This window comes from Nannobrachium achirus, assembly GCF_963921795.1.
Source record: "Nannobrachium achirus genome assembly, chromosome: 2".
NCBI classification, from domain to species: domain Eukaryota; kingdom Metazoa; phylum Chordata; class Actinopteri; order Myctophiformes; family Myctophidae; genus Nannobrachium; species Nannobrachium achirus.
Window position 1 is genome coordinate 19932209 of NC_137811.1, and position 68486 is coordinate 20000694.

The 68486-nt window shown below is 42.6% G+C and overlaps 1 protein-coding gene across 1 annotated transcript; it reads right to left on the bottom strand.

Moving 5' to 3' along the window:
* Window positions 1-9237: 9237 nt before the first annotated feature.
* oprd1b (opioid receptor, delta 1b) lies at window positions 9238-38153 on the bottom strand (the record flags this gene model as incomplete). The annotated part of the gene is made up of 5 exons (XM_080740443.1): window positions 38053-38153; window positions 14289-14525; window positions 12546-12664; window positions 12062-12220; window positions 9238-9746 (listed from the first exon to the last, which is right to left on the bottom strand). The coding sequence occupies exons 1-5, from the start codon at window positions 38067-38069 to the stop codon at window positions 9238-9240; spliced, it is 1041 nt and encodes a 346-aa protein (XP_080596569.1). The 5' UTR covers window positions 38070-38153.
* Between the last annotated feature and the right edge of the window lie 30333 nt (window positions 38154-68486).

Consider the following 68486-nt stretch of genomic DNA (forward strand, 5'->3'; position numbering starts at 1 on the left):
GAGACAATCGGTCACACAGTTACGCATGCTACACTTAACTATTTAAACCTCCCTACTCATACCTGCTAATTCTGCTTGCTGATCTAGCACTCGGAGCTGAAAAGTGACATTTTGTTGACATTTATTATCAAATAGAAATTGTGAAATGTATAGTAGTATTAATACTTGACAAACTACACCTATCAATATGAAGAAGTAGTGTGTTCTTCAATCCCCTCCTCCCCAAATGGTTTTGTATCAAGCAATCAATCAGTCAGTCAGTCAGTCAGTCGATATTGCATCATCCAAATCCCTCTTGTCATGAAAAGCACTGCCTCTCTCCAGCTCCAGTTTGGTTTGGATGAATGATTTCACTCAGATTGGAACCGCCGTGTGCGTTCCTGCGTGCATGTACATCTTCGTGTGTGTATTTGTGTGCATGCGTGCTTGCGTGTCTGCATGTGTGTACATATGTGCCATTTCAGGAGAAATTATCAGGAGATTTGCAGAACATTGAGCTTGTAGATCAGCTATTTTTGCAAACTATGAAGGTGGATCCTGCTTTTCAATCTGAATGGAGTGGTTTCTTGCCATTTGCAAGTTTCTGCAAAAATACGCTCCACATTCTCAGATAATTTTGAAAAGCAAAACAGGGAAAGAAACCTGAAACCTGAAGAATAATGCATTTGCAGGATTCTTTCAGGAAAAGAGCACATCTGTATGTGTGCAGTGGCAAGTGTGTTTTAAGTATAACACTGTGTGGTTTCTTTTCCCCTCGTGTTACTAAATCAAAAATGATGCTGCTTTCATTCTGTGCCAAATGCCCAAATGGCTCCAAGGTAGCTGTGCCCTGATTTTGTATGTTTTTCTTTGCTATGCAATGAAAAAAAATGTTTAAAAAAAAAGAAAGAAAAAGTGGCAAAAATAATTTTGTCAATCAGACAAATGGTTCCAGAGATAGAGCTGTTTGAATGAAAAAAAGTGTCCATCCACTAGAATGGACACACATTTTCTCAATCAGCTAAACGAGGGAGCCAACACACAAACAGAGAAAACCATCTCTCTGATCTCAGGTCATTTTGACATCTTTAAAAAAAAAAAGATTTTTTTTTTTTTTTTTCTATACAAAAAACACAAAAGACGTCAAAGACGTCATTGGCACAGAACGTTTAAAAAAAAAACACACAAAAGACGTCAAAGACGTCATTGGCACAGAACGTTTAAAAAAAAAAACGTCAAGAGACGTCATTGGCACAGAATGAGTTAAGGACATCTAACAATGTTTTAATGTTCAGTTGTGTAGAAATGCACCCATACAGGTTTTCCATGAAACTGGTACAAATATCAACTAAGTCTATGAGAAATACGAGCAGTTAAACTGAACGATGGCTGTGTAGCGTCAGAGAAAGCTCAGCTTTAAACAAAAAGCACTTGTAATGTACAACATTTATGATATTTATTATCGCTGTTCCATTAATGTAAATATCCGCACAACTAAACAATAAATAATGATCACCATGATAAATGTGGAACAATATGACATATTGCGCATATTCTACTACAACAATCAAGTCGACTGAAATGTACAGTACGTTGTATAAGGCTTCATGGTATAATATCAAATGCATGGACTTTGTTTTGCTGAAGAATACATGTACACACACCCTTTATAAGTTATAAGTTAAAATAGGAGTAGTAAAATACTTTCACAACAACGGGAGGCAGCACTTTGTGATAAGCATGTCATTATAAATGTCATCACTGTACACATATGAAGCTTTAAATGGTATAGTACTTTTTAACAACTATTTTCACAGAAAAATATCACTTTTACATCACACATCAACCAACAATTCCTTTAGGCCTAGAATTATTTAATGCTTTAACTATTGAAAAATAGCAGATATACAAGATATACGCTGTGAGCTTGTAGAAATCTTTGAATATATGTATTTTCAAAGCAAACGTTTGTAACTCAAATTTTGCTTCTGGGGGGTCCCTGGAACTAAATAGTTTAAGATGGGAGTCCGTGGACAAATACATATCATTTTGGGGGTCCTTCACGTGAAAAAGTTGGAGCACCACTGACATAGAAACATAGGTTTTTCAGACCTAGAAGGATTCAAACGACACTTCGGGTCAATCGGGTCAAAATTCAAATTTTCGCTTATCTGCTATTTTTCAATAGTTAAAGCATAAAAAGAATAATACGCAATAATGCATACCCGGTCTAAATGGGTTAAAAACAGTAAAAGGGTAAACCAAAGGTTTTTGCACACCTGGTTGCAGGCTCAGGGACAGCTGCATTGGTAGAACACACGTTAAAATAAAACGATAGGACAATAAAGAAAAAGAAGAAAACAGTGCGAATCTGTCTGGATTCCAGGATAATGGCTAACGGTTATGCATCTTCCTTCAGGCATCTCAGATGCCAGGGTCACGAATGCAGACTTTTAATGAATCAAAGCATTCTCTATTGAGCAAGTGAAGACAGTGTAGCCTAGCGTGTTCCGACGTTTTATAAATAAAACGGAAAACAAAAGCAACATTTCACAGTTAAAACTGGAATCCTTGATAAAAAGAGGCCAATAAATTGCCTCTACTCTGCTGCCAAGAAAAAAGGGCCTGTTGATAAATGTGCAAAAACAAGGTTGTCATGTTCTTTGTCATTCAGATTTCTCACGCCACGTTTCACCCGCGTGGGAAGGTTTCCATTAGCACACAGTCTGTGAATCCTTCATGTCAAGGCAAAGGTTTCTTGGTGCCGGTATTATATCCACAGGCCTGTTGTCCCCATGCGCGCCCGTGCCCAGGGGCGTCACAAGGGGTAGGAAAGTGGGACTGAGTTACCAGGGCCCAAGGTGGAGGGGCCCTAGTAACTTTAGCTATTGAAAAATAGCAGATATACAAGCTCACAGCGCGGCACCGAGTGCCGCGCTGCGAGCTTGTAGATCTGCTATTTTTGAAAAGTCGTGAAAATGTGCGCATTTTTAAGTGAACATTTGTAACTCAAATTTTGCTTCTGGGGGGTCCCTGGGACTAAATATTTTGAGATGGGGGGGTCCTTCACATGAAAAAGTTTGAGCATCACTGACATGGAAACATATAGGTTTCTTGCCACACATTTTCACGATTTTTCAAAAATAGCAGATCTACAAGCTCGCAGCGCGGCACTCGGTGCCGCGCTGTGAGCTTGTATATCTGCTATTTTTCAATAGTTAACATTCATGGGGGGCCCGCAGTGAATCCTTGTACGTTGTACCCAGGGCCCAGAATTTGGTGTGACGCCCCTGCCCGTGCCATTCAGAGGTCAGTCCACCTCTTTGACTGTGTGAGCTAGATTAGCGTTGGCACATCACGCTTCACTGTCGACGTCCAACACAGACGGAACGCCTGCAGACGCACTGAGTCAGTTCAGCATCCACTGATGTTGGTGAACCGCTGGATTCACATCATCATCAGCCGTCACTGTCTGTTAGTTCAGTGGTTCTCAACCTGTGGGTCGGGACCCCCAGGTGGGTCCCCAGATTATTTTTGGGGGGTCACCAGATGATTAACTTTTTTTTTTTTTTATATAATTTTTATCCCCCGGTTTTGCAACCCATTTTCTCACCCAGTGCCAACTACCTCACCTGTAGTCCTGGTTTCCGCTCTCCCCCTGCCGCGCCAGGGGAATTGGGGAGCACCTGGCTGGCTAGGGGGAGGTAGTATAGAAACCAGGACTACTGCATGTTTTTGTGAGGGCATCTACCCTAGGAGACACGGGGAGAACATGCAAACTCCACACAGAAAGGCCCTATCGCCAACCCCACCTACCAGATGACTTAATGTGCAACATTGTTTTCTCACTCAACAGTAAACAAACCAGCATGTGCATATGGTATCTGCACATTTCTAAAGTGTCAATTTAAGGACTTTTTAATACCTAAAAATGACAAATTAAACATTGTCCAAATTGTCCATTGTACAAATGTCCATTGTCCGTGTTAAACTAAATGTAATGCCTCAACTGTATAGTGCTCGTCAGGGTGGGGCGGTTAAATTGTCCCCGGGCCCGGTTAAATTATTTTGGGGGTCTAAGCCTGAAAAGGTTGAGAACCACTTAGTTAGTTCACCTGTTGGCCTATCTTCTGATTTCCTTGGTTGCATGTCTTTAGATTTATAGGATACAAAACAATATATTTTTATACAGTGTATAGTCTGACCATGAGTATTAGGAGGCATCGCAACTCCTTGAATGTGTACATGACTTCAAGGATTTCTCTCTATAGCTCTGTCCGCCTTTTTCTTTTATAAAAGTTTCTCATAATTCCATAGTTATGCTGTAGACGTGTAGCCTGGCATGGCCAGACTGAAAACGTGGATTCGCTCACACATTCCTCCACGCTATCAGTCTGCCCATAATATAGTAAGAGAAAGTTAGCCTATTGCTACATCAATCTGGGAACTAAATCTAAATCACTAGCTTTCTTCACAAATGTGTTCATAAAGGTGTCTACTATTGTAGCGTCACGGCCGGGCGGCGAACCCGTTACCCCGATTTGCCAGGTATGCGCGCTGACCAGTCAGCCAAAGTGCCAGGCACGTTGGCGAGAGCCAACGCACATACCGTATAGCCTACAGTCGTCCCCTCTACCTGGAAGCGCGACCACGCGCGCCGGCCAGGATCTAAGATCGACTTTGAAACTGGGGGGTTCAAACGCAACTCAGGGGGGAACAGTCGTCGACTACTAGCCGGACAGGCCTACACCGCCGCCGGGGATGAATACTTCCCCTCTGTACCGCTGCCACCAATGTAGCGTCACAGCCGGAAGGCGAACCCGGGACCCCGATTTGCCAGGTATGCGCGCTGACCAGTCAGCCAAAGTGCCAGGCACGTTGGCGAGAGCCAACGCACATACCGTATAGCCTACACTATCACCTCTGAACTTTGTCAAACCCAACTCCCTTGACATACTTTGTGGGAGCCAATCAAAGTTATTGGGTATCGATTCCCGCCGGGGGAAGCTGTGGGCGCTGGGGGCGTGTTCCTCCACCTGCGATTAAAGGGGGAAAAATAAAAAATGGCCAATATGAGCGTATGAGGTGTGTAATTTGGGTATTTTTGGGCTGCTGAATCCATTCCAACCATTCGTTTTCAGTTAAAATGACTCCTTGGCCATAAAATAGGCCACACCTAATTTTGTGTGTCCATGAGACATATAATATTGGCAATAAAAAAAAAGGTAGTGTTTGAATCGGGGCCGGATCTAGGCATAGGCAAGGGGGGGCAATGCCCCCCTAAATGCCCTGTCTGCCCCACCAAACATGATGGCATGCAAAAATCAAAAATCGGCCGGTATGATATCAAACCGGCCGCATCGGTGACCGGACGGTCACTGACATAAATTCCGGTGCACAGCATGATGCTCTGGACTAATTTAAACATAGCAAATAGCAACCAGTCTACTTAGTGGCAGCCCACAACAGAATACAGATGATGCTGATTACCTTTGCAATGTAAGGATATATTCCATAATCCTGTGTCAATGTAGTCTCAAAGAAGAAGGAAAAAAAAAAAAAGCATCGCAAGGCTTTCCTGCCTCCAGTCCAGACGGTCCATGCAGAAGGAGTTTACTTTCACTTTCATTTAACAGAAAGCAACAGCATTGCAAAAGCTGTTGCAAGCGACAGAAAAAGCCATCCTATAAATGTCCCTTTATTTTAGCCAGTTTCAAAGGAAAACCACCTCCCGTTTCTCTGTTGTTGGAAAAAAAAAGTCAGTTCACTTTGCGTGGTGTCATTTGTGTCTGTCCATACGCTGGATTAATTAATGCATGTCCAGGTGAAGCCTGTTAAAGGTCGTTATAGTATCCTCCGATAGTTTCACAAAGTACATTAAGCAACAGAAATGAATTATGTAACATTTTAAGTCCCTTACAGAGGTTTTACAACCCAAAACAACAGCAACAGCCAGGGTCATGAGGTAATATTTTGCCCTTAAATATTTGAAAGGAAGGAATAGACTAGAGTCAGACTACTGTGACACAAGGTAAATTTCTCACCTTGAAGACAATGAATGCAACCTTATTTATTTTAGCTTTTAAGACAATCGTTTTGCTTGTTAAAAAATATTTATTCAATAATAATATTATTAATATTTGAAATAAATGATCTCAATATGTATACCAATAATTTAAAATAACGGTTTTGCCTTAATCGTGCAGCTCTAACAGTGACACAGACAGAAGCAATGGCACAGCAATTATACAATATATACAGTAGTATGTATTTTTAACTTTAGGCCTTACAGTGAATGATCAGCTGGCATCAATATTATATCCATATCATATTAGACTGGATATTGACTGTGATTTTGGATATTGTACTTTTGTGATTGATTTGGCATTAGTGTTCTTCTAGCTTATTGGTACTCAAATTGAAGTATGTCTTCTAGGCCTACTTGGCCTGAAAAAAGGGTATTGGAGCAACCCTATTTTCTAGTTCATAGCTAAAGAAATCGGTATCGGAAAATCGTTTTTGGCAGGTCAGACCTTCATAAAACCGGTGGATCGGTACCGGCCAAGAATTTTGCAATCAGTCCATCTCTACTAGAATATATAGAGACAGAGAGAGATAGGTGTAAGACCTGTTGTTTGTAATGCGTGTTATAGGTATAAGTGTGCCAAAATGCTTTGTTTTTTATGCATTTCGGGTGTTTTAGGGGGTTTGATCCCCCCATTTTTTTCCGCCCACGCCTCACGGCGTGGGCTGGAGGTGCCCCCCTATCATTTCTTGCTGCCCCACCTACTACTAAAGGCTAGATCCGGCCCTGGTTTGAATTCATGAAAACTATTCAAGATCAGGTGGGTAATCACACATGACACACAGAATAACATGATACAATCTGACAAGGAACATTCAAACAGGGTTTAAAACATAGGGACTAACAGGACACAGGTGAACTCGAATGACATGATTGGCTAAGCCTTAGCCAATTAGGCCTTTTTGAGCGGTGGTCACAACGCTCCTATACGTGGCCGTGTGTGTGGGTATGCGTGTCTGTGGCGGTGTGGCCGTGTGTGTGGGTATGCGTGTCTGTAGCCTGCAGTAACCTTTTCTGACCACACATGTTAAGGGAGGGGCGCTGTTGTTCAGACTCACATTCACACACACACGCACACGCACACGCACACACACACAGCCTCCACCGCTCAGTTCACACGAGTGTGATTTTTTTTATGGCCAAGGAGTCATTTTACTTATAACTAATGGTTGGAATGGATTCAGCAGCCCAACAATACCCTAATTACACACTTCATAGGTTCATATTGGCCATGTTTTATTTTTCCCCCTTTAATCCCAGGCCCTGGGTATCCCGATACCCCCAACTTTGATTGGCTCCCACAAAGTATGTCAAGGGAGTTGGGTTTGACAAAGTTCAGAGGTGATAGTAGACACCTTTGTGAACACATTTGTGAAGAAAGCTAGTGATTTAGATTTAGTTCCCAGATTGATGTAGCAATAGGCTAACTTTCCCTTACTAATAGGCAGAGAGTATGAGAGATCAGAAAATGACCAGACCAATCGCCGCGTTTCACTGCTGGACAGAATGCGGTTGAAGTGCTGATTGGTTCGGTCATCTTCTGACTTCTCATACTCTCTGCTTATGGGCCGAAGTCCAGACTGATGCCGTGGAGGGAAACGTGAGTGAATCCACATTGTCAGTTTGGCACCCATAAATCATGGCACTCCATCTTTAATGAACAATTAAAGGCAGCCTCCACACAATTGTGAGTTGCGATTTTGCACAGTTTTGAGTGTCATTTGCGTTCATTTGGTTTCCTTTTGGCCCCAAGCACCTCACCCAAGTCTACTGTTAGAGGAGGTGTATTGTAAGAATGGTGTCTTACAAATCCATACCGTAGCAATTAGGTTTGTATGTACGAAACCACTTCAAAATAAAACGTCTAAAAAGCAGTCAACCATCACCCTGGGTGGTACTGTGTAGAACTCTGTGATCTCAGTGTGTGTACATGTAGGTCATCTTGGACCTGGAAATGTATGTCTCCCTAGGGAGGTCCTCACTGCACGCAGGGGCGTCACAAGGGGTAGGAAAGTGGGACTGAGTTACCAGGGCCCAAGGTGGAGGGGCCCTAGTAACTTAAGCTATTGAAAAAGAGCAGATATACAAGATACAAGCTCACAGCGCGGCACCGAGTGCCGCGCTGCGAGCTTGTAGATCTGCTATTTTTGAAAAGTCGTGTAAATGTGTGCAAATCTTTGAATATGTATTTTTTAAGCAAACATATGCAACTCAAATTTTGCTTCCGGGGGGTCCCTGGAACTAAATATTTTGAGATGGGGGTCCGTGGCCAAATTCTAATCATTTTGGGGGTCCTTCACGTGAAAAGGTTTGAGCATCACTGACATGGAAACATGGGTTTCTTGCACACTTTTTCACAATTTTTTTCAAAAATAGCAGATCTACAAGCTCGCAGCGCGGCACTCGGTGCCGCGCTGTGAGCTTGTATATCTGCTATTTTTCAATAGTTAACATTCATGGGGGGCCCGCAGTGAATCCTTGTACCCAGGGCCCAGAATTTGGTGTGACGCCCCTGGACTGCACGTCCCACTGGGAGGAGACCCCCTGGCAGACCAAGGACCCAGATGGCGGGGATTACAACTCCAAACTGGCCTGGCAACGCCTCGGGATCCCCCAGGAGGAAGTTGCTAATGTTGCTCAGGAGAGGGAAGTCTGGAGCTCTCTGCTGAAACTGTTTCCCCCCGCGACCCGATTCAGGTTTCGTTAAGCCTGGGATCACTTCCAATCAGGGGTTCCTGATCCGGTCGGGAGCGGAAACAGCCTACGTAATTCTGTAGTCATCATCAGACGGACTAGACTTCGGCCGGAACTACCAAACCGGAATCAGTTTTAACCCCAAACAATTCCCAGCGCTCGCTCAAGGACATCATTTTGGGGCCTACCCAATAAAACCCTTGATGCGGCGTAGTTTTGCGTATTTTTTGAATACTTTGTTTGGTACATCCATCTTTTAGTGCAACTCGCAGCGACTGGCAAGACTAACACTTCTCTAGCATTTAAATAGGGACAAACAGGGGGGACCAAAACGAAGCCACGCCGTTTCTTCTGCCTGTTGCCGGTTTAGGCCACGCCTAGACCGGATCACACGGCCCGTTCTAAACCAATACCAGGCCTTCCTCCGAGGTGGAAAGACTGGCGACGCGAGGTTAGCGCTTCGTTAGCCCCGGAGGCCGTCAGAACTCTGTGGTAGAGATCTGTGTGATCTCCGTGTGGAGGTCGTCCTGGACCTTCTTCCTGGGACCACCAGCGGGGTCTGCCCCGTCAGTCCGCTGCGGGTCTACGTCGTCCGCTCCTACGGGCCTCTTCCGCCTCTCGGACTCGCCGCCGGAAACGCCGCCGCCGCAGACCGTGGCAGGCTCCCGCACCGTGTTGCCGCGGCCCGCCCTGTTGAAGCTGCTCTGCTCCAGGCGCTTGCGGTACGGCAGGCAGAAGTCCCGGAAGCAGCGCTTGAAGTTCTCGTCCAGGAAGGCGTAGAGCACGGGGTTGAGGCTGCTGTTGGTGTAGCCCAGGGCGATGCACAGGTGCCACAGGGCCACCACCAGCGGGCTCTTCACGTCGATGTCCACCATGGTCTTGGCGATGATGAAGATGTGGATGGGCGTCCAGCACACGATGAAGGCCGCCACCACCACCAGGACCATGCGTGTGATGCGCCGCAGGTTCCGGTCCTTCTCCTTGGAGCCTGAGAGATCACAAGAGAAATGACCGCAATAAAGCAGAAAGCCCACAAAAACTCCAGATTAAACTAGAACTGCAACTCTGTCGAGGTGCCAACTTGCGTCTTGTGCACAAGTAGTACTTGTGCGCCAGCAGAGTGCGCCATGAGGTCCGCTCACCACTGGCATCACCAGGAATGCTGTTCCCTGATTGGCTGTTAATGATGACATTGCTAGTCCCTGATTGGGCTACGGGCTTAAACAAAGAAGTACACCGACATACAGTACATACCCAGCCAATCGCAGTACTTGCACGCTCTGCTGGCGCAAGTAACTAGACTGCACTCTGTCGAGGTGCCAACTTGCCCCTCTTGTGCACTTGTGGCCATATATGGCCTACTTGTGCTGTATGTATGTGGATGGGAAAGTTGGCACTCTGTCGAGGTGCCAACTTTCCTTAAATCACTTATATCAGGTCACACTTGTTGGTGACAAGTTGATAACGTAACCCTGTGTTATTTCAAAGGTTTTCCCATAGGATGATGTAAACACAGACACACGGGACGCACAGATACACCGAAAATCTTGTATATCTTGTAATTGTACCGTTGAGATTTAAATTCAGTGTGAAATTGTCCTCCATCATGCACTGGGATCAATTCACCTTTTATTTGAGCTGCATATCTGCATGGTTAAACCCACTATAATTGCTAAAACGGACCTGTAAAGAACATACTTGATACAGACTTTGTTTCACTCTCTGCCAAATCTCTGCCAAAAATAGCCGATCTCTAACACTCTCTCAAAAAAAGCTGGTCTACAACTCTCATCGTGTTGAGAGTTGTAGACCAGCTTTTTTTGGCAAACGTTCTGCCCCAGAATAAAGGCCCATTCCCACTGGGGCAGATAAACAGATAAAAAATATCTTTCTCCATTCAAGTGGATGGTAAGATACAGATAAAAAAATATCGGTCACAGATATCTTTTCTTATCAGTATCTTACCATCCACTTGAATGGAAAAATATCTGTCACAGATATTTTGTTTATCAGTATCATACCATCCACTTGAATGTAGAAAGATATTTTTGTATCTGTTTATCTGGCCCAGTGGTAATAGGTTTTAATGGATGCTAGGGATATTTTGATTATCGCGATATATCGTAAATCGCATTTAAATCTTGGTCACAATAATCGACATGACATGTTCATATCGTCCCTTCCCTAGAAATGAAAGGATAATGGTCCCATCCTATTTTACAGTACACTTTAAGACATAATAAGACATTATAAGACAGAATAAAGCCATAATAAGAAATAATGTGTTGGTAATTAGAGCTAATATATTTTATTAGACAGAAAAACAGAAAAAAAAAAAAAAAAAGACGGAATAGTAGAAAGAGCGAATACATTCTCTGGCACCGGCACCTGCCGCGGAACTGTAGTGGCAGACATTACCGGCGATAGGACCAGCAGTCCCGCCAGTAGGACCGGCGGCCGCCGCACGGACCGGTCGTGCGGCGGTACCTGCCGCTGCCAGATAATGTATTCGCTCTTTCTGCTATTCTGTCTTTGTTTTTATCTAATAAAATAATATAAGTTCTAATTACCAACACATTATTTCTTATTATGGCTTTTTTCTGTCTTATTATGTCTTATTCAGTAGAGCTTTGGAGGCCGGACGCGACCGGACGCCGTGTGGTCGAAAAATTCCCACACGGACACACGGACGGCACCGAACGGTGCACGACCATGTAAACGCGTGCATACCCCCCCGCGAGAGCCGCGACAACCCCCCACCCCGCAAATCCGCGATAACTATAAGCAATACTTTAATCAGTGGCTACTACTTTGCATAACAGGTTTCTAGTGGTGAATGTGTGAGCGTCCTCAAGCCCCCTCTATTCATATGGATATAGCCTACTTTAACACCTAGGTTTCCAGCTGTGACTGCATGTGCATGTGTCGATGTGTGTGTGTCCTCATACATGGCTCCCTCCATTACTGTGGTATTTAGTGTTTGAGATTCGTTCAAGGCAAACTTTGTTTCTCTAGCCTACTGCAGCGCTGTATTTTCTAAATGGATTAAAAGAAAGTAGAACATAAAATCTTATGTAACAATGCAAATGTAATTAAGACTAGAAAACTATTGTTTTCCCACCATTAGATCTGCTGACATCCTTTCTATCTAAATAGCCTCTAGAGGCGCGTGCACGCGCGTGCACGTGACGTCAATAAATGACCGTCCGCCCGGAAAAGAAAATCCCAAAGCACCACTGGTCTTATTATGTCTTAAAGTGTACTGTAAAATAGAATGGGACCAGGATAATTTTGTCCCTATACCTGAGAGCAGGCGGACGCTCTTCAGCCGGAGGATCATCAGGCCGTAGCACACGGTGATGACCAGGACGGGCACCAGGAAGGCGAAGATGAACACGCAGATCTTGGTGACCGTGTCCCAGTACCACTCTGGTCGGGGGAAGCTCAGCGTGCAGATGGTGCCTGAGGAGGTCAAACCATTAGTGTTTAATAGTTGGAGGAGGAGAAGAGGACCATGTGTTGTTGGAGACGGGAGCTAAGCCGAGTTAATAACCCACATCAAATGTAGCCCCCTCTTCCCCCGGGGGCCTAATTACTTACTTACTCCCAGAGATTAACACAAGCACTTGGCATGGAAAAAGCAAAGCTGCCCCGAACCCCAAAACAGCCTCTAAAGTGGAGTACCGGTACTTATGCTTATGGTTTTTACACGATTAGGGAGGATAATTTCCCTGGTATTTCCACCCGGGCCGCGCAGTCAGAGAGAGCGAAACTAAAATCCCCTTACCTCTGGGCGTTACCTTGGTAACCGCCAGCACCATGATGGGAACTCCGATGGCGGAGGAGAGGATCCAGATGCACACGTTGATCAGCTTGGCTTTGGCAGGCGTGCGGAAGTCCAGAGCCCTGCACGTGGGTAGAGTTGTAACAATAGGGAGATTTTTTCTTGACGATTAAAGGATTAGTTCACCCATTCACACATTTTCTATCAATTACACACCCCACGAAGCCTTGAATTCGTGGAGATTATTTCGTTTTTTGTCGCATTTCTAAGCCAATAATTTGCTGACCAGCGGAGTGTCCAGTAGGAGACTTGAGGAGTAAAGGCCCTTTCCCACTGGGCGCGGTAACGATAAAGGTAACGATAAAGGTAGTCTCGCGAGGCCAGACTGTTGCCTCCGCGATTTGGGCAAATGCTCCCGGCATACAGTCTGGTGCATCGAAAGAAGAACGATGAGTACCAGTTAAAGCGGAAGTGAAGCCTCCTCGTCACTTCCGTTTCCGTCTCACATCGCACACATTTATCATTATATAAATAAAAATCATGTAAGCATGTTTAGCTTGCTGCTTAGCAGAAATGACATTTTAAAATATATTTTCTTGAACGGTAATGCCCGTTTCCATTACTCGCCGTTCGGGAGCTGCTGTTCCAGACTCTATATAGCATTCAGAGATTGTGGAATAGTTGTCTGGCTACGCAAGACTACGATAAAGGTAACGATAACAAATATTGTTTTCAATTGAAGTGGATGGCAGCGCCCACACCACAACGATAAAGCCGTCATAATTGATGTGAATGCCGACATATCGTTATCGTTATCTTTATGAACCTTAAGTTTCCTACTTAGCAGACTTAAAATAAGCAATTTTTTGGGTGCACTACTCCTTTAAGTGTCACACAAATAATTGTGAATTGATTTGTGTTTTTAGCATTGAATATTATAACATAACTTATAATAACAAAAATAAAAACTAAGCTATGATGAATACATCTAAGACTAAATATATTGACAATTTCGTCAACAAATAAAATCTATACTAATATATTTTATTTTATTAAATGGTACAAGTGGAGAAGAGATCCATGCAGTAAAACAAAGAGACAAGTAATTTCATATTTGGTTGCGCTTGGGTGTTGCTCTCTGAAAATAGCAGATCTACAAGCTCACGGCCTGGGCCACAGGGTAGTGGTCCAGGCACCTAGGCTGGTAATCCAGCCTTGCAGTGTCGCAGGTTCGAGTCCCGATCCTGACGACCTTTGCCGCGTGTCACCCCCCCCCCCCCCCCATCTCTCTCCCTGTTTCCTGTCAGCCTACTATACATATCAATAAAGGCAGAAAAAGGCCCAAAAATATCAAAAAAAAAAAAAAAAAAAAAAAAGATCTGCTAGCTCACAACTTGTAGATCAGCTTTTTTCTGCGTGCAACCAAACTAAAACTAAATAAGAATTTGATATAAAATTAACACTGAACAACAGTGACTGTCAGAGGGCCCTATACAGTAAGAACAGTGACAGTCTCAGTGGTCCTATCCTATACTATACCAGTAAGACTCCCTAATCGGGAGATAAGCGACCGTCACGTCGCATACACAAAGGAGTGTGTGTGTAAAGTTTGGCATCGATAGTGCCAACGGTGACAGGGATAAGAGTAGGGTCAAAAGTGTGACGTGACGGACAGCCGGTAGAACTTTTCATAGTAACCTTGACGGTCTGTAATAACAGTGACAGTCACAGGGCCCTATACTATACCTGACGGGGTGACAGACGGCCACGTAGCGGTCCACGCTCATCATGGTGAGCGTGAAGATGCTGGTGAACATGTTGTAGTAGTCGATGGCGATGACGGCCTTGCACAGCAGCGTGCCGAAGGGCCAGGTGGCCATCAGGTACTTGGCACTCTGGAAGGGCAGCGTGCTGGTGGCCAGAGCGTCGGCCAGAGCCAGGTTGAAGATGTAGATGTTGGTGGCCGTCTTCATCTTGGTGTACCTATGAGATTCAGATTCTCTTTTATTGTCACGTACTGTAGATGCACTGTTTAGGGTCATGCATATGAAAGACCTAACACTCGGAATCTCCATTACAATATAACTAGGGGTGGGACTCAATAAAAAAATAAAAAAAATAATTAATCGAAATTAATCGCATGTTTCATGGCATATAAATATTTCACCTTCATTTCAATTAAAAGGTATTTCGGTATACGAGTGAGTTTTTTAAATCAACATTTCCAGAGCAAATAAGCATTCTGATCAGCGGCTATAAAATGACCTAAAAAACAACAACTGAATACTAAACACAGGGAAAGAATATCAGTCAAAGAAGAGTACCATAGTTACACATTCATAGCCTGTGGGGGAAAAAAAAGGTCCCTCAGCGTGCTAGTGCACTGAGAGGATCTTGTATCCCTTCACCCTTTTGGACTTGAGAGGGGAGAAGGGTATTTTTTGGGTGCGGTGGGGTCTTTAATTCGGGGGGACAGGGGGAGGGGAACCAAACTTGTCATTGATATATTGTGTCCAATTCCACTGTGTCTGTGCTAGTCCAATGGGACTAGAACAGACACTTTACCAGAATCCATATTCATTCTGAGGTCATTGTTTATTTTTCTCAGGATGTTTCTGTATACTGTGATTGGCCCTGAAGCCTGATTGAAGAGGCTCTAAGATGTTGTTTTCTGTGATAAACTGGATAGTTGGATTTCTTTTTTTTTTCTTTTCTCCCAGTAAGGGTTTTATTACCGCTGTTTTGAGTGCCTCTGCACAGACTCCAGTTATAAATAATGATCTGTGCAGGACAGTGGAAGAGATACTGTTAAAACTTTCATAAAAGAGTGTCAGGAACTGGTATGATGATGGCTTGATTTTACTGACACTCGGGTGAACTCTTTTGAGATTGTATGTCTGAGACTGTATGTCTGGCTGTGAGCTGAAATGGTGTGTGTGTGTGTGTGTGTGTGTGTGTGTGTGTGTGTGTGTGTGTGTGTGTGTGTGTGTGTGTGTGTGTGTGTGTGTGTGTGTGTGTGTGTGTGTGTGTGTGTGTGTGTGTGTGTGTGTGTGTGTGTGTGTGTGTGTGTGTGTGTGTGTGTGTGTGTGTGTGTGCGTGTGTTGTCTGACTGTGAAGGGCAGGCTGAAAAAGGGCACTCGTGCTCAGCACAAAGAAAGTAAAAATGAACTAGAAAAGAAAATTTCGAAGACATTTTAAGTGTGCCTGCAGCTCGCTAAGTGTGTGCAACCTTGTATGTGTTAACATTAGCATCTTTGTTAGCATTAGCATTTGTTAGCATTAGCATGTGTTAGCATTAGCAATATGGTTTCTTGTTTTTAAGAAATAGGCTCCTCCCACAAGTTCCGCAAGGCGATTACGTTGTCCCGTCGCTCCCGAGATCGTTTGTGTTTCGTTTTGAGAGGGTCGTTCCCCCTGAAAAACACGTTTTGGCATGAAACGGTTACGTTTTGCGCGTTTGTGGTGCCCCCTATGGGTCGAAGTGGAAATGCTTTTGGGTATATGTTCAGTATAGCGCCCCCCACTTGTGGTTAAAATTTGGTGTTGACTGGATGTTTCGTTTGTGATTTATGGCTACTTCTTACAAAACGGGCTCCTCCCGCTAACTTTGGAACCCTGTTACGGAAGAACGGTATGGACTATCAAAATATCGTTTAAATAAGTTTATCGCATGAGTCCATAGATCGTGTGTATCGATTTTTGTGACATTTGGAGAAAATATGTAGGAAAAGGAGCAAAAAGTGTGTTTTGAAGAAAATTCAAAATGGCGGAAAATCTATCCTGACGCAAATGAGCGTGGCCTATATGAGATGCGTCATGACCCAAGGAATCCAGGGAAAAAGGAATTTTAATTTTCCGACCCACGGTTCAAGAGTTACAGGCCGAAAGGTAAAGTGGACTGTTATAGCGCCACCATGAGGCCAACTGACGAAATTATTTTTTATTTAATCCTTGATATCATTATAAATCTCCTCTCCAAGTTTTGAAACTGTAGCCCCTATGGTTTGCGAGAAAAAAAATATTGAATGTGAGTTTTTGCGATTCCCATTATAAGTCAATGGGTAAAATTAATTCACTAATAAATTAATATCAATTAAACGATACAACTTTTCTCTTAGAAAAGTAATAGCACACCATTCCCGGCCGAGCCGCACGTTTTGATGTATATATTGCGGCGGTGGCGTAAATTGTGCGGCAGTTATTAGCGCACCAAATTTGTGGGATCATTATCATTAATTAATTAATTAATTAAGTATGGCGGATTACAATAAGTGTTTTGCCATTGCATGGCAGGCACACTTAATAAATAGTTGCTCTTAAATCCATAAATGCTGTGGTGTAATATTATTAATTATTATTACTAATAGTGTTGTTATTGATACGCATGTAGTTGTTATCAATGTGTGTTGTGATGGCGGAAAAATTAATGTTCCACAAGGATGAAGGATTGACAAAGATTTGTTCAAAAAGCAAAAAGTTGAGTAACAGCATTCACAGCATCAGAGGAGCAGGCCTCCTGGCCTCTCCTACCAACCCTCTCGAGCACAAGCCTCCCTTTGCCTCATTTTCATACAGTTCTTATACTCTCATTCTAACAGAGATGCTATTCTAAACATGGCCTTATAAGGACATGTACTAAAGATAAAGCATACAGATTTGCTGACAGACTAAGAAGTAAGCTTGGGGGAGACGAACTCAGCTGTTGACAGATTGACAGCTGTAGTGAGTTGAATTAGCACATGCACTGTGCGAGCCAATAGACCCTATTCACGGTCCGCCCACGCACACGCACTCAGAAAATTTCTCAGCAACTTTCTGGTGCTGACGTCAGCTTTGAAGAGTAAACTAACACAGATATTGCTGGACTTAAAGCCAGCAAATCATTATTTCGAACGGTAAAGTAAATTATGACGCTTTGTGCCTTTTACTATCTTGTGTTCTTGATCATGCTAGCCGTATTTTATACTTTACTATTCGGAAATTGCATTAAATTTGCGATTTCTGTGTTAACTCTAGGGGCTTTTAGTAGGGTTTCCCCTTCAACCGTGACGTCAGCACCAGGAAGTTGCGTAACGTGAATTTGGTCAGTTGAAATGGGTTTTAATGGAGAGCCAGACATATCTAGCGATCCCCACATGGAAAGAACATATATGTTACATATATGTTAAGACATATATGTCACATATAGGTGACATATATGTCTTAACATACATGTAAGATATATGTACATATATGAAATACATATATGTAACATATATGTAATATATATGTAATTTATATGAATTACATATATGTAATATATATGTAATATATGTGTAATATATATGAATTATATATATGTAACATATATGTAACATATATGAACATCCCTGAAATTGGACCCCCTAGACATATATGTTGCATATATGCAACATATATGTGGAACATATGTTATATATGTACTATATATGCAATATATATGTAATGAATTACTATATGCAATATGTTTATTTACACATGCTCCTGAAGGTATGCATACCTCATATATATATAAAAAGAAACTCAAAATGCAGGCATACAAGTCATTAACATTTATTGAACAGAACATACAAATGTACACTATTTTAGTGCCATATAGTGCATTCTCTTTCTTCCTCATTCTTAATTGTATGCCCTGGCTTACACAAAATTAAGTTTGTCTAGATGACAAAAACAAAACACTCAAACCCAGGGCCTCTCTTAAATTATAAAACCTGTGATGTAAACTGTCATCAAATGTGCAAATATAAAGTGACACAAACACCCAATAGTATAGAGGGTGTGTAAGAACCATTAGTGCAACTCTGGAGACACCAAACACAGCAGGAAGACGGCAAGAACAGCTTGACGTTTCAAGTCTTATAGTATCCATTAAACTGTAATTATTTAACTCATTGTGACCGCAAGAACAGCAGTCCATTGTTCCTGAAATATCAGTATTGTCCATGAGGAGGTAGACACATTAGAGTGTCGTAGGATACCCCAAGTTTGACTTGCGTTCGATTGACTTTGTTAGTTTCACTTGGGTTCCTTGGGATGCCTCCCTCGTGCTCTGGAGCATATCGCAGCCACTTCTTTACAGTGTCACTGAAGTCCTTGTGGGTCAGCTTGCGGTCAAACTTCCGAGCAGCAGCTGAAAGACAAGATTAAAAAATAAGGAAGAAGTGAGGAAGAATGAGCGAGTATCCCATACCATTCTTGTTATATTAGACCACTCTGTACATACAGTAACACATGCTACATGCTTTATTCTTCAGAGAGGAGACAAGCAATACAGTATATTACAGCTATAGCATTCAAACTCTGTACTATATGGCTCAGAAAGAGCATAATTATGTTCTGGATCACGCAGTCACGCCCAGTGGTGTGATATGGATTTTTTAAGTGGTGGCCTTCTAAATTCATGATGACATGTGTACGTCACGTGTGCGCGCACGTGTGCATGCATGCCTGCTACTCTGTGCTAGTAACTACCGTTAGTTGAAATACTGTATACAACACACATTTTTTATGTAATTATATTTCTTATTAGATCAATTGTTAATTTGTTGTTTATTTTAGTTTCAATTAATGTATTTTCCTTTAAGTTTGATAAATCTAAGCTATTAAGTAGTTTGCAGGGGAGAATACTCACCAATTGTATTGTTGTTTGCTTGAATGGCTTGTTGCCGCTGCAACGCTTGTCTTCCAGTTGAACTGACAGGCCAGGACGTTAGTCAGAGGAGTTGCCAACATTCGTCTGATCAGGTTCTCTGAATTGGTGCCTCCTACCAGAGCCAGGCGAGAAATCTAAAATCAGAGGAGAGATGTACACACTTGATACACTGATATTCCAGCGCATGGTGTTCAATAATGTTCATCCCTGTTGTTGCGTTTAACCCCGGTGTCCCAATTTTGGTCATGTCAATATGCAAATGTGACAAATATTTTAACAAAGGTTCACACCATTGTGACATTTTTAACTTCTTTGTGGTTTCTTTAGAAAAAAAAGTGATAAATGAAAACCTGCAAAGGAATTTAGTCTGTAGTCTAATAGACCAGGGGTTTTCAAAGTGGGTGATGGGGCACCCTGGGGTGCCACGACGGCAGTCCAGGGGTGCCGCGAGATAATTTGATAATATTTGGGATTTATTTGGATACTTGAAAAATATTTAGTATAATTTTAAACTTGAATTACAAAGTTATTTTCAGTCAGTTCTAGCCAAAATGGCTATTATCTCAATGTTTTCCTCGCAACATAGGGTTAGGGTACTAAAACAAAAATATCGTCGCTGTTGGGCAGAAACCTCGTTTCATCTCCAAGTTTCAAATGTGTACGTCTTTTGCCCTGCTTCATCATACAAGACCATCGCACAAAACTAGTGAAAACAGACGTGCTGATCAAGATCTGCTGTTTTCACTAGTTTAGTAAATTTTATAGATAAATACAAAAGCAAAGGTTTTGGACATACAAGGTTTCCACCCGACAACGACGATATGCTACAAATATAAGGTGCTGGGAGTGAAAATTATGATGTAGGGGTGCCTCGGATTTAAAAAAAATATATATATATGGGGTGCCCTGAGACAAAAAAGTTTGGGAACTCCTGTAATAGACAACATTAATAATAATTACACTATGTCCAATAGACTTGCCTTTCAAGAGGTGGCTGGTGTCATCTGTGTGGTTCCATCTGTAAAACAAAAACAATAATGCAAGTTAAGCACTGTCCATATTTGGAAGTTATTCAGCATGCGCAAGTGAAATTGACACAAAGTGATTTTATTTTGGTTAAAAATGTTAATAGCTATGCATTCTGTGTTCAGTAACAGGTCTCTCCCCTTTCCTACATCTCTTTTGTAAACAGAAAATACATTTTCAGTATCAAATCAGGAGAGAAAACTACATTAATGTACATGTTGTAACTGTGACTGTCTTGAAAGTATGTGCGGTTTGGGCATCTTGCGATGCAGTACATTATAATAAATACAATCCCAGGGCTCCATTTAATAATACTCAGAATGGTGAGAATTTTAGAACACAATCATCAGTAGTCACTGGTACGTCATTGGGCGTTTCAGGCCTTTAACTATACACCCTGTTATACCAGCTGGCCCAGAAAAGGTGATCAAGCCTTCTCTGTGTGTTCCATGTCCAATTAAGTATTATGGCATTAGTTTTGGAAAGTAACATATACAGGCAGGGTACGAGTAGCCATTCGTATCGGTAGAACTGAGAAGACCTACAGGTTTGTGATGTTATATCTCTATCATATATAGAAACAGCCGATCTATAAGTTTACAGAGAGTTGTATTGTATTATGGTTCTATAAGTTTACAGAGAGTTGTATTGTATTTGAGTTAAGGAAGGTTAAGTTAATCGAACCGCAAGTATGAATCATAGTGTCCTGTATGTTAAGTTAAGGAAGGTGAGTAAGATTAGCCGGTGTGTAACACCGCGGAGGTGATTATTAGTTCAGAGCTATATGCTAAGTAAGAATGAGTTAATCTAATCAGTATAAGACCTGGAGTCTCATGTGTTAAGGGTAGATAAGATAGGTATGTTACGCTAAGGTAAGTAGGATTAGTAGCTTTACAAGCTTGGGTCGTGGAGTGTCATTTGTTACGAAGGAACCACCCACGCGAAGGGAGTGAAAGGCTGAGTATCAGGACATAGGGTCTCTGAAAACCCAGATCTGAGCAACGCACCAGGGCTACTTCCACCAGTTAATGAGGAGGGTGGGATTGGGAACCTCCATTTCACTGGCAAGCCAATTGGACGTGACTCAGACCAATCAGTAACCACCCCCTACCCTGCTAATGAAAAGGGACGTAATGGTAAAGTCGTAGACTGTAGCCTACAAAGGTCACAGCCACGACTCCCTGAAGGCAAACCAATCATCACACAGCAAAATTCCGGGCTCAGAAAACTTGATGCAATGATCAGTAAGCCATCATACCAAAACGTTGTCTATCTAATGCAACTTACCGACTTACCAAAGGGAACGCCCAATCACACGTAATCGCAGACTCAGGAAGGGGACAAGTGGAGCATCAGCAACCTGAAACATCATTACCTATTATATAATACCGTCTTAACAGAATATTAACCCCTAAGTGATTTACAAGTAGAGTTATACAGGAGTTTAAGCAATATTAGCGTTGGAGGTGTAATATAAAGGGTTAATTAATTATGCAAATTAGGTCAAAAATTGAAAAGGGATTAAGGGGGGATCATAAGGTAAAGGTTTTAAACCGAAAGGTAGTATAGTATACAAATTATAGGTAAAAAGGTCTAAAAGGTGGTAAAATTAGGTTGAATTCAATAGGAAACCAATCCAAGTCAAAATAACATAAAGGGTTAATACATTTTGAAAATTTAATAGGGGAACTGAAGAGGGACTAGAGAGGGTTAACTAGTCCAAAAATTAAGTATATAACTGTTACCCAACTCAAGAAAATGACTAAAGTGTGTACAGAGCAAAAACAGCAGATCTACATGGCGTTAGCATGCTGTTTTGTTGATGTTTTAGCACAATACACGACGATTTAGGCTGAAAAAAACAAACAGGGGTCAAAATAATTGTAAGATAAGTAAAGAGGAGCTAAAGGGGTTTAAGAAACCATTAATTATATGTCTGTAGCTGTAACCTAGCCCAAATGACAGCCAAAAGAAACACCAGAGTCCCCACCTGAAGCTGGGCCAATGCTAATTGGCTCCATAGAAACCCTGTGTAATTCATGCTAACAGTTAGCTTATGACACAGCAGTTTAAAGGCTAGGTCTCACCAGGTAAATTAAGTAAATTAAGCTATGAAAAGTGGATAAAAGTGAAACCCTTTACCCAAAAGGTGTAGATAAGATCCTAAGGAACATTTTGTGAAGATTACAAGTGTCCAGCTATAGTATAAATGAATTAAAAAAGCTAAAAGGTGAGAGAATGTGTAATTCATTACCTGTTCATGTGCTGGGTCTCTGCTAGTGAGACAAGATGGCCACCCATGTTGACATGGGGATGTATTGCCATAGTTCAGAAGGATGTTTCCCATGGTCTGTAAGAACCAATCAGAGGGCTGCTATATATAATTGACTGTAGCTAAGCAACCATATGTCCTATCGGAAAGTGGGGGGTATCGAATGAAAGAGCAGAGTGTCCCGCATATGATAGGGTCTATTCTGTAGTGGAGGGGAGGGGCTTGCAAGGGAGAGCCAATCAGAAGGCTGCTATATATAATTGACTGTAGCTAAGCAACCATATGTCCTATCGGAAAGTGGGGGGTATTGAATGAAAGAGCAGAGTGTCCCACATATGATAGGGTCTATTCTGTAGTGGAGGGGAGGGGCTTGCAAGGGAGAGCCAATCAGAAGGCTGCTATATATAATTGACTGTAGCTAAGCCATCCTAGGTCCTATCGGGACGTGGGAGGTATTAAATGAAACCGTAGAGTTCCTGCATTATGATAGGGTCTATCTTGTAATGAAGGGGAGGGGCTTGTAAGGGAGAGCCAATCAGAAGGCTGCTATATATAATTGACTGTAGCTAAGCCATCATAGGTCCTATCGGGACATGGGAGGTATCGAATGAAACCGTAGAGTTCCTGCATTATGATAGGGTCTATCTTGTAATGAAGGGGAGGGGCTTATAAGGGAGAGCCAATCAGAAGGCTGCTACCTAAAATTGAGAATAATTCAACAACCATAGGTCCCACAGGTAAGTGGGAGGTGTCCAATGAATCGGCAAAGAATCCTGCATCCTGATAGGGCTCCTAGGTAATAAGGGGGAGGGGCTTAGACCAAACCGGAAGTAGATCTATAGTTAATGAACCAAAGGTCCCAGTAAGGTGCGAGAGGTATTAAACGACTCGTCTCGGAGTCCTGCATGCTAATTGGACCTTCTCATGTGTGAAAGGGGAGGGGCTTATGTTAAACCGGAAGTGACACTATAGTTCTGGAACCGTGAGTCCCCCGGAGGTGTGGGAGATGTCAAATGACTTGTTTAGGAGTCCTACATTCTAATTGGACCTTCTTATATGTGAGGGGGGAGGGGCTTAAGTCAAACCGGAAGTAATCCTATATCTCTAGAACCGTTTGTTCCCCGGAGGTGTGAAAGATCTCTAGAGACTTGTCTCGGAGTCCTGCATGCTAATTGGACCTTTCTGTATCAAAAGGGGGAGGGGCTTGTGTCAAAACGGAAGTAGCCCTGTATTAAATTAACTATCAGTCCTACCAGTGCGCGGGTGGTACCAAATGATTGGTTTAAGAGTCCCTAGTCCTGATTGGGCCTTTCTGTCCCAAAAGGGGAGGGGCCTATTTCAAACCGGAAGTGGCCCTGTAGTTAGTAAAGTATATGTCCCAAGGGAATTTATGTTAAAGTTATTGTCCACGACATTACAAGCGGCACGAAGGCCAGCGCACCTTGGTCCTGCTCTGAGCGCCCGAGCGCCGCAGGCGCGAGTGCCCGCGAAGAGCGGGCCAGGGCCGCGCGGCCGGCGGAGTGCCGCGCGAGTTACGAAGCCGTGGTGGATGCAATCGTTATATTTAAGCGCACGATACACGCCATGAGCCGATAATGGTTTGGGTTTAGGTAAGGGTTAGGGTGGGTTAAGGTTATGGTTATGGTTAGGGTTTAGGGTTGGGGTTAGGGGTTGGGGTTAGGATTAGGGTTAAGGTTAGGGTTAGGGTTTGTGTTAGGGTTAGGATTAGGGAGAGGGTAAGGGTCTAAGGTTAGGGTTATGGACCTAGGGTTTTGGGGTTAGGGTTGGAGTTATATATAGAAGTTATTGTCCACGACATTACAAGCGGCGCGAAGGCCAGCGCGCGGGCCAGCGCGGCCAGCGCGTGGCCGGCGGAGCGCCGCGCGAGTTACGAAGCCGTGGTGGATGCAATCGTTATATATATGCCCAGGCCGTAAGGCCTGGGCAAGCGCACGATACACGCCCTGAGCCGATAATTATATGGGAGTTAGGGTTAAAATCTATTAACAGGTTTAGAGTTAGAATTAGGGTTAAAGCTGAAGTATAGGTAAGTGGTAAGTGGAGATATAAGCTAAAGTGGACCTCAGTGAGAAGTAAAGGTTAAAGTATTGGATAAGTTCGTAAGAGTGACCACCCTCATATAGTACCTAGTGTAGAAAACCCGGGTTTTTAAATGTGAAATAACCAATCCAATTGGGGTCACAATTACTTTTATTAAACCATTCAGAGGATCAAAACATCAATATAGAATAACACTTAATGTACAACACCCGACCAATAAAAGGGAAATTAATATTGGATTAAAGATGATAATAACCATATATGGGGTTCTATGGATGGGTGTGTAAAGGAAAAAAAACACAGAAGGATTTTAATTTGACAATAAAGAATAATATCAGAATAAAAGGTACAATTGGTCATTATATTAGTTATTTACAATATATACACAAAAACATAGCCCACTGGAAACTGTATAATGATCAGACAAGGTCCATATTCATATCTGGAAATTAGATACCCCTATCCGAGTGGGGTTCCTTAGGGATCCCAAACATCAAAACGCAAAGGTTAAAGTTCCATGTGACCGTCCAAGGGTTCAAGGTCCAAGATCAAGTTAAGAATAGGGTGCCAGGCAGGGCGAGATTGACCAGGGTCGGTGATGGGATAGGGCTAACGCTCATTGAGCCCCTTAGGGGTCCTAGAACCGAGCCGTTGGATCCAGAGATATTCCTGCCTCTTCCTTTGTGTAGGGGACCACAGGGGATTATGCTGTAGGACCAGGATGTGGAGGTTGTGGGGCCATGTGACAGGAAGTGGGTAACTAGGGCCGTATCGGACTTGAGGTGGTTGTTAATGTTATAAAGGTGCTGGGCCAGGCGTGTCTGAAGTGAGTTTTTTGTTTCACCCAAATAACGAATACCGCATTGGCGGCATTTAATTAGGTAAACCAGGTTTGGATATGACATGTCAGCATATGGTCAATATGACAGTATCAATTCAGTATCATGTAAATATGTTTACCATGGTCAGCAAAAACTAATGACTGGCTACATTTAAAAAAAAAGTTAGTTACTTTTAGAGTAGGCTGTCCTTTAGAATTGTTAGCCAACTTCTGAATTGGAACTCTATGAAGTAGTTCATCCCATAGCAGTGTTAGCTGTTAAAGGTCCTCAAAAGCATCTGTCCCAGTCCATTTGTTTCCATTTTTACACTTGAGTGAAATACCTGTAAGGGTCCATTTGGTTTCATTTTGTATGCTGCTGCTCTCACTCTCATTTGAACTTAGACCTAACTACATTTTCTGGAACCTCAAGGACTGCCGTGGGGGTCCCTGGTCCAACATCCAGGATAATACAGAGTACACTTATCTACATATATTATGCACATATCAATCTGAATATGGTATATATATGTTAGATGCATGTCATACTTATCTACATATATGAACCTGGATATGGCATATATGTTGCATATATGTCATACTTATCTGCATATATGCAGATAAGTATGACATATATGCAACATATATGCACATATATGAATCTGAAAATGACATATAAGTCACATATATATGACATATATGTGCACATATGTACATATATGTTGCATATAAGTTCTTTCCGTGTGGGTCTATACATTTCTGCCACCACAGTGTCTTCTTCTGAAGTCTCCAGGACAAAGCAGGCATCACGTGTGTGAACTCAAGACAGCCATTGTAACATAAGCAGCCATTCATCACTGAACCCTTTCCATCCATTTCCTCTGTTCCTTTCCTAGCCATCGATCTGCTCTTGGCTCTAGACTGGACATAATGATGCAGTGAACTGGTAAAACAGATTATGGATGCATAAGTACTGGAGCGCTTGCTTTTGAATAATACTTAAGTGTTGGAAAGTGCTAAGTCTATTGTCTGAATTGCTGTATACTTACATTAACCCATTAACCCAAGACCTGGAACGCATCTGTGTCGCATTAGACTTGAACCACTTTCACCATTATTTTATACTTTAGCTATTGAAAAATAACAGATATACAAGTTCACAGCGGGGTGCCACGCTGCGAGCTTTTAGATCTGCTATAAAAAAAATTGGCAAATCTTTGAATTTATATTTTTTAAAGCGAACATTTGTAACTCAAATATTTGTTTCTGGAGGGTCCATGATACATAATATTTCGAGATGGGGGTCGGCGGCCAAATACCGGTACACATAATTCTAGGGGTCCTTGACATGAAAAAGTTTGAGCACCACTTTTTCACAAACCATAGAAGGATTTAGAAGACATTTATAGAATCGGCTCAAAATACTTGCGCAAATTTTCTAAATGTTCTACAAGCTCACAATGCATTTCCCTTCATAGAAATGTAATGGGACTCAAAAGTACAACATTAGTTTTGATATATATAAGTGCCAAAGATACAAAATGCCCAAGTAAAGTATAGATTTAAAAACAATGACTGTACTCAAGTGTGCTTAATAGTTACTGTCCACCACAGTCCATTTCCTCCATTTCTTTCTTAGTCATCGATCCACTCTTTGCTCTAGAAATAATACAGTGAATTGGGAAAAGAGTTTATTGCGTCTGTGTCGGGTGGAAACCTCATATATCCAAAACGCTTACTTTTCAGGATTCAGATTTTTTTTTCTTTTCTCTCTTATAGCAGATCCATAAGAGCAAAACGCGTTCCGACTTCCAAGCTCGCAGATCTGCTACTCCTGATGCTATTGTGTGGCGCTGTAGGATGATCACGTAATGCGTTTACGGGGGAGGAGAAAAAATCCCCACAAAGTTAGAATATGGAGATAAGAGATTTCTTCCCCGACATTAACGATTGGATACATAATGTTCTGAGGGAATTCAGTGCATTAGCGAGCTGTCGTTGGCCTGAGCTGCGTTGGCTGGCCTGTTGCCTGGTTCTATCCCTGAAGCACCAGTTAATTAGACATGATCATGATACACAGCAACAATCAGACAAACACCTACGGGCTCTGGATCCGAGCTCTTAAACCTTCTCTCCACTACTCAAAGTCTGCGTTGATTTGCACCTTTGAACCGTTGGGGGATTATGAGACTACTACATGTATATGGGCCCCTGGGCAGTGGGCACAGACTTGTAAAAGCCCCCCTCTCCAGCTTGTACACTGACTTGTAGTCACCATAATAACTATTTTCAACTGCAAGAACATCGTCAACACACATACACTTACTGTGGACCAGCGGTTCTCACAGTTTTCCATGTAGAGGATGCGTTTGGTTGCGGACAACCCCCGTCTGAAATCTAAATTATTAAATATTTACATTTTATTACTATGATAATTATAATACACAATAATAGATTATAATAGTGGTAGAATAGAATCTATTATTATGTATTACAACTATATCCTGGTGGTCTAATGAAAAGTCATTGAGTGATCATTCATTAAGTGTTTGGCCCTGTTTGGCCTAGCTCAGACCTACTCTGGATTGGATATTTTTTTAGTACCACTTTCACACCACTCTACCATAGGGTACACAAAATGGCAACACGAGCCAGGTCACTGAAATAATGCCTAAACCTAACCTCAAGACCCTGTCCAAAAACAATTTACCTGATGTCCAATGTATAAATGGGCTCTGAGTTAGGCAGGGGCCCCCTGAGCTCTTGGGCCCCTTGGAGTAGGCAAGTGCAGTAATTCACCCTAGCCCCATATAGAACCTCACCCTCCGCTGCATACTGTTGTGCTCTGAGATGAGGCCCTACGTTGATATCCCCGAGCTGAGGTAGAATTCCTCCACGCCGAGTTTTCCCGACATTGTATCCAAAAAGTAAAGGTAGTTCCACACTCCCAGAGTATGATTTTCCATCCCACGGTACATAAAGCATGCACTACGGTTGTCACGTTTGGCATGAAACGACTGCTTAAATCGCTAGTTTTGTCAGCCAGTGTAATGTTTTCTCATTCAACCGGAACTCCCCCGACGGCAGTTGCCAGTACTGCTTCTTATTTTGCTACAATGGGAAGGGAGCAGTACTGGCACCTGCCACCGGTGGCTTTTCCGAATTTAATGAGACTAAATAAGCGATTTAAACCGTTTCCCAACGCCGTAGTGCATGTTTTATGTACCGTGGGATGGAAAATCATACTTTGGGAGCGTGGAACTACCTTTACTTTTTGGATAAAATGTTAGGAAAAGGGTGATCTACCTCGGCATGGAGGCAGTAGGACAGGGTTCCCCAATAGGCGGCCCGCGGGCCATTTGCGGCCCGCGGGGGGCTACTGTCTGGCCCACACCAACCCCAGTAATGGTGGTGGTATAAGAGCAGCAACAACACTTGTATATCGTCGTTGTCGGGTGGAAATCATATCTCCAAATTCTTACGTTCTTTCGCAAATCATACGGCCGTTGCACAAAAATAGTGAAAACAGCAGATCCACAAGCACACAACGCCTCGCACCGCAAGGCGTTGTGTGCTTGTAGATCGGCTGTTTTCACTAGTTTAAATCATTTTTAAAATGATAAATTCAAAACGAATGGTTTTTGACATACAAGATTTCCACCTGACAACGACGAAAACTGTCGCTGGAGTAGTGGGAACGCCACCGTCGCCCCCTGCAATGTTGTGGCCCTCGGCTTGGTACCCTAGACATAATTCGGCCCTTGGGGAAAATTCATTGGGGAACCTTGCAGTAGGACCTCATCTCAGAGCACAACAGTATACAGCAGAGGGTGAGGTTCTATATGGGGCTATAATTCACCCTTGCTCTTAACTCACTTACTGCCAATTTAAAATGCCCCTCGAGTGGCACTAGTGCCAGAAGCCTCCATAGACTCCCATGTAATTTATAGTGCACAGATCATGCACGCCCATGCACAGATCATGCACCATGTTTGTGCAGGCTGTTCACAGCTTTCAAACAAAAAAAAAAGATTGGAAATCCGTTCAGGCATTCATGATTTATCAGCCATAATGTTTTCTTCAGATGTAAACAAAAATGGCTGCCATGTTTGAAAGATGGGGTTGTATGGGGGGTGGAACATGCAAAATCGCGATTGAAATCATGTTTACTAGATTTAATTGGGTCCAAAAAAAAAAAAAAAAATTTTTTTTTTTTTTTTTTCTAAGTAAAAGTCGCCCAAAGTCGCTTGGCAGGGAACTCCATAGTGAGAAAGTTGCTCTAAAAGTCGCCTGGCACTGTATGAGTTAACATGAGAAAAATTGTGGTTTCACATAATCCTTTGTTTGTCCAACGATGCGCTCCACTCAAGTGGCAGCAGATCATTTGGCAAGCTGTCTTGAAAAGATCCACGCCATCTGCTGATGTGACAGCAGTCGCACTCGCTTAAATGATTATACCACTGAAAACCATCCAGCGAAGTGCTGCGCTTTGTAAGACGCCAGATGACAGCATAAAAAAACTACACACTTTACATCTTATAGTCGGATGTTTATTCTTAAAAAGATCCCTGGCTAATAATCCCTGGCTTCATTATAATTGCCCTACTACATAACTAAAATAGAAATGAAAAACTTGTAACTAAAGCTGTCAAATAATTGTAGTGTAAAACACTAGAAGTTTGCGGCCCGAAGGGCCGCAAAAGTCTAGAGTTCAGGCCGCTGCGCGGCCCTCACCGCCATGTTGCGGCAGTGTGGTGTGTGTAATGGCCAAATATGTTTTTTTTGAGAAAAAATAGTTTTTTGAGAAAAAATAGTTTTTTGAGAAAAAATAGTTTTGTGAGAAAAAAAAAAGTTTTTGAGAAAAAAAAAATTTTGAGAAAAAAAAGATTTTGAGAAAAAAATTTGAGAAAAAAAAATTTTTTGAAAAAAAAAATTTGAAAAAAAAAATGGTGATGCGATGACATGGTGTATACGGATGTTACTGCGATTGAGGTGAAAGAGAAAAGTGGAAAGTTGTGAGCTAACTATGGTCGTCATTGCAGGATTGCAAAGGGAGTCCTCCTGTGTCTTGCTGGAGTTAAGTTTATTTGCTGGAGTTGTTTAATTTTGAGTTGTTTTGTGTACTCCTGTGTGTTCTTGCAGCTGAGTTGTTTTGCGCAAATCTTTCTGGTGTGGATCAGCTGGCTCTGAGATTCAGTGGGCTGGCCGTGGGCTGTGGGCTGTGGGCTGGGTGGAGCGTAACCGTGACAACAGCTGCTTGCCTGCTTGCAGGCCGGTGTAGGGTTACAGATCCATGGGCTGGGAGGATGCTTGCCTGCTTGCAGGCCGGTGTAGGGTTACAGATCCATGGGCTGGGAGGACGTTATAGCCAATTGGAGTGCTGCATTTGGTCCTGTCTACCTATCTACCAAATACTGCTGGCTGCAGTTCTAAAATGTATGTTAGGATACAGCATTTGCCTCTGAGATGTGGAGTAGAAAGTACTACAGTAAGCTGCCATAATAGGAAACACTCAAGTAATGAAAAGTTACTCAATTGAATACAGTACTTGAGAAAATGTATTTAGTTTCTTTCCACCACCGAATAAGTCACATGCTGTCTTCATCAGCATTGATCTGGAGGTGAGGCATCAATAGTTTTCATGAACATTAACCCTGCTTAAAGGAGCATGTCACCCATGTTCTTATGTTGCCTAATTTGTATTGCAACGAGAATTCCTCAAAATGAAAAGTCAGATATGCCTTCCGTTCAGACGACAACCGCATTTTCGGGGGTTGAAAACGGAACAAAGTAAGACCGGAATTTTGGGTGGAAAAGGTGACAACGGTCTCCCCTCGCGTTACCGTGTGAACAGTGAAACGCAAGAAACGACAACACATGTGATGTCATGGCTCGCATATAGCCTACTGCAGCCACGTTACCATGGTGAATGGTAAATAAGGAAGTAGAATCGTCGATCCGTGCTTCAAATAAGAAAAGGAAAATAGAAATGCTGATATTTCTTCCAAAAAGCTTCATATCATATACTGTACATAACCAGTAAGACTCCCTAATCGGGAGATAAGCGACCGTAGGTCACTTATCTCCACAAATGGGGCAAAAATGTGTTTTTCCAAAATCTTCCTGAGCCATGTTCATGACATGAGTGTAGACATGCTGTGTAGTGATTTCCGTGATTTTAGGGCAAAATCTGTAGGAGCAGTGTCCAAAAATGTGTTTGTAAAAATCGGCCTGAAGGTGGCGCTATATGGGACAGATTCATGTTGATGGGATGAGTGTAGACATACTGTGTAGCGATTTTCGTGATTTTAGGGCAAAAACTGTAGGAGCAGTGTCCAAAAATGTGTTTTAAAAATCGGCCTGCAGGTGGCGCTAGAAGAGGGACATGTGAGAAATGAGGGGTGGGGTCTCCGCGTTGCCTTGGCGGACGAATAGGTACCGGCCCCGGCTCTCGCGGACGCTCCTAGCCCGAGTTACGGCATTTTATGTGAACTGCAGTGGAGGGGGTCCTCCACTAGGGGCGTCACCACTTTTGCATCCGTTCTAGAGCACGAGGAGTGGGTGGTCCCCAGGAATTCCCCGTGAGCAGCCCCGTTGGGGTGGTCATTTTGTAATTTTTGCACATGTGCTCATTTTTTACACTTGGGGGTCCCCGAGGGAGCTGGGGGTCCCTGGAGCTGGGGGGGTCCTTGGAGGTTGTAGTTTGGCAGGTAAGGAGTGTGTGTGCAAAATGTGGCATGGATCGGGGCAACGGTTGTGGAGTTATGAGCAGGCCAAAAGTGTGACGTGTGAGGTGTGACGGACTGACTGACTTGGGGGTCCCCGAGGGAGCTGGGGGTCCCTGGAGCTCCGGGGGTCCTTGGAGGTTGTAGTTTGGCAGGTAAGGAGTGTGTGTGCAAAATCTGGCATGGATCGGGGCAACGGTTGCGGAGATATGAGCAGGGCAAAAGTGTGACGGACAGACGGACACCTGGTGGAGCTTTCTGTAGTAAGTGCGACCTACGGTCGCAATGACACAATGTGACATAACTCTGTTTACACAATGCTTTTTATTTTTTTTATTATGTTTTGAAACTTGCTTTGTCAAGGTATGTTTTCTCATGCCAATAAAGCTCCTTTGAATTGAATTGAATTGCGTCCCCGCCACCTAGCAACATTAACAGTGTCACTGCCAGATGTTATTATTTATTTATTGGGTCTGGTGCCAGCAAAAGCACCTTACCTTTGCGACGTTATAGACAAAGATGTATTCATTTTTTTTAATTATTATTATTTTGTACATTTTAGATGTACTTTGGCTATACTGGCAGTAGAGGGCAGCCTCATGCAAGAATTAATGTGAAATGGCCGCGGTCGGCTCCCATCCGTCCAGGCCACTGGATCGCTACAGAGCAATAGACCCAGAGAAAATAACAAGGAAGTGTTTTGTTACTCCATTGATGCTAATGTCCAGTGGGTTTTTGAGAGCACTATTACGGGAGATGTGTTAACGGTACACACACGCGCGACCCCTCATCAGTTTACAGACATCAAAACAAGGTACAAAAGAATGAGCCAAAGAACGTACTATTGGCGAACGGGAACGTTCAAAGCGGTAAAAGAGTTAAATGGACACTACATAATTTCATGCCCTGATGCGGCTTCATATGAACGCTGGATAAAACATTACAACGCAACGGCGAAGTCCCGGGACCTCACTGTTTTCTCGGGAGCGCTTCGCTGTTACTATGTGTCATCTTTTCGACACCCAACCCACACCCTTACCCTAAACCTAACCTCCGTGGGGTGAGTCACTAACCCTCCCGACGCTCCTTTGTCGAAATGACGGTCGTTCGAAAGAGCGAGATTTCCCCGTTTTCCCCCTGTTGCTTCTGTGTTTAATTCACACCAACATTAGGCCTACATCTTTAGGGCAGTGATGCTGAACCTGTCTTGAGAGATTAGAAATGACCAAACATGCCTACTGATGATGTCATTTGGAAGGCTGGTTTCTGAACTGTCCACAGCAATCCTCTGAGACACAGTGCGGGCAGATGGTTCCATCGTATAATGAGCATTAATGAGGACCACTTATATTTAGATGGGAGAAGTGCTCCTTCAAATGATTTTGGTTCAATAAACAATTTGGAAGGGAAGTGGGAAATCGTGCGTGCGTGCGTGCGTGCGTGCGTGCGTGTTGGTGTGTTACTGTGTGAGGACCAAATGTCCCCATATTGTGAGGACAACATTCCTGCTCCTGCAAACAGAATCTGTTGTTTTATGGAAAAATAATATTTGTTGTGTAAAGATTCAGGGATTAGACATTTGGTGGTTGAAGAGTTACATGTAGAGCCTTTTTATTCTTTATTGTTGTATTGTTGATGTAGCTTTTTTTTTCTCTGTTGCATGTCTTTGGTTTATGTTTAAGCTTTCTCCTGCATGATAATGTGAAAAAAAAACGATACATAAAGATAAATTAAAAACAAAGATTATTTAGAGGAGCCTCGTGTATTATGTATTGGTGTCACTAATGCACTGAAAATAGCAGATCTACAAGCTCACAACGTGTTGCAGGCATTCAGCGGCCGCACTGAGAGTGAGCGAGCTTGTAGATCTGCCACTTTCAGCTTCAGGATTAAGGGTTTTGCACAATGGCAAAACCACTGTGAAAATGGTGATGTCCTCGGAATTATAGTAATACAGTCAGGTGTGTGTGTGTGTGTGTGTGTGTGTGTGTGTGTGTGTGTGTGTGTGTGTGTGTGTGTGTGTGTGTGTGTGTGTGTGTGTGTGTGTGTGTGTGTGTGTGTGTGTGTGTGTGTGTGTGGCGCATGCTGTGTGGGCTAACGAGTGGGTGTGCTGTACAGACTCAGAGTGACAGTGGTTCCTCCTGTCACTCACACTAATAGGCACTTGAGGAACACAACTTCACACACATATACACATATATTCACAGAACCCTCTTATTATCTCTGGAAACCATCCCACCTCTTCCGTCAACAGCCTCTCTTCCAATATCCATAACGGTGCAAAAAACATTGGCGTTATCTTTGACAGCAATTTCAAATTCGATAAACAGATCAGTTCCACCGTCAAAACCAGCCTTTTCCATTTACGACTACTTGCCAAAATAAAACCCTGTCCCTATCTACTCCTCAAACAATTTGAAACAGTAATCCATGCCTTTATAACATCTCGACTGGACTATTGCAACGCACTTTACTATGGTATTGACCTTTCCTCTCTCAGTCAATACAATTAGTACAAAATGCTGCTGCCCGCCTTCTTACAGGTACCAAAAGATTCAATCACATCACACCAGTTCTGGCCTCACTCCACTGGCTCCCGGTCAAATATCGAATCGATTTTAATATCCTCCTTTCGCTTTTAAATCAATAAAAGGTCTGGCCCCCTCCTGGCTGATCTTGTAGAGTGCTATAACCCACCCAGAGCTCTGATGTCCCAGGGCAGTCACTGCTGACTCCGCCAACAGACCAAACCCGAAAAACCAGAGGTGACCGCGCTTTTGCGATGGTGGCCCCAGAGCTCTGGAATAATCCCCCCCCCCCCCCCCCCCACATCAGATCTGCTCAATCTATTGACATTTTTAAGTCACTACTTATACAGTGCCAAACGACTTTTAGATCAACTTTCTCACTATGGACTTCCCTGCCAGACGACTTAAATCGACTTTTACTTAGAAAAAAAACAAAAACATTTTTTTTTTTTTTTTTTGATTTTTTTAATTTTTTTAAAAAAAAAATTTTTTGGACCCCATTAAATCTAGTAAACATGATTTCAATCGCGATTTTGCATGTTCCACCCCCATACAACCCCATCTTTCATACAGGGCAGCCATCTTTGCTTACATAACATGTAAAACATAATGGCTATTATCTCAAGAATGCCTGAACGGATTTCCAATCTTTTTTTTTGTTTGAAAGCTGTGAACAGCCTGCACAAACATGGTGCATGATCTGTGCATGGGCGTGCATGATCTGTGCACTATAAATTACATGGAAGTCTATGGAGATTTTCTGGCAATAATGCCACTCGAGGGCATATTTAATTGGCAGTAACTGAGTTAAAACGCACCTTTTTTCTCTGGCTTTTACATTCTTTTTTAAATTATACCTTTTCTGGTTCAGCCTTTAGGATAGTTTAACCTGCATTAAAACCGGGAAGGCGTCTGTGTTTTTAGATTGTTGCATTAAAAAATAGCAGATCTACAAGCTCACAGCGAATCAATTTGTGATAGAAGTAGATCTGCTATTTTTATTTTATTTTTTATTTTGAAAGTGTAGAACTACCCACTATACTGAACTACTGACCAGTGGTGGACAGTATTATTTTACTTTTACTCGGGTACATTTCTAGGAAGGTTGCAAAGTACAGCGTACTTTTAGGTTGTCTGTTTTCTCCCTAAAATGCAATTTGCCACACATCTGCTCTCACACTAGCCGTGTCTGTGGCTTCCCCCTCCACCAGCCAGAGGCAGAAAGGAATCTCCATCCATTTCCCATGACAAGAGGTTATCCAATATCGAAGCAGAATTGAACATGGCTACTAGATGGTAGCCTGCTTCCAGACCAGAGACCCCAGGAATACAGGTACAGGAATCACTTTTTATTTTCGGCTGCTCCAATGAGCGCGGGGGGTGGGGGTGGGTCTAACGAATATCCAATCCGCGCAGCAGTTGAAACGATTCAAACGAAGTTCACACACAGGCAGGCTGAGGAAGGCACACGCACACACACGCACGCGCTGAGTTCACCAAGCTGTTTATGTTGATTACATGTTTCTGGTCGCAGTTCTGTCACTGGCACAGACAGAGACACACACACAATCACACACACAGTCCGCGACCGTGTGTCGCGTCCACCGTGCGTCTCGATCACCGTGCATCGTGATCACTCGCGCGCGGATGCGCGCGTGCACGCTCGCAAAAAAGTCCCTCCCTGTAAATCGCTTAGAATAGAGCACAGTTTCAGACTAAAGCGTGAGCTGAGTCTGAGATCAGGCTAACTAGATGGCACTCAACACCCTTGTTTTCCCTCCTCTTACACTTCTTGCAAAAGAAATATACATTATGTTAATCTAGTGATCATCACTAGTTCAAGGTTTCTGTATTGTTACATCTTGTATGGGAGTGTACTGTAGTAGTAGGCTATAATTATTTAAATTGTTCTGGTTCCTGACCGTTCCTCGGTCATTTCTGTTTTTATAGGTGTTTCTACAAGCTTTGTATAAAGTAGTGGTTCTATACAAGCAAGCATATCAGGTGGTTTCAGAGTTAAGATCCTATAATTCATTGTGAAAAAAATATATATATATTACAAACTCTTACTTGTAGTGGAGTACATTTTGACCAGGAGTATTTGTAGCCTACTAAGAGTAGGCTAGAACTGGGGTCGACTGAGTACTGTGTCCATCTCTGCTACTGACTACTGAAACCCCCCAGCAGGTAAATTAGTGTCATATATATAGCAGGTCCATTAGATCAGTGGTTCTCAACCTTTTCAGGCCACGACCCCCGAAATAATCATATTTGAACTGGGGACCCCCCCACCCCACCCTGACGACAAGCACTGTCTTGGAGTTGTAAGAGTTGAACATAGCTGCAATTTCTGCCTCTTATATTTCACAATTTGGCCAATGTTTAACTTGTTATTTTAGAGGTCGGCTATTAAAAAAGTCCTTAAATTGTCACTTTAGAAATGTGCAGATACCTTACAGAGTCTATACACTTAAACTTTATGTTGGTTTGTTTACTGTTGAGAACAATGTTGCACATTAAGTCACTCATCTGGGGACCCCACAAGTTTGAGAACTAATGCTTTAGGTCAAGGGTCTTTACAGGGGGTCCGGGACCCCTAAGGGGTCCTCAGAGTTACTACAGGTGGTCCTCCAAATCTTTGTGTGATAGAAACTTTTTTCTCCTTTTTTATATTGACCACTTGAACCCTAGCGTCCATATTTACTTTAGCCAAAAATAGCAGATCTACAAGGTCACAACCCCTAGCGCGAGGCGTTGTGGGCTTGTAGATCGGCTATTTTCGGCAAAGAGCTTTGTAGAGGGGGAAAAGAGCAGACTACAGAGTGAAAGATCAGGTTTATTAAGTATTGGTTCAAGTGGTTAAATATTTGAAAACACCAATTTACATGAATCCAAAATACAAAACTTCGTCTCTCTCTCAACTAAGGGGTCCCTGGCCTGAAAACGTTGAAGACCCCTGCTTTAGGTGACCTTCTTACCTGACAACTGGTTAAAAAAAAAAAAACCTAGCCCAGCCCTACCCTCCCCTGCCCCTTCTTTGTATACTTAGGTCTACTGTTTGGTTAGACTTACTGTTTTCTTTTTTTTTTGTTCTTTAATTCTTTTTCTTTACATATACTGCATAGTAGCCTACTGTGTTCTATTCGTCTGTCATTCAATGTTATATGAGATACTTAAATGGTTTCCTGTGGAAATAAGCTTAGTCTTTTCATGGATCTCCTTTTAGTAGACCTTGTACCAGTGAACTGTACCGTCATGAAACTGTACCTTTTCCTATGCAAACTTCTAAAAGTCTTCAATCAATCAATCAATCAATCAATCAATCAATCAATCAATCAAAACCACTCATACATGCAGGCTATGTTTCTTACCTGACCACTCAGACATGAAGGCTATGTTTCTTACCTGACTACTCCATACATGACCAGTATGTTGCCCAGCAATCCCACCACGCAGATGAGGGAGTACAGAGCCGTTATGCACACTGCGATCACAACACTGGTCGTGTCCCTCCTGGACACTGTGTTGTTGTTGTCTGGAGACAACACAGAGTCGTCGGAGAAGGTGATGTTGAAAGGAATAATCACAGAGTCAGAGAAATCTGCAACAGAAAGAGTGGGGAACTCCATGTCTGCTTGTTTCCAATGGGGTTTACCACCTGCAAAAGAGCAACTTGCAAAAAAAAAAATCAAATAGACTAGAAAACGTGTAATTCTTTAAAAAACAATGAGACGCGCACACTGCGCAGTGCAAGAAAACTGAGCGGCAAATTATTGAAGTTCCACTGAGATTGGAGCGCTCTCTCTCTCACACACACACACTCTCTCTCCCCCTTTCTGTTTCTCTCTGTTTCACTCTCTCTCTCTCTCTCTCTCTCTCTCTCTCTCTCTCTCTCTCTCCCCCTCTCACCCCCCTCTCTGTCTCTCACTCTCTCTTTCTGTCTGTCTGTCTGTCTGTCTGTCTGTCTGCCTCTCTCTCTCTCTCTCTCTCTCTCTCTCACACACACACACACACACACACACACACACACACACACACACACACACACACACACACACACACTCTCTCTCGCTCCCCTCTCTCTCTCTCTCTCTCTCTCTCTCTCTCTCTCTCTCTCTCTCTCTCTCTCTCTCTCTCTCTCTCTCTCTCTCTCTCGTCATAATGCTGTGATGGACACAATGAGCACCCTCTGGCAGAGTGCGCCGTGGTGAACAATGCCAGATGTAGGAGGCAGAAGTCCAATTCTGCCCACAGCAAATGGGCTGCTACCTGTTGATTGTTGACATGTCTGAATAGGATGTAACGATGATGTAACTTCTTCACCTATAGAATTACATTTGCAGCAGCATCTTTTTAAAAGAGAAATCATACCAATTAGAGCAGTTCAATAAAGCCCATAGGTCTAGATGTATGTATGTGCCTCAAGGCTATAGACAGTAGCCCTATAGGCCTTTATGCAAGCCAGTTTTGAACACACTTTTCTGAAAGGTTTAATCTCACCAATGCATACATTCTTCAGAATAAGCCCAGTCTGCATGGGAACTCATTTTGTAAGATTATCATGTAGCCTAGAGACACTCATTCAAGCAGCAGCTGTCTTTTCAGCTTAGATGTGCAGTAGTTGTAACACCTGGGTGTGATTTGCTTCAAGTGCCACTGGTGAGCAGCCTGTTGAAATGAATGCACTGTCTGGGATTTAACATTACCCCAAAATATTCATATTTGAACTGGGGACCCCCACCCTGACAAACACTTATCTTATAGGCATTACATTTTGTTTGTCTTTGTTCCATAAATACATATTGTGAAAATAGTAGATCTACAAGCTCACAATGCCTCCAAAGGTGAGGCGTTAAGTGAGGCTATATTCTATTATCACAAATATTGGTAGTTTGACAATGATAGAATAGAAATGCATGATATGTTTTTGTTGTAAACATGTAGCATTTTGTTTAATGTCAAAGTCTCTATAATGCCTTATTACGTCACAGCCTTCACACATCTCCCTCTGTGAGTCACTGCTTCAATGCATATTCTCTCTCGGCCAGCTGTGGGTCTGGCAGCCTAAAGGTGTCGTGAGGTCGCACCTACAGTATATTGGAAGAGCTCTGATCAATCAATCTGGTGTGTGTAGACTTCTTCCTGTCCTTTGATGTTAAGCTTTGATATGTGATTTCCTATGTCATGTCATTGCTTGAGTCAGACGACAGCTGTCTATCAGGTGTCACTTTTAGGATGGTCCATCTCTATGGACCTATACAGTATAAAGTCAATGTATTCATTATGTTAGAGAACAGTTACCTGCCTGTCGCACCGTGGAAGGGGACAGCGCGCTGCTCAGGGGCTCTCTCTTCTGTGACTCTCTGTACTGACTTTTGCTATGATGGACGTTATTCTTGGATTAATCTGTTACTGCCTTCTAGAAATAAACGCTGGGACATCTACTCATCATCGTTCTGGAATCATATTCTTTTAGTTATATTTAGAGATTTAGAGTAAATTTCTTACTTAACAGACAATTTGGCCTTTTTTTCTATAAGCCCACCCCTGACTAGCACAAGTACATTTACTTACAAGTACTGTAAGTAAAACATTTCTTAATTTTGAACAATGAGTACCTTTACCTTTGGTACTTTAAGTATACTTTGATGCCAAAACTTTTATACTTTTACTCAAGTAACTGTGAGTAATTTTGGTATTTCTACATTGCAGCATTGATACTTGTACTTAAGTAACACATGATGTGAGTAGCCTACTTTCCCCACCACTGGCAGCACCTTTAACAGTGTGGTAGTTGATGTTCTGGCCTGTGTGGCCTGTGGCTGGGTCTCTCTCTCCATTAGTGGACCGCTGCTCTCGCAGCAGGCCGCCACCTCAACCGAATTACCTGCCTGCTCCACAGAGGTGATGCAATTACCGCCAGCCCACCAGCCAGCAGCTATCGTTAAATATTTAAGACGCTCTCTCGTATAGCCTATAACTGCAAGACGCGTGGAGACGGAAATCAGTGTTGTCCCATGTGCACGACACACGCAATGGACACAATAATTGCGTAACACACCCACAGACTTGGCGGGTGAAAGTGCCGAAAAGCTTCTGTTTTGGGAACAGGCCATAGACCGTAAACATGGACGGCGGGGTGTCCGGTGGCCTACTGGTCAAGGCGCATACCACATAAGCACTGCCACGGCGTCGCCGGTTCGATTCGCGACCAAGCGACGTTTACTGCATGTCACTCCCCATCTCTCTCCCCATTTACTGTCATCCTACTGGGCCGCCCTTGGCCAATAAAGGCAAAATGCCCCAAAAAAATAAGTAAAAAAAAACAAAACATGGACAGCGAGACGCCATTGGTTTCTACAGAACGTAATTGAAGACTATTTCTCAGCAATTGCATATCCGCCATATCTTTCTATACAGTATCCGCTCCAGAAATGTACGTGGAAACGAATCAAATGAATGCTATTGGCTGGAGGGCGGGTCTTCACACTATAGCCTACTTTATCATTCATTTTAAAATGAATGTGACCATAATTATCATGATGATGATACTTGAAACTAGCGATTGAAAAAGGTTTATTAAGAAGAATATAAAATCAAGAGGAAAGTTCGCCAAAACCTCATAGAGATACATTGAGATGAAGGTTTCTTGACACCAGTAGAAGGCGAAATATTGACATCTTCTGGGCCATTAATAGGAACAGCAGATTGAACCCGGAAGTGGCTTCATTTCCAGCTAACGCAACTAGCCCCTTGGAACAGACTCACGCACACTATTAGGCCTACTGTGGGAAATGTGGGTGAAACCGTGGCTGCTACGCGACCTGGCGTTTCCCAAGGAACCTAAGATTTACTATTCTGTCCATAACGGCACATAACTCGGTAACGGCGCTGAGTTGGCTCACGCGACCGCCGCAACGCTCGACACGGCTTCTCGTTCGCTACCGCTCGCTCGGCGGTGTCTCACGTGGCTCATGGTCGACCTGAGAAGGCACGCCTCCGTCGTCATCACCGAAAACAAGCGCTCCTTTTACCTTGCAGCCCCCCGCGCCCCCACTGTCGCGCTTAGGGTCATTGGGAAAAACGTGGACGCGGCTGCTACCTGTATAATGGTGACGAAGTGTTTGTTTGCTATAGGCCTACTATCCAGGGCGCTGAATGTCTGTTTGCTGCTCTCCATGCTGCTGAATGGTTTGCTTTGTGTGCATATCGTCGTTGTCGGCTGGAAACCTCGTATCTCCAAGTTTAAAACGTTCTTTCGCGAAGTAAAGCCCTGCTTCATCATACAAGGCTGTCGTACAAAAGTAGAGAAAACAGCCGATCTACAAACACACAACGCCTCGCGGTGCGAGGCGTTGTGTGCTTGTAGATCGGCTGTTTTCACTAGTTTAAATCATTTTTAAAATGATAAACGCAAAACAAGGTTTTCACCCGACAACGACGATATCTAATTGTTTATTCTGACTTCCTTCAGCCTTTATCCCCATATAAAGTGCTTTGAGGGTTCTTCTTATTGAGTTCTTGTAACTTCCATTAGCATAAACTTGAATGTCCATTAAATACAATTAGAAAATTGCACTTGCATAATTTACAATCTGGTCTTTATCCAGAGCTACTTGCAATGGTCTTCTAACAACATATTAAAGTGCTTATTGAACCAGTAAGACGCCTAAGGGCGACGCGCGGCCTTGCCCTAAAGAGCGAGGTCGCGCCATGTCTTGGCCAGTGATGTATATCGGACCAGTTACCCATATAGTAGTCTCGCGTGGCCAGACTGTTGCCTCCGCGATTTGGTCAAATGCTCCCGGCATACAGTCTGGCAGACGGAAATAGAAACGGTGAGTGCGAGATAAAGCGGATGTGACGCAACCGCTCCCTTGGTGCAGTAACAATAACATGTCCTACTGGAAGCGTTATGTCTCCTTTCAACATTTCTGGGGGCTTTATTTCGTCTTTCTCTGATGTTGTTGGTGTTACCTCCATGATGTTTTCAAGCGTTTTCTTAAACTATACACTCATATAACAATAATAGGCAGCTCGAATGACTTTTTCTGAGCTATTGTGTTTCTGTTATGTTTCCAATGGGACTACAGTTCAGTGCAGCAGCGGCTACTTCCGATACTCGCCGTTCTGGAGCTGCTGTTCCAGACTCTATATACTGTAGCATTCGGAGATTGTGGAATAGTTGTCTGGCTACGCGAGACTACCCATATAGAGACTCCTGGTACCCACATATAGAGATCCATGTACTGTATATGGAGATATGCTGTGAGAACCCAAACATGCTTACTCAGTAATTCGTTATGTGAAAGTCCTATGACTTCTATGACATCTGACATCATACACACAATCCCTTTTATGCCCATATATGGAGATCCATGTCTGTAGAACCAGCCACACAGATATGGGCTGTCTTGGTCATCTGTCTTGGCCATATGGATTCTGTTAGTGTGGTATGTGGCCGATGAGGTCTCCATGTATGGGAATTCCCATATGAAGTCCTGTTAGATATGGGCTTAATATTGACCAGTATTAGACTTCCTAATCGGGAGATAAGCGTCTGTCAGGTCACATTATGTTGTCGGCAAAAAACTACCTCATGGTGGCGCTAGAAGAGGGGCATGTGAGAAATCAGGGGCGGATGTTGTGGTTTGTCATCCAAGGAGTGTGTGCAAAGTTTGGCATGGATAGGGTGCGATGTCGGAGCGGCAAACCCATATAGACCGTAAAAAAAGCGCACATGGACAGATGTACGGAGACATGATGTGCCGTTTCAGCCGAGTGCCGGCACCGAGTGCCGCGCTGCGAGCTTGTAGATCTGCTATTTTTGAAAAATCGTGAAAATTAGAATTTTGACCCGATTCTATAAGTGTCTTTTGAATCCTTCTAAGACTTTTTGAAAAACCTATGTTTCTATGTCAGCAATCTGGCTAGCCATCGTCAAAGAAAAGGTCCTTTTCACTTAAATGGAGCTCAGTTAGCCTGTTCTTGAGAGACTACTATGTCAGTGGTTCTCAAACCTTTTCATGTGAAGGACCCCCAAAATGATATGTATTTGGCCACGGACCCGCATCTCAAAATATCTAGTTCCAAGAAAGATACTATAGGCTGAAATGTCACTGAATAGTAGGAACAGAATGACCTGTGTGTGTGTGTGTGTGTGTGTGTGTGTGTGTGTGTGTGTGTGTGTGTGTGTGTGTGTGTGTGTGTGTGTGTGTGTGTGTGTGTGTGTGTGTGTGTGTGTGTGTGTGTGTGTGTGTGTGTGTGTGTGTGTGCGCGCGCCTTTTGAGCAGTTCTCTCATATGTCAGAGTGACTTAAAGAAAGAAAACTAAAAAGAAATACGCCAGTAAAGTTAAGGTACCTCTAAATTCTGAGGAAGAGGTTAGAAAAGAGGGATGAAGAACCAAAGAGGAAAGTGTGAGAAAGGCGAGGGAGCTAATGATCATCTTGTTCCAAATAACCACGGTCACATTATTGTTGCTTTATGAAACCTTCAGATATGATCCCATGTTTTTGAACAAGTCATGATGACATTGCTTTATGAAACAGAAAGATAATGAAAAAATATGTTTTTACACGTCATAGACGACACGTCTACCCATCAACTGACCACCCAGAAGCAAAATTTGAGTTACAAACGTTCGCTTTGAAAATACATATAGTCAAAGATTTGCACACATTTTCACGACCTTTTCAAAAATAGCAGATCTACAAGCTCGCAGCGCGGCACTCGGTGCCGCGCTGTGAGCTTGTATATCTGCTATTTTTTACTGGTTAAAGCATTCAATAATTCTAGGCCTTAATGCCCCACTTCATCATACTACAGCGTCACACAAAAGCACCAAAAGTAGCAGATCTACAAGCTCGAAACGCCAGTCGAGCTTGTAGATCTGTAACGTTTGATGCTTTTGAATTTGAATCCTGAGAAGTAACAGTTTTGGACATATGAGGTTTCCACCCGAAACAGACAATATCAATCTGGGAGTGGGCCTATGCTTGACATTAAACAGAGGTTGAGACTCAGTGGCTTTAAGTGAAATATTTCAGTATTTCCTTTGCTGTCTGCTGTCAGCTGTCAGAAAGCTATAAGCTGGAGGAGACAGTAATGGACCAGTAATCCAGTAATGGACAAACATCAGTCTCTGGTGGGATTCCATCCATCCCAAACCGTCAGAGGTGTGTGGTTGTGTTACACATATTATTACACATTATCAACAGCCACTAAGTCATCAACAGGAGCAGCATTCATTTGTGGAGGACGTGTGGTTTGTCTTCATCAAACTGTCATCTACAGCGCGCGCTGTGAGCTTGTAGATTGGTTATTTTCACTATACTTCTTTCTTTGATTTATCTTTTATTTCTTCATGAATTACTGAAAAAAAATATTGAATTTGTTTTGAATTCATGAAATGTTTTGCTTTTTTGGGAATGTTTTTTAGATTTTAGTAATGACAATTAAAAACTAAATGTAGGAAAGAAAGAAAATAAAGGGACCCCCACAAATGAATACCAGCCATATCAAACACCATTAAGAAAGTCACACGTGTGCGTGTGTGCGTGTGTGTGGGTGTGTGTGCGTGCGTGCGTGAACTCACATTGATTATAACAACATCTCCAGGGCTCTCCTGTCACCATCATTATATGATGCCTTAATAAAAATATGAGCTTTAGAGGATAATCATTATTTATAATTACTTTGATAAAAAATACATTGGCAGCTTGGGCAAAGGAAAGGGACACCATAATCTCTTTGAAAAAGTGAATATTATAATAACTATGCTGTTGTCCCTAATAATGATTAGGGAATAATGAACTTCGCTGAACAAGTATGTTTTCTGACAGCTGAACATGCGCTCTTTCATTTTTTAATTCCTTATGGGTTTTGAAGAAAGATACTAGGCCGAAATGTCACTGAATAGTAGGAACAGAATGACCTGTGTGTGTGTGTGTGTGTGTGTGTGTGTGTGTGTGTGTGTGTGTGTGTGTGTGTGTGTGTGTGTGTGTGTGTGTGTGTGTGTGTGTGTGTGTGTGTGTGTGTGTGTGTGTGTGTGTGTGTGTGTGTGTGTGTGTGTGCGCGCGCGTTTGAAGCCTTTTGAGCAGTTCTCTCATATGTCAGAGTGACTTAAAGAAAGAAAACTAAAAAGAAATACGCCAGTAAAGTTAAGGTACCTCTAAATTCTGAGGAAGAGGTTAGAAAAGAGGGATGAAGAACCAAAGAGGAAAGTGTGAGAAAGGCGAGGGAGCATTAGTTCATCTTGTTCCAAATAACCACGGTCACATTATTGTTGCTTTATGAAACCTTCAGATATGATCCCATGTTTTTGAACAAGTCATGATGACATTGCTTTATGAAACAGAAAGATAATGAAAAAATATGTTTTTACACGTCATAGACGACACGTGTACCCATCAACTGACAACCGGACTGAGACATCTGACCTGATGACGCTATGGAGTGGGAGTTTCTCCCAGATAACACGACTGTTGTATAAATATGACTGCATTTACTGTGTTTAATGTTTTCTCCTCTAATTTGGCTCCTGTGAACTTCTATATTTTTACCATGGAATGCACTTTACTTTTTACTTCTACTTCAACCTTGAACATAAGTTGAACACAAAGGTAATCATCTGATCTGAGCTGCCTGCTGATCAAGTGTCAAGACAAATCTGACCCCACTATATCTTGCTAACAAAAATGTATTCTTAATTGCCTTACCAAAAGTAAAGTACTCATTGTGCAGAATGTCCTGGTTCCTGTCTAAAATGTATAAAGAATGTTTTGAAAATAGTAGCTCCACAAGCTCACAATGTGTTGTGAGCTTGTAGATTGTCTATTTTCAAATAGCCAACATTTAAATAGAGATGAAGTGGTTAACATATGTTTTTGTAATAATCAAAACTAACTAGTAACTAAAGTTCTCAAATAATTATAGTGGAGTAAAAGTACAATATTTCATCACTGTCGGGCTGAAACCTTGTATCTCCAAGTTTCAAATTTGTATGTTTTTTCACCAAGTAAAGCCCTGCTTCATCATACAAGGCTGTCGCACAAAAGTAGTGAAAACAGCCGATCTACAAGCACACAACGCCTCGCGTGCGAGGTGCTGTGTGCTTGTAGATCTGCTATTTTCACTAGTTTAGTTGATTTTTAAAATAATAAATACAAAACGAACGGTCTTGGACATTCAAGGTGTCCACCCGACAACGACGATTTGCTTCTGAGATGTCAGTGGAGTAGCCTATGCAAGTAAATGTAGTGAAAATTGAAAAAGCACCTAACAAGTATGTTATATGAAGGCAAGGCAACGTGAGGCCAGCCAATCAATGGAGTGTCCGTCTGCATAACGGGGAATAATCATAATAATGAGGATATGGTGTAGAAAAAGGGCAGGGTTACAGAGTATTGTCTGCTATGATGATGACAGCAACGTGAGACAGGAAACTACTTCTTAGGGGGTTGCATGATGAGCTGCAGCTGGAAGTCTTTCCTGTAGCCAGGGACCTGCAGAGAATGTTAGAGAGGCAGGGGCTGACATTTCTAAAAGGGCCTTTTGGCGAAAATATAGAAAATAGCAGACCTCCAAGCTCACAACGCGTCGCAGTGCGACGCGTTGTGAGCTTGGAGGTCGGCTATTTTCGGTGCTTGATACCACACTGAACTAATTAATAATCAAATGAATACTGGAGATGTGGCGTACAGCACGGATTTCTAGTACACAGAGAGGGCAATTCTTTCAACATAAGATGCTGCACTGAAGTTCAGGAGAATTTAGACAAGGCAATTAATTATCTTGAATGCTGCCTTCAGGTATGGCATAGAAAGAGGCATTTGCATTTCTTTCACCATATAGTAAAAACTGCATTCATGGTCTGGAGAGGGCAATTTTACAGATGGATAAAAGGGCAGGGGCTCAAGCCCTCTTTCATGTCAATGTGTGCACGTACCTGCCTGCCTGTAGCAGCCGAGTGGACAGCTCTTTTGAGGGAATTATAATGGGACAGAAAATAAGAGAGCGAGGCAGAGAGAGAGAGAACAATGGAGACAGAGAAATGATGTGTGGGTCTTTAGTGAGATGAACAGAATGAACGGTGCTGCTGCTACGGCTGCAAGTACTTATGTTTTTTTTCTAGTGGGTCCTCTGGGAGTCTCGCTCATGATTAGTTCGTACCGCCGGTCTGATTACACTCATCACTCTTTGGTTGCAATGGAAGCATTACGGCGCTTAATTCAACCTAACACCTAGGAAGACTATTACCAACACCCTCATGTTTCATATATTGCGTAACAGTATACAGTACATTTGGGCACTGTAGGCCTAGTGATGTCAGTCAGTGATGTCAGTTGGTCTTTATTACCGTGATGGCGACACTGTTTGTTAGTAGCATTGATGTCAGCATGCAGACAGACGGACGGACGGACGGCGGACAGACATTTGCTAAATGAATTGTTATATATGTCACAGTTTTTTTGAGATTCAGTAAGATTGAGACCAGGAGCGCTCGTTTTTTGGGCACAAGGTGGAGCAAGCGGTGCCTCCTTCGGGGAACTAGGAATAATTTGACTGAGGTTAGGATTAGGGTTAGGTTTAGGCATAGTTTTACTGAGGTTAGGATTAGGGTTAGGTTGTTTAGGCATAGTTTTACTGAGGTTAGGGTTAGGGTTAGGTTTAGGCATAGTAGCATTCACCAGGTTAGCATTCACCAGCGTGGGACTAATGGGAATAATGGAGGAAGAATGAGACGTAGGAACAATGCAGTCAAATGCTCTACCACTGAGACATGGGCTTCTTCCAGGGACTGCCCATAAGGTGAACTAAAACAAGCGCTCCAACCTCCAATCTTACTGGTGCCTCAAACAAACTGTGAAGCGATGCATTTTGTTGCGTTTCAAGGGGACAAAGGCATGATAATGGGCACCGGTGTTGAGGATGTCTTTGTTTGATAAAGAGGATGTCTTTGTTTCATAAAGAGGATGTCTTTGTTTCATAAAGAGGCTGTCGCCTCACAGCTAAAAGGTCCTGGGTTCGATTCCAGCTGGGGACGCTGTGGGCGTTGGGGGCGTGTTCCCTCCTTCGCGCCATCAGTGCCCATACCCTGGGTGGGGTTGGCAAAAAGGGCCTGTCTCTGTGGAGTTTGCATGTTCTCCCCATGTCCCCTAGGATAGTAGTAAGCCTTGCAGAGCCATGAGGCCCATAGGGCAGGAGCCTATATCTCCTTTCTCTGTAGCGTGAGGCAGCTTGATGTACAAGCACACCCCCTGGACATGACACTGGTATGTCCAACCCTTGTTGCTGAGTGCCAAGCAGGGAGGCACTGGGTCACATTTTGAGTCTTTGACCTGGCCGGGGATTGAACCCCGACCTCACTCCAACCACAAAGCCACTGAACTAGGGTATACTCTCAAAAAACACAGGCAGTAATCCTGGTGTCTATACTGCCTCCCCCTTGCCAGCCGTGGCGCCTTATGGATGGGAACTGGTTGTTGGAATAATGTGTTCCTTCTAAGCGCTACGTCCAACCGGGGAAACTCCCCCCTGTCAGGTGAAAAGAAGCGGCTTGGACTCCTCATCCATAGAAAGAAGCATGAGGTCAGTCTGTTGTTCTCCCCAGGTTGGCAGAGGGAGTGTCCAGGATTACATTAGACAATTGACACCAGGTGAAAAAAAAAATGGTTACAAAACCGTGGGATAAAAATGTAAAAAAGAAAAAAACGGAAGAATTCAACTTCAGAAAGTTGCTCAAACAAAGTCTTGACAGAGACAAACAGGCTAACACAAGCTGATATTTGTTTATTGCAGTATAATACAATCACCCCTTCCTGTTTCATGGGCTGTCAATGGAGGGTATTGCAACTTAGATGCATATAGCATCTCAGTTGCTTGCGGCTAGCTAGGCCAACACCAACAAAGCAAATCACATTATCATCTGAAACTGTGATGGGTGATGTGAGAATACTCTGAATGATGGCTGCGGAGAATGTGAGAAGTGGAATTCTAACCCCATAATCATTTAACTGTCTGAGGAAATGCAGGCGTTGTTGTTGTGTTTGGTGATGAGGCGATCTGCACGTGTATATTCCATTTGAAGGAGTTATTGATGTGAGTTCCAAGGAATTTGGGTTTTACTTTTTTTTCTTTTTTAGAAGCTGTAACTATATTTACCAGTAAGACTCCCTAATCGGGAGATAAGCGACCGGCATGTTGCATACACAAACTTTAGTAGGCAATCTTGGCCAATCAGGAGGGAATATGGGAAATGGGACAGATCCATGATGATGACATGACTTGAGAGGTACCGCTTTCCGTGATTTTAGGGCAAAATCTGTAGGAACAGTGTCCAAAAATGTGTTTTGCAAAAATCGGCCCGATGGTGGCGCTAGAAGAGGGCCATGTGAGAAATCAGGGGCGGAGGTTGTGATTTGCCATGCAAGGAGTGTGTGCGCAAAGTTTGGCATGGATAGGGGCAACAGTGGCGGAGATAAGAGTATAGGGGCAAAAGTGTGACGTGACGTATGATGGACAGACAGACAGACAGACGGACGGACGGACAGACAGACGGTGGAGCTTTTCTTTTTGTTGTTGACTTGAACATGGGGTTGTTGTCTTTGCACCAGGTGACTGCCTGACACAGTGCAGTATTCAGTACCTTACTTTACTGAGACACAGTACCTAGGGTTGGAATCCATAACCGGAGGAAACGGAGGAACCGGCTCCAACATTGAGGAACCTGATTCGGTTCCATGGAACCGGTTTTATCTACACTGTCAGAGCCGGTAACATGTGGACTTCACGTCTGCTATCTATACGTACATTCTCACTAAGGCCACCACCCACTTTCACGCCCACTCCACGCCCAATTACACCCGCTCTCACTCATAGGCACTAGACTAGACAGACAGTGTACCGACTCGCCGTTCATTGGCTAGGAGCCGTCGCCATAGTGACATGATAAATATACGCCCATGTTATGGCCTCCCTACAGTGTGGGAGCTAGAAACATGCTGGAAAATGACAGAAGAGTGTGGAAGGAACTGGTTATTACAACCAGTTCCTTTACCGCAGATGTGTGCACTGAAGGCAGCAGGAGCAGACTAACTGACTGACCGACTGTGATACAAAGATGGCTGCCGCTGAACAATTCAAAATGTCATTGAACCCGCCTCCCGCCCTGCCTCCAACTGTTACTGATTGGCCAGGCGCGAGGATCAATGAAATTGAATGCTGCCCTCAGGTCACATTCCAATCCTTATAAGTCACATCTGCTCCTTTACCCTCCAATAGGCGCCCCGGACGACCAGGGGGCGGCAGTATAGAGACCAGGATTACTCCATGTTATTTTGTGAGGGTACCTACCCTAGGGGACACGGGGAGAACATGCAAACGCCACACAGAAAGGCCCTTTCGCCAATCCCACCTCGGGTATGGGCACTGATGACGCAGAGGAGAGAACTTTCAGTTTGTTCGGCAGTTTAGTTCAGGTGAGTTCTAGTGTATTATGGAGTGCAAGGCTGACTGCATCTTCCACAAAACGGTTGGCTAGGTGTGCAAATTGAGACGAGATGAGGATGAGCACATTTTTGAGGAATGGCAAAACGATGCGATTTCACAGCCAGAGAGCAATGAGTCTGAAATCATTGAGGCAGGAGGCAGATTCTTGTCAGGAGGAATGAAGCACGATGGGACAGTGGGTGCATTGACTAAACCACTTTCAAACTGCCATGAATTCCTATTTTGGGCAGGTCATTAGGCTATTAGGCAAATCTTTTCATATAGTTCAGTTGAAGAAAAAGAAGCGAAACAGCAGATCTACAATCTCACAGCGCATTACATCACGATAAGTTGTGAGCTTGTAGTTCTGCAAAATGTAGACCTATATATTTTGTGTTATTGTCACCGTCGTAGGATGAAGCATTAAATAGGGCTTGAAGTAACTTTTCTGTCCTACCCAGAAACTGAACCCAGGTCCCTCGCATGACTGCTGTTGAGCTACAACAGAACACGCAGGCATTTTGAGCTTCATTTAATACATCTTGTCAACTAGTATGATCCTACCGGACCAAAAGATCTCCATTTATTAATATAAGAGGCAGTAGACCAACTTGTGTGCTACTTATATTGTATGAACATACTGCAGACAGTTGTAATAATATATTTTTGACTTGACCTGTTCACACTAACAGCGACACCACAAGCTACAAAAATATTAAAAAAAAACATGGTCACTGTCGCTGAGTCGCTGTTGAAGTGTCGCTCAACGCGTTTGTTGACGGCATCAGGCATGCGTCCGTATGCGGGGCGCGACAAGTGGGAGAATTCACTCTCACCTACCAAAGCACACAGATCTGACGTCATTGCTTTAGCACACTTAATATTGTTGCTGTCGGGCAGAAACCTCTTATCAATTCTCCGTATTATTTTTGTTTTCATAATACACCCTACTAGATCATACTACTACTACAGCGCCACGCAAAAACATCAAAGGTAGCAGGTCTGCAATCTCGAAACATGGTGCAAATTAAGTGACACGTTTTGAGCTTGTAGATCTGCTACTTTTTCAACAAAAAAAATGTAATCCTGAAAAGTAACAGTTTTGGACATTGGACATTACGTTTCTACGCGACAGCAACTATTGAAACATATTCTACACTGTAGAACATAAAGACATCATGTCTTATTGTGTTCATATCCATATAGCTACTCTGCTACCTTTCTGCTCCTTTCTATATGTTGACTCATTATCTCCTTTATCCTGCAATCAATGTGTGCGCTGGATATTATTCTCCAGTGTCTAACAAACTTGATTGATTTTTTAGTGTTCTTGAGAGCTGGCAAACATTTCTGGGAACTATGCTCCTTTCTGTATGTGTTATTATGACTCGTATATCCTTGTCCATGTAATGTGACTAGAACTAAAGTATTATTCTCCAGTGTGTAACAAACTTCAGAACCTGTGGTGTGTCTTGTACTGCCTGGTGTCATCTTGTCATGATCTTGAGCACAGAGCAGCACTCGACTGGATTATTATGAGTCACCACCAGCGTTAATTATTATTCAGAGCAATACTCCTAGGACCACGTCGAGGGTCATCTAAGTCGAGTTGCACAGTGACGGCGTAAACAGCTTTTCTGACGTTCCTTTTCTTTTCTTAACCCATTTGGCCTAGAATTATTGAATGCTTTAACCAGTGAAAAATAGCAGATATACAAGCTCACAGCGCGGCACCGAGTGCCGCGCTGCAAGCTTGTAGATCTGCTATTTTTGAAAAAAAGTCGTGAAAATGTGTGAAAATCTTTGAATATATGTATTTTCAAAGCGAACGTTTGTAACTCAAATTTTGCTTCTGGGTGGTCCCTGGAACTAAATATTTTGAAATGGGGGTCCGTAGCCAAATACATATCATTTTGGGGGTCCTTCACATGAAAAGGTTTGAGAACCACTGACATATAGTAGTCTCTCAAGAACAGACTAACCCTTAAGTTCTGTTCAGATTCACTACACCTTCGTTCTGTTCGGGTCATTTTGACCCGGGGGATATTTGGTTTAAAAAAAACAACACTAATATAAATTTTAACTTAACAAATCATTATGATACATTGACTTTGACTCAATACCAAACAATTCATATGATATATATGGTAAATGTTTGCATTTCTGCTTTGCTATATCACATTAAACACTGAAAGAGCTAGGCGTTTTTTACTGATTTAGCTAAAATTCATGTAAAAAAAAATACTTTATTTAATACTGGGCAATATTGCTCATGCTTATAGGAAAAAATTAAAATCAGAATGGGGCTTCGGAAGGGGGGTGTTAGACGTGGGGGTGACTGTGTGTCTGTGTTTTGGATTAATACTGTGTATATCTGTGCTTCCGGGTCAAAATGACCCGAACAGCACTTAAGGTTCAAAAAATATGAGGGGGGTGTAGCATGGGTGTAGTGCAAAAATATTTTTTTTACATGTTCATCTCAGAAGAATCTTTAAGGCCAGTGAGTTTCAGGTGGAAAAAAAATAAACTTCTACCTTTTTTTTTCAAATGAAAATGTAAACCGGGTCAAAATGACCCGAACAGAACTTAAGGGCTAACTGAGCTCCAGTTGAAGTGAAAAGGACCTTTTAGTTGACGATGGCTGGCCAGATTGCTGACATTTTTTTTTTCCAAAAATCTTAGAAGGATTCAAAAGACACTTATAGAATCGGGTCAAAATTCGAATTTTCACGATTTTTCAAAAATAGCAGATCTACAAGCTTGCAGCGCGGCACTCGGTGCCGCGCTGTGAGCTTGTATATCTGCTATTTTTTTTATATTTAAAGCATAAAATATTGAGTCATAATGTGTTCAGGCCTAAATGGGTTAAATGTTCTCTCTGTCGGGTGGAAACCTCATATTGTGTCCAAAATATGATTCAAAACGAGCTAGAAGATCAAAGAGCTCAAAGCGTGTCGCGCCTCTGTTGTGTTGGGTGGGGAGATGGGCTGAGATTAGGTGCTTTTTCTGTCTTGTCTATTCCTGGCCATAGTGGTGGACATGCAGGGACAGAGTCTCACATTATTTTCTGTCTCCAACCTCGTGTAAGCACAAAGGAGCGCACGCCTGCGTTAATGAGGTGCTGTCCACCGCAGATAATGTTTGACAAGAATGAGGCCGCATGCACGGCTCTTCAGCCACGATGCAAAGGATTTATTTAATAGAAGCAACCCACGTTTCAACTATGACAGTCTTCTTACTGGCCCCAACCTTTACCCGCTTCTTCAGGTGTACTGTATGTCAGTGAAGAAAAAACTATCTCACAGAGATACATAGTTACAGAGTGTAAAAAAAGAAGAAAGAAAAATAAACACTTTGCTTTTACTTTAACCGTGAGCTCTGTGAATTGTGTGCTCATCCAGAAATTCACAAGGGACTGGGTTGGATACATGAGCCTCTTGACACTTCAATGAGCTGATCCTAGTATTTAAAGCTATACTGTGTAAGTTGCTCAACTTGTGGTCAGTAGCTCTATAGCAAACCTCGGTCGCGTCCGCGTCTTTCGGCCGTTTTTCGGTTCTCACACCCCCGCGTCTGCCTCCACCTCGCCGAGATCTATCTTTTGAGGGGTCCCTGGTTCCTGTGCGTTCAGCCATTCCGGAGATACACTCCTCCTTCACCCATGTGTTGAGCTTGCTGTGTTCACCGTGCACCCGAGACACACGGGAGACTACAAATATGGCCGCCCTAGCGACCCCACTCCAAGATGCGCTGTGATTGGCCGGCAGTGTATAACCCTCGCTGTGATTGGCCGGTAGTATGATGACGTCATTTTGCAGCGAAATTCTCCCCCCCTCACGGCTCATAGAAAACATATAAAGAGAAGGCTTTTGAAGCTGAAAATAACGGAGTGGGGGTTCTAAAACTTTAGCGATTTAACAGTTAGGACCATTTTAAGATTTGTTTTATAAAAAAAGTTACATGGTATAACTTTAAGCTTCAAGTACTTTAAGAATTAAAGCACAAATGAGCACTGGTAATCATATCACACAAATGCCAACAGTTGTTCTAAGGTTTCAACAAAATAAAATAACATACTAAATTTCAGGCACGTGCACACATAGACATCAAAGGGGGCTTGATCCCCAGCCCTTTTATCCGTCTGTAAAAAGTGCCCTCTCCAGACCATGAATGCAGTTTTTACTATGGTAAAAGGAATGCAAATGCCATACCTGAAGGCAGCATTCAAGAGAATTGCTTTGTCCAAACTCTCCTCCTGAACTTGGATGTAACATTTTTGTTACATTTTGCCCCTCTCTGTGTAGAAATCCATGCCGTTATGCCACATCTCCAGTATTCACTTGATCATGCTTAGTTCAGTGTGGTATCAAACTCTGCGACGCGTTGTGAGCTTGGAGGTCTGCTATTTTCGATATTTTCACCAAAAGGCCCTTTTAGACATTTCAGCCCCTGCCTCTCTAACATTCTCTGCACGTCCCTGCTAAATTTTCGTACATTACTGAAGGGACCACATGAAATAGCTTCATGGACCACTGGGACAACCAGTTGACAACCCTACTCCTGTGCATAATTCTCTTTTGACTGCCTCTGTATGAGCACAAACTATTTGAGCGAGTCAGAGAACAGACGCTTCATCTCTGGCTCAGAGCTTGTCGAGTGAGCAAGGAACCAGATGAATTCTGGCCCTTCTCGTGATAGAGTCAAACCTTTGTTTTACTTTATAGTCCAATGAACATCATGGCATTGTGATCATCCTTATCATTGTAACCTTAATTTCTCAGATCATTTAATCTTTGTTTGTACATTTTTGTGTTGTACTTTTTCAGCACCATGCTTTTGATTGTACACTTTTTGTCAATTCCTGCTATATTTCTAAACATAAATGTGAAACATATATCGCCGTTGTCGGGTGGAAACCTTGTATGTCCAAAACCGTTCGTTTTGCGTTTATCATTTTAAAAATGAACTAAACTAGTGAAAACAGCCGATCTACAAGCACACAACGCCTCGCGCCGCGAGGCGTTGTGTGCTTGTAGATCGGCTGTTTTCACTACTTTTGTGCGACGGCCTTGTATGATGAAGCAGGGCTTTGCTTTGCGAAAGAACGTACACATTTGAAACTTGGCGATACGAGGTTTCCGCCCGACAACGACGATATACCGTATACATGTACATACTGTACATATTATATGTTGTTCCCAGAATGACAGTGTCCTATTGCCATGAAATCTCTTTTGAAGCCATCAGCGTAATTGGTGCCTGAACAACATGTGTAGCGTAATGAGATGCCACAGGGTTCATCTGGTAACAGTGGCGTTAGTTCAGCAAAAGCTAGGGTATGGCAAAGATGGGAGTCCTCATGGAAAAGGGGCATTACATTTTGTATAACACGGTTCTATTGTGAAAATAGCAGATCTACATGCTCACAACGCCTCGCGCTGCAAGGCGTTGTTTACACATGTTTCTACGGTTTCTTGGGCTGGATATGGCAGCCTGGAATGGTTGTTCAAGTGCAGCTAAAGTTGGCATGTTAGTAAACGTGCCACAATTAACAATAATGCATTGCACCTGTGCAGCTGACCTGCAGAACCTGGGAATATACCATTTTGTCAAGCTGGGGAGAATACAAGTGTGGAGAAATAATTATAATACCTTGTTAAAGTGACCATTTTGATAAATTTTACATTTGTAGTTATTTTACTGTAATTTAACAACATAATAACCAGAACAGATAGACAAAGAGACATTCATGGATTTATATTTAAAAGTAACTTTTATCTTCCCCCCTGGACCCAGGGTATGGCAGCTGCATACCCCTGCCATACCCAATTGACGGCCCTGTCTGGTAATGATGTTTACATGCTCAACAAGATGTTATATGATGTTAAAATTAACACCATGATGATGATGATGATGAGGAGGGCTAGCTGGAGGAGAATCATGAGAAATATATATACATATGTTTTTCTTTACATACTGTAAGTAAAAGTAGCAATGCCGCAATGTATACTCCTGGATTTCTATATTATAAAAGTCCTGTATTTAAAATGTACAAGTAATAGGACAACCGTATTGGCATCAAAATATCCTTAAAAGTAAAAGCACTCAAGCAGAATGTTATGTTTTGTAATAGCAACCTAAATCTATCTACTTAACTTATCTAAGTAACTAATAACTGATGTCTCCAAATGATTATAATGGAGTAAAACGTTTGACATTTGCCTCTGAGATGTAGTGGAGTAGAAAAGTATTGAGTAAGTAAAGTAAAAGTACCTTAACATTGTTCTTAAGTACAGAGTAAATTGTTGATGGCCATGATAATATGGTGGAGGTGGTGATATTAGTGGTGTGATGAGTTACAGACCTCCATGAGAATACAGTTTGATCATTACCTTGCTTTCTTTTTAAAATGTGTGTTCTTGTTTTCTTCTGCATAAAGGTAGTGTAATTGATATTGCATGGTCAGATACATTCTGTATATTCAAATCACAGCTACAGAGTGTTTGTTCAGGTCAGGGTCTCTCCAGATCTTACACAACATGCATTTTCAGGTGGGTTGCTAATTTCAGTCAATCCTCAATCGACAGAACCCATTTATCAGCTTCAATTTCTAGTTCCAATTTTGAGCGAATTTCTTTGTGTCATCAATTCCAATTTCACTTGTTCATCCTGTATCCCATTCCCATATGGGTTCCGATTAAGAATTACTGTTCTGGCCAACTTGTATTTGGATATCAGGAATACACAGAGAGTGTTTCTATGGTAAATGGGGATTTTAATTATATAACACTATTTTTCTCCAAAGCACTTTACAATGATTGTGCATTAAGCGTCATTCCCACCAGGCACGATAAAGATAACGATAACGATAAAAACATATCTTTCTCCATTGAAGTGGATGAGAGTGGATGGTAGGTCCACACCACAACGATAACGCCGACATAATTGACGTGAATGCCGAAGTTAGTGTCGAAGTGTCCTTGAGCAAGACACTGGACCCCTAGTTGCTCCCGGTGAGCCTGTTGGTGCCTTGCATGGTTTCCACCACCATATGTGTGTGAATGTGTGTGTGGGCAAGGCACCAACTTGCACGTCGGGAGCAACTAGGGGTTCAGAGTCTTGCTCAAGGACACTTCGACACTAACTCTGGAGGAGGCCGGGATCGAACTGGCTGCTCTACTGCCCCTATACACCTGAGACACTGCCGCCCAATATATTTCATAAGAGTCTGGCTGCACGGAATTATGTATTTGAGCATTTATATGAGTGTACATGGCAGAGGTGTCAATCACTTGGAGAAAATGAGAGAACAGTGTTATTAGCGCAGCCAGCCTCCCCAGCGAGTGTTGCCATCATTTCTATAATGTCCTCTGTTCCTTTACGGCCTAACACTGTTTGAACAGAGCCATGGAATTCTACTTAACCCTCTAAGGCCCACGGTTGTAATATTACAACGTTTGTATTTTATCCAAAAAAAGGTTTAAATCATTCTATTTTAGCTCCCCCTACCACCTAAACACCACCATTGGATTCTATTGTTTAGTATTACAATGCCATTGGCCACAATATTTGCATATAAATACCCCCCACAGGGGCTGACATTCACACCCGCCACACCCGCTGAAATTCCAGAGTTTTGACGAACAACATCTCACTTTTTCATGGAAGCTATACCTCAAAAAAACATAAGTAAAATGCCTGTACTATTCTTTTTGGTGATCATTAGAATGTCTAGAACATGTACATATGTTATTATTTTGAAAAATATCCCCCATATGTAAATTAGAGCATGATTTATGATTTTTGATTTATGGCTATAAAATCTTACAAAAACATTTTTTTGAAAAAAACATTACATTTTCCTCTTAATAGGACTCCTACAACACCATCTGATTTTTTTCAATTTTTTATTTCAAGTATTTCTTAATGCGGGCCTTAGAGGGTTAAAAACCAGATTGGTTTTCAGGTGTAAGCCTGTGATGAATCAAGTCCCAAGATTCAATCTGAGGCATATTAATTATTCATAAATAGCTGACAGTTTATGGGGGTTGTTTCAAACAAAAGTTTAAGTTGCCATAGAAACTGTAGCTACACTCACGACTTCTAAATTGGATTTTATATATAAAAAACATATCTATATATATTTGTGTTTGTGTACTGTATAAAACGAAGCAAAACTCTGATTTCATGTTAGAGGTGCAACAAATCAAGCATGATATAAATATTTAACTTAGGTTGTATGTCTGATAACATTGCTAATAACTTAAACCCAGGGACATGCAGAGAGTGTTAGAGAGGCAGGGGCTGAAATTTCGAAAAGGGGCTTTGGTGGAAACATCGCAAATAGCAGACCTCCAAGCGCTGCGACGCGTTGTGAGCTTGGAGGTCGGCTATTTTTGGTGCGTTATACCACACTGAACTAAGCATAATCAAGTGAATACTGGAGATGTGGCATACGTCATGTATTTCTACACAGAGAGGGCAATTCTTTCAACATAAGATGCTGCGTTCAAGTTCAGGAGAATTTGGACGAGGCAATTCTCTTGAATGCTGCCTTCAGGTATATGGCATGGAAAGAGGGCATTTGCATTTCTTTCACCATAGTAAAAACTGCATTCATGGTCTGGAGAGGGCACTTTTTATAGACGGATAAAAGGGCAGGGGCTCAAGCCCCCTTTGATGTCTATGTGTGCACGTGCCTGATGAAACCCCTCCCAGGCACTGGCACAATAAAATAAAATAAAAAATACATGAATCTGTTTTTTCCTTAGTGATAGCGGGTAGGGTTGCAGCTCATCTCCAGCTGGCAATCAAGTTATGCAACAGTGATTTGTCCGGGTCTCTAAGCACTTCATTATCAACCCAATTTTGGTATTCTGAGGACCGCCTGTACTATCTGACAGAGACGGCTTATCTTATGCACTCGTTGAGAATGGCTCTCATGTTTTCCACACCACTGAACATGATGGAGAGCCCTATTTTTAGGAGGCTGAGTCCTAGTGCTGTTGTTCCAGAGTTGATGAGGCGATACAACCCGCTCCTTGACTGAAATGTAGTGCCATAGTAGAAGTGTCATTATCTCAACGAGGTGGCAAACAATTTGCATCAGAGCGAACTTCTTCATCTTGAAGGCTTTGCTACAAGATGCCTTCTCCACTGTTGAACAAGGCTTGAACCAGATGTTTTCCCTCGCGTCTCAATCTCATTATGCCCGGATCAAGTAGACTTCCTTACGTGGATTCACACCTACAGTACGTGAGCTATGTGGATTTACCCCATGCTTTTACATGTGCTTCTTGCATGAAGACCATAACAAATATTTCGATTCTCTTCGGCCGAAGTCTCTGAAAATAGTTTACAAAATATCACCACAGAAGAAAAATAAACTTTTAAAACACTTCCGGGCTCATGCTCGAAAGACGCACGCACAAAGTAACAAAGCATCCATTGCAAACAAAGTTATGCAATGCACACACATACGTACGTACATACATACATACATACATACATACATACATACATACATACATACATACATACATACATACATACATACATACATACATACATACATACATACATACAGTACATACATACATACATACATACATACATACATACATACATACATACAGTACATACATACTCTACATCCGCTGTGCCCGCAGAAAGCCGGTACAACCTCTCGCCTGGTCCAAAAATAAAAAAATAAATGTTGCTACTCACCAAAACAAAGACGGCTTCTGGGAGTTGAAAGCCTACTTCAGTGGAAGAACTCGAAAAAGAAAATATTTCACCGGAAGGTGAAAATCTAGTCGATGGACATTTCTAAAGATCTGTATGGGCGCTGTGGAGTAGGTAAAATGTCCGGTGAAATATTTTATTTTCTGTCCAAAATGTGTATTTTAGACGTGAGGTGGGGGGCTCCGAGTGCTTCCACTTAGGAAAGTAGGCTTTCAACTCCCAAAAGCCGTCTTTGTTTTGGTGAGTAGCGAAATTATGTTTTTTTTTTATTTTTGGACCAGACGAGAAGGTGTACCGGCTTTCTGCAGGTGCATGATGTAGACTGAGTAACATAGCGTTAAGGAGAATTCCTTCTAACGCTATGGACCAGAGCTACATTGACTCTAGACTCTAGACTCTAGACTCTCACATATGGGCAGGGAGATGATTTCAGAGGTACAGTAACCGGATGAAAAGTCTGGGAACTTCAACGTTAAAAGGGCACCACAGAGTCAAGCTCAGTACGTCCCTCTGTCACCTTGCCAGCCCACCTAGTCAATCTGTCCAGTGAGTCTTGTCTTGGATATCTGTATAAATGTATAAATGATTTGACCTGTTTTTATACTCCACGTCTTATCTTCTCTGCCAAAAAAGAAAAAAAAAAACTATGACAAAAAACGAAATGTTGGAGCATTCAATTTAAAATATAAAATCACCCACTTCTTTACACCTGTAAACCTGTGATATTCTGCTTCTGACTATATAGACCACGTCTAACGCCCTGGCCTACAGCCTATAACACCCCGTTGTCTGATGTCTTCCTGTTAACACTCTGATGCAGCTTTGCAAACACACAATCGCACACCACACAGGCCAAACAAATACCGTACATGCACGCACGCTCACATTGTGTCACGGATGTGGAGCGTTCCCAGAGAGCTACAAAGGGGGCTTCAGGAGGCTTTGAATTTGGAAGCAGAACACAGTGATGGACATGTGTTTCTTAACGGGTCACGTGGGCTCTTGTCCATTATAAAGCTCATTGTTGTCATCCCACTGGAGTCCTTGATCCCGTGCGCAAAGCCAACTCTTGCATTGTCCTGTCCTGTGTGACCACTCTGTTACTGTCAAGGACAGTAGTTAGCTGACGCCACCGCACAGAGGAGTAAAATAATTTAAGCTAAAATACCATTTTGTGCTTCTCCAATAAATCGCAAAAAAAGAAATAATAAAAAAAAAGAAATACAGTCTTTTCAGATAGGCCTAGAGAGAAAGCGGCGTTGATATTCTTTTCTCAGTTCATTCTCTGTACAAATGAATTGAAGCAGAGACAATAAAAATGAACTGACAAGGGTGTAAATCAATGTGGGCGCATTGTATAACAAGGATAAATGGTCTGCATTCCTATAAAGCGCCTTTTATTTGAAGCACTTTTACAAATAAACTGTCCTTGCCTTGCCTTGCCCTTTCATTCAGCCATTCACACGCACAAACAAAGGTGAAGGGTGTAAATCGATGGGTAAATCAAAAAAGCTTGTAAAATGAAATCTTAAAGGCCTAGTGAAATGAAAAATATCATATGGGCATACCCAACAATAGATGCAAAAAAGAGAGTGAAAATAACAAATGTTTGACCTTGATCTTTGACCTTTTTAAAAGTAAATATTATTTTTATTTATTTTTATTTATGAGTTAATTACTTGCGCCAACAGAGCGCGCAAGTACTCAGTAGCGCAGATCCAATAAATGCATAGGGGGGGACCTGCGCGCGCGAAGCATGCAGAGATCGGTTTTCGGGCAGTTTTACCCCCTCATTTTCCTTCAGATACAGGCATTAACGGTTTTATGATGTATTATTTATTTACTTATCAAGTTATCACTAGTACTGCAATAACCAACACAACCAAAAGCTTAAAACACACTTCAACACAAACACTGACATTAAACAGTCCTCTCGTCATAACCAACGTTTCTTTCATGTTTCTATGGTTAACTTTTTACCTCAAGAACGCCGACTATAGCAGCAATTTGGCACAGCGACCGTTCATCACTCAAAACACTGGCCACAATAAAATACAGTATCCCTACTCAGAACTCAGAAGCATGACAGCCGCTCAGCCGTCAGAACACTGAACACACAATACAATAATACAGTCCACAAGCAGTTGGCACAGGTTAGAACAGGCCGCCAGTCCAGAACACAATACGGTATAAATGTCATTCATTACGCGGCTTCCTCCTCCCCCTCCTCCTGTCCTCCGGCTCCAGTCCTCTCGTCACACAGACACAGCCCAAGTAACAACAAAGTAGACTAATCCTTTAGCTTCCTTGTCCGGCCAGGGTAGCAACAAAAACAAAGTAATCCTTTCCTTGTCCAGGGTGGCGGCATTCCTTATTAACTATTTGAAATGGCAGAACCAAAGTTATAAATATTGTGTTCTATTGAGTTTGAGCTGCAGCAGCAGGAAGTTCTCTTCCTTCTGTCGTTCCTTCTGTCGCTTTCATTTCTTGTTGCCAGATTTTGCGAGAGAAACAAGCAGCCAGCTATATGAAAACCACCCTGGAATATTGTGGTTTTTATATAGCTGGCTGCTTGTTTCTAAGAACTTGGCAACACAGACCAAACCATTTTGCAGGAAAACAGAGGGGTGTTCTCATATAATAGCATCTATAAATCATTCAAAAAGCATCTTCGATCGTGTTTAGTGCATGATTTCAGAATTTAGACCACTATGTCCCTGACTGGGGGGGACAGGGGGTCTTCTGGAAGTGAATGGAGGGGACGAAATTGAACCTGGAAGGTGACAAAAACACCTTGTCCCCCCCGCCATTTGCGCCTATGCAAGTACTGCGTTCGGCTGCGTATGTAGGTAGATAGGTAGGTAGGTAGTTTTGAATGTCATTCAAGATGACATCCAGACAGTGTACTAAAATATCTTTGTTGTCGGGTGGAAACCTTGTATGTCCGTTCGTTTTGCATAATCATTTTAAAAATGACTTATAGTGAAAACAGCTGATCTACAAGCACACAACGCCTCGCACCGCGAGGCGTTGTGTGCTTGTAGATCAGCTGTTTTCACTACTTCTGTGAGACGGCCTTGTATGATAAAGCAGGGCTTTACTTTATGAAAAAACATACACATTTGAAACATGGAGATACGAGGTTTCTGCCCGATAGTGACGATATGTATCTGAAAACATAGAAATAAGCAACTTGGTAACAAACATTCTGCGCAGTGGCTCAGTCTTCTCTGCCTTGGCCAACTACGCCTGCAGGCTACAAACAATAACTCTGGGCACCACGTGAGTCAGATTGTACCGTGCCATCGAGTGAAGGGATGGGACCTTCTGATTGGTTCAGAAACATACAGTACAGGCTTCCGTTTCACACTGAAACCTCAAAATAAAATGGTCGAAAAAGCCATTTCAGTAGACCTTTAAGCCTGATTCAAGTGGGTGTCAAAGACCACAAATAGCCCAGCTGGTAGTTCAGCTAATGTACACCCACGCACACATTTTCATTACAGTTACTGTAGGTGCAGATACTGTATATGCATATCGTCATTGTCGGTTGGAAACCAATTATATGTCCAAAATTGATGTTCCTTTTTTATTATCAAACATATAATTTTTCAAATGTCTGTCTGTCTGAGTGAGTGTCTGTCTGTCTGTCACAGCGTTTCTCCTCAGTGGCTGGAGCAATTGATCTGAAATCGTCCGGCCCTGTTACAGATGTTGTCCAAAAATCATGCAGATCGGAGTATCTCTATAGCCATTAAACGAAACGGGTATTTCTTACATTGATGCTCCTACATATTATCATGCAAGCACCAGTTAAAGTTACTTTCCATCGCCTCATATACTGTGTGCACAGTGCACATCCCATAACCCACACACTGCACATCATTTCGGAGCTCATATCTTTGAACGCGTAAGGGCTAGTCATAAAAAAGGAAAAAAAAACTAACCGACTAAACCTAACCGATCTACAAGCTTACAGCTGGTGGATCTGCTATTTTCACCACTTTTGACACAACACTCTTGATGATGAAGTAGGGCATTAGTTTCTGCCCGACAGCAGTTTCACAGCTTTTTGTTTCAAATCATCAATGCAAGCAGCCAATGCAAAACCAAAAGGGGGGCGAAAAATGAATGGCAAAATTTGAAATGCGGTAGCTATAAACACAGGAGATGCATTTTCAGTTTCGTTTCACTTGAACTTGCTCGGAAAGTTGTGCAAATAACTTTAAACAAATGTGACAGGTATGACCTTTAATGTCTAGACACAACCTTAATATCTATGTGACCGGCACAACCTAAAAGGGGAAAGCAGGTAAAACAAGGTTTTGAAGTCTTTTGAGCTCCTTAATTAGAGCTATCATTTGTTCATTTGGCCTGATTCCCAGAGGGGACATATTTCTTCTCTTCATTTCAGCCATCCATAGTGGAGCAGCGCTCCGCCCCAGGGGGACGCATGGGGAGCATGCCGGGGGTCAGGGACGTGCAGACAATGTTAGAGGGGCAGGGTCTGACATTTCTAAAAGGGCACTTTTGGTGAAAATACAGAAAATGGCCGTTCGTCGCAGTGCGACGTGTTGTGAGCATGGAGATCGCCTATTTTTGGTGTGTGACGCCGCACTCAACTAAGTATAATGCAAGCCAATACTGGAGAAGCAATTCTTTCAACGTACAGTAACATGCTGCATTCAAGTTCAGGCGAGTTTGGAAAAGGCAATTCTCTTATGAATGCTGCGTTCATGGAAAGGAGGGCATTTGCATTTCCTTCAAACTAGTAAGTGTCTGATTCATGGTCTGGAGAGGGCACTTTCACAGACGGGTAAATAGCAGGTATAAACGGCGCCTGATTCTAATGCCTTCTAAATCAGTAGTTCTCAAACTTTTTTCATTTCAAACTTTTTTCAATTGATTTCGGTTGACCAATCACGTGGTCCCTCAAGAGTCTCCCTCTGACCAAGGGTGATGTTTCAGAGTCATATGCGTGGAGAACAAGATGACACCTTGGCAGTGTCACACCACAAGTTCTGACGTTTATTACATACATAGAGAACATATATATATATATATATATATATATATATATGGCGTGACCACAGCATATGAGACAAGGACAAGAACATATTGAATAGGAATAGAACATTCATCTCCTGTCATTGAGCACATCACAATGGTCATCGTATTATGGGTATCAATTATGCTTACAGTACACAGATGAGTGATTCACCGCATACACAGTTTGTGCAGATAAAGGTCACAATGAATTAAAACATTTTCATAGCGCTTTTCTAAATACTCAAAGCACTTTACAATGGTTAATTCATTCATACATTGGGAGGTGAAGCGGAAAACAGTCGACACCAGCATCCTCACTTTCCACAGTCACAAACCAATGGTGGCAAGCTGACACCGACCGACTCATTGGAGGTACTGTGGGGTTCAATGTCTTGCCCAAGGACACTTCGACTTGTGGACAGCAGGAGGAGCCGAGAGAGAGGAAAATAGAAATGCATACTGCAATTGTACAACGGGAGAGTGTTTACTGCTGGTGTTTCAGTCCGAGTGTATCAAAGGGTGCGTTCGGAAATGCGCGTGGTTAGGGTTAGTTTTAGGCATAGTTTTACTGAGGTTAAGGTTAGGGTTAGGGTTGGGTTTAGGCATAGTTTTACTGAGGTTAGGGTTAGGGTTAGGTTTAGGCACTCACTACACTGAGCACACACCCGGTGCGCATTTCCGAACGCACCCTACACTCGGACTGAAACACCAGCAGAAAACACTCTCCCGTTGTACAACACAATCCTCTTGATTCTTGATTCATTCAACAAAAAGTACAAAACACTTACAACTAATAACGTATAGAGAAATAAATGTACAGTATATTGATGAGATTTGTCAATTTGTGCCGCACTGTGAGCTTGTACATCTGCTATTTCTGAATAGCCAAAGCTAAAATATAAAATGACACAGATGGGACGTAAACTTATTATATGTGAGTGGAGAACTCCTTCTGCCCCCTCTGTGAATGTTTGGTTTAGTCAGGGGCGTCACAAGGGGTAGGAAAGTGGGACTGAGTTACTAGGGCCCAAGGTGGTGGAGGGGCCTTAATTATTTTATACTTTAGCTATTGAAAAATAGCAGATATACAAGCTCACAGCGAGCTTGTAGATCTGCTATTTTTGAAAAGTCGTAAAAATGTGCGCAAATCTTTGAATATGTATTTTTTAAGCGAACATTTGTAACTCAAATTTTGCTTCCGGGGAGGGGTCCCTGGAACTAAATATTTTGAGATGGGGGTCTGTGGCCAAATACATATCATCTTGGGGGTCCTTCACATGAAAAGGTTTGAGCTCCACTGACATCGAAACATCGATTTTTCAAAAAACCTTAGAAGGATTCAAAGATTTCCATGATTTTTCAAAAATAGCAGATCTACAAGCTCGCAGCGCGGCACTCGGTGCCGCGCTGTGAGCTTGTATATCTGCTATTTTTCAATAGTTAAGGCACAGGGGCCCCACAGTGAATCCTTGTACCCGGGGCCCAGAATTTGGTGCGACACCCAGCTGCTGAGCAGACTCTTGTCTGAACTGCACTTTTCTTTGTTTGAATAACCCATCGCCTTATTACGTTGTTTCTTTTTTTTTTCTCCTTTTGTTATAGATAGATAGATAGATAGATAGATACCTTTATTATCCCAAGGGGGAAATTTAGTTGTCCAGTTGTAGCACAGCAGTATACAGTTATTTACAAAGTTACAGAGAAGTAGGAAAAAAAATAGATAAGAGTAAAAACAAGAGCAGTACAGTACCAAAAAAGAGAAGGTGCATCAAATAGAGGGGGCGAATTAAATATAAGTATATATACATAAAGTGTCTTACAAAAAGAGACCAAAGCAGTCAATGCTAGTTAGTGCAACAAGTATCTCACTGTCATTGTTAAACAAGACACATACTCAGAAACTACCAACACAACCTAATTAATAGTGCAATGTCGAAAAACAGTGCGATAAAAAACAGAAAACTAGGCAGCGTGTCACCGCAAGACGCACATGAGCACTCTCCCTGGAAGGTCCTTAGAGGTCAAAGTCAATACAGCAATAGTTCCAACTTAATAGTGCAAAGTCAAAAAAACAGTGCGAAAAAAACAAAACAATAACAGCTCAGAGAAGAAGAAACTAGGAAGCATGTCACTGCAAGACGCACATGAGCACTTTCCCTGGAAGGTCCTTAGAGGTCAAAGTCAATACAGCAATAGTTCCGTCAGTCTAAGTTAGGAAGGAAGTCCTTTTCATTTGTCCGTTATGTGTCTCGTTGTACAGCTTAAGGGCAGCCGGTACAAAAGATTTTCCTAATCTCTCGCATCTCCGTCCTGGGTAGGCAAAGCGGTCGTTTCCTCTCTTACTCCAGTAGCTGGTGATCTCAAGATGGAGGGGGTGGGAGGAGTTCTCCAAGTTGGAGTCCAGCTTCCTCGCTGATCGCACCCTGGTTACTTCCTCCACCCCCTGCAGAGAGGACCCAACGACAGAGCCTGCTTTCCTCACCAGTCTGTTTAGGTTTAACGTGTCACCTGCTCTGTTGTTGCCACCCCAGCATGTTATACCAAAGAAGAGGACAC